At 38.1% G+C, this 72,089-nt stretch overlaps 2 protein-coding genes and 1 long non-coding RNA gene across 6 annotated transcripts; all 3 read right to left on the reverse strand.

The window, feature by feature from the left end:
* Nucleotides 1-8,490: 8,490 nt before the first annotated feature.
* On the reverse strand, nt 8,491-9,735 carry LOC129718280 (uncharacterized). Of its 2 annotated transcripts, none has more exons than XM_055668900.1 (2): nt 9,144-9,735; nt 8,491-8,785 (listed from the first exon to the last, which is right to left on the reverse strand). In XM_055668900.1, the coding sequence occupies exons 1-2, from the start codon at nt 9,729-9,731 to the stop codon at nt 8,672-8,674; spliced, it is 702 nt and encodes a 233-aa protein (XP_055524875.1). In that variant the 5' UTR covers nt 9,732-9,735; the 3' UTR covers nt 8,491-8,671. The 2 variants fall into 2 exon arrangements, with proteins under 2 accessions (XP_055524875.1, XP_055524874.1); XM_055668899.1 differs by having other exon boundaries at nt 9,125-9,735.
* Nucleotides 9,736-20,306: 10,571 nt separating this feature from the next.
* On the reverse strand, nt 20,307-53,925 carry LOC129718274 (uncharacterized). Its single transcript, XM_055668886.1, has 3 exons — nt 46,940-53,925; nt 46,549-46,874; nt 20,307-20,486 (listed from the first exon to the last, which is right to left on the reverse strand). The coding sequence occupies exon 1, from the start codon at nt 50,900-50,902 to the stop codon at nt 49,124-49,126; it is 1,779 nt and encodes a 592-aa protein (XP_055524861.1). The 5' UTR covers nt 50,903-53,925; the 3' UTR covers nt 20,307-20,486; nt 46,549-46,874; nt 46,940-49,123.
* An 8,249-nt stretch (nt 53,926-62,174) lies between these two features.
* LOC129718286 (uncharacterized) lies at nt 62,175-64,004 on the reverse strand. 3 transcript variants are annotated; one of them, XR_008726846.1, is made up of 6 exons: nt 63,667-64,004; nt 63,139-63,163; nt 62,813-62,850; nt 62,620-62,748; nt 62,318-62,548; nt 62,175-62,252 (listed from the first exon to the last, which is right to left on the reverse strand). It is a non-coding gene; the product is annotated as an uncharacterized LOC129718286 (long non-coding RNA). The 3 variants fall into 3 exon arrangements; XR_008726848.1 differs by having other exon boundaries at nt 63,139-63,208; XR_008726847.1 differs by having other exon boundaries at nt 62,620-62,850; nt 63,139-63,208.
* Nucleotides 64,005-72,089: the final 8,085 nt, after the last annotated feature.

Consider the following 72,089-nt stretch of genomic DNA (forward strand, 5'->3'; position numbering starts at 1 on the left):
TTCAAAAATAGACCACCGCTGAAGATGCCCTTAGTAACGATACCATCGTTCAATTAAATACAAAGCTAGAATTAGAAATGCTAACCGAATTAAAGAATTAAATTAAGCCAAAAAGCAGTAGTGTTTACGGAACGTGCAACCCGAAAGAGGACGCCCAGTCGTAACATCTAATTACGCCGCGGGGCTACTTGCTTGCAAAATGAGCCGGCCATTAAATTGGATTGCCGATCGCCTTCCGCCGCGCGAGCGCACGCACACGAAAAAGCAGTCAGCCAGACAGGGGAAGCAGAATAGCTTGATCACTAGCGAGGCGAGTCGCCGACAGATCGTCTCACAAGAAGGGGCGTCCGTCATCAGTGTCAAACAGCGAATATTGGTGCGGATAAAAAATTAACACGCATAGAGATTGCAAGGAATTTCGTGACGTCTGTCGCTGGTGCACATTCAATTCACAGTTTTATCGCTGCCCAAAGTGATTAGATCTTTACGATTAGCCAGAAACTAGTTCGTGAACAGACAGGCCGCCATTGCGAAATCGTGAACCTCGTGTCACGAAAGTGCGACCAAATCCGGTACCCATTGGAATAGCAGAGCAGCGGTGGAATCTAATTCCGGGTAGCGAAGTGAGCAATTTGGTGGCGAAGTCCGGTGCTTTTTGAAGTGAGGAAACGGTCAAACCTCCAACACACGTGGATGCCGCCAATGGTCAACTCCCATCCCTCAGTGCGCGTGTAAAGTATAAACGGTGACCGCAAATTCTCATCATTCGAGTCACATCACATCAAAAGAACCGGTATGAAATTGCACCAACCATGATCATTTTGGCCTCGGTATTAACAAACTCCTACAAACAGGGACGCAAGCAAACATCGACACACCTATCACGGTCGAATCAGGCAATCGAAGATCGAGCTCTCCATACGAACTGCATTTCACGATCGCGGGGTCGGCTAGAGAGAAATTGTTGCACCGAGGAACCCAATACGACGTTGGCGCTTCAAAGCGAACAGGAAGCTGTACTCTAACTGAACTAGAGCTATTCAGAATCAAAAAGCCTCCGTACGCGAAGTAAGTGGTGCGATTAGAGCGAACTTAAACCAAGGCTAATTTCCTGGGGCCACAGGGCTTTTCTTTTTGCATATCTCATTTGCAGTCTTAATCTCATCATCACGGTTTGGATCTGTACGGTTTCGGAGACTGGCGGCAGAGCTCCTGCTTGGTTTGCGGATTCGATAACTATTGGAGTCGTTCTACGATCACGTTGTGGGTGGAGAGCTCATCAGCAGTCAGCACACACTCGTCGTGAGCGGAAGGCTCGGCGGCAAGCAACAAGAGCGCCTCGCTATCGCACAGTGGCAGGTCTCCATACAAAAGCCTAAAAGTCTTTTTTATATGATTGGAAATTAAATATTATTACAATTTTGGAGTGGTGAACTCATTTCTGATGTCAGAAAATGTCAAAAATAGCAATTTATGCACCTAAAGTGCCTTTAGACCTTTCTCAGGATCACGTTTTTGTTTTTGCTTCAATCTTGTTTAAAATTTTGATAGGAGAACTGCTCTTATATTCATCTCAACACCTACATTCATCTCATTGCTCTTATTTTTTCAATTAACTGTAAAATTTAACTTTTTTTTATGTAAAAGTAGTTTTATTTTACCTCCTAATTAAGTCGAGTAGTCGGAACTTAAGAGCGATGAGAAGAGCGAAATAAAAGCGACGGGAAGAACATTTCCCACACTTGTTCTTCATCGAAAAACTTTAGAATCGCATATTTTTTGTTTGGTTCTTAGGGTACTCCTTTCTGAGTTATGGTGGTGCAAGAATCATCATAATTCAATTTATTTTATTTTGACAATTTTTTAGCTTTTAGGCCGTTTGACCCATCCAAGATCTTTCTGCGACAAGTTAGAGGACTTTTAAGGAAAATTATGAGATGGTATTGTAGTTAATTTCAACGTCATTGAAAATATAAAAGACGATATATATTTTTTTTATTTTTCTCTCATCAATTCAACTTATTCTCTCTTTATACATCTTGCAGTACTGAAAGCGGTTTACAAGTTTATATAAAAATGCTTGAAACTTCTGGAAAAAAAACTTCATGTATACTTCCCAGTCAATCATGTTGTTTAAATATACGAAATTGAATATTTCACAACTGACCACCATACGTCTGCATAGTTTTATTTTCAAAATATCTCCCTATGAGCAACGATGTGCAAAACGGGACCCGAAAATCTGAAAAGTACAATAAATTTCCCTTTGAATGTTGGCTATCCGATCGTTCCAAACTGTTCCACGAGATTGTACGTTAGGAATGAAATTAGAAATACATTATTTTTTAACTTCCCTGCAATATGTTTTACCTGGATTGAGAAATTGGTTATATTTTTGGAAAGTCTTGAAAATCATCCAAAAAGTACACAAATTTCCCTTCAAAATGAAACTTGTTGAATGATAATCGGATCAAAACTGTGGAAGTTTTAGGTGTTTGAAATTGAGCTAAAAATTGTGATTTCAAACATTAAAAATCATCGAAATTACCTGATATAGCAACATTCAAAGTGCGATTAAAAATTGATATCTCAACCGATTGTCATGAAACTTTGGGAAAAGGTCATTTACACTTTGAGAATCTTCGGAAAAATGTAAAACATCAAAAATGTCGACATGAAAAATCGAGGTTTTCCCAGTCTTCGACCACTGTGTATCGGCGCGTTCTGCGTTACCTGACTCGGATCCCTAGTGAGATCGAAGACACGGTACCGTGAGTAATAACGATAAGCAAAATGTGTGAGATAGCTAGGAAAGGATCACAGGAGTTAGGAGGCACGAGTGATGCCCTCAATGTAAAGCAATGTAAACCAAATTGAGTAATATGAAACGTTAACACCATACCTGTAGCCTTCTTATTCAGTTTTGGGTATTTCAATCTGCTAGTCGGATAGGTGTCGGGTATTTTGTCTCAAACCCACACTTAAAGTTATAACACTTTTTAACCGATACGTTTTTGAAATTATCGAAAAAATAAGCTAAAATATGATATAACTTTGTAAGGAAAAGTCCTGGAAATATATGGCCTGTGGCAAAAATGTGTGTTTTGTGTGCCCTAACAATTCCTCTGAATAATATTTTCATGTAAAATGCAACTAACAAAAGTTAAGTACAAAAAACTAACTTTTAAGTAAGTTCAATGTAATATACTTTATAACTTTGTACCGTAAGAAAATAGGATTTTCATTTGTTCAACAAAGTTTCATATTTTTGAATCTTCTACAGTTTTGCTGAATAAACTATTTTTCAATCTCTTAACACGAAAAAGTTTTTTTTTTTTTTTAGTATAGTAAACCTTTCATACTTTTTGACAATTTGCGATTATGCGGGTCATTCATACAAAGAATTGTTCTGAAGTTTAATTAAGTTCCATTGTTTGCCTTATTAATGCCACTGTGCGCTGGTGGTAACAAAAAATTTCCTCCTGCCCCGACCAGATCGACTTAAACTGTCCTACAGTACGGTCGCATTTTACCAACAGCTCGAGACTAAGTCTTAGACTACCGAGAGATATTGAAATTTTGCTTTTCGCTTTCAACAGGCAATCTTTTTAAAAGACTACCTGTTGAAACGCAAAGTAATAAATTTGTTTTTTAACGTTAACGATTGTTTAGTGAGTAAATTTGGTTTGAGATATTTCTACTTAAATTCTATAGTGAAGTGAAAGTGTAGTGAAATTTTCCAGTTATGCCTGGAAAAAATAAAAAAGCTCGCTTTGATGCGGCTTCAAGGAAACGTGGGGCATCTCCTCCAAGTGCCACTGAAATTTCGACTAACAGGTATGATATTCTTTCTTCCGTTGGGGATCAAGAAATCCAAACTTCTCATACTGAGCATAAAGCCGTTACTAAGAAGGTTAAAGTTCCACCTATTGTGGTATTTGTAGCAAATTTAAAAGCATTTCGATCAGAACTTTCATCATTTCTGTCGGATGTGAAAGTTAATTTTCAAATTGGCCGCCAAGGCGAAATTCGTATTTTGGCCGAATCTCTTGATGGCTATAAACATCTTTTACAGTATTTGACTGAAAAGATGTATAAATTTTATTCTTTTGATGCCAAAAACGAGAGACCGTTTAAGGCTGTTTTGAAAGGTCTTTCAAATGACCAAACTATTGATGAAATTAAAGATTGTTTGTCAGAATCACTTGGTTTTGCCCACAACCAAGTAATTTTGATGAAACGAAAGGCAAATGCCAAAATTAATCAAACTGGAATACACCAGGAAAATTACTTAGTACATTTTGATCGTACCAAAGTAAATGATTTGAAATGTTTAGAAAAAGCACGTGTTTTATTTAACGTGCGAATAAAGTGGTGTTTTATTTAACGTGCGAATAAGGCTGTTGATATGCCAGTGTCCTTTCAGGTAATATTTCAAATTCAAACAGTAACAAACCATTCGTGTTCCCGCCAAAAGTCAGCCAGTATTGATTTAGGTAGTCCAACTTCAGAAAAGATTGAATACCTACAACAAACCATGCTGCAGCTAATGTCCAATAATGTGTTTTGTTGAACTGTAACTCGATGTACGAGGCTGTTCAAGAAGGTATAATATTTACAACTAATATTGTTATGAAATTGAAATTCAGCAATGATTTTAAATAATGCTGTAAATTTCGCTCGCTCATTAAAAGCGAAAGAGGATGAATTTTTCAATTTTTTAACAGTCCACGATGTGCATATTGCAGTTGTGACTGAAACGCTTTTAAAGCCAAATATTAAACTAAAAAAGAACCCAAATTACATGGTTCATAGGTTTGATAAAATTGATGTTGCCGGTGGTGGAGTTGCAATAGTTATCCACCGTCGAATAAAACATCATGTTTTACCCTATCTTGAAACCAAAGTTATCGAGAGTTTGGGAATTGAAATTGAAACAAGTATTGGCATTTTATTTATAGCCGCAGTGTATTTGCCTTTTCAATGCACTGGCGAGCGAAAAAATTATTTCAAGGGAGATTTGCAAAAACTCACAAGAAATAAATCTAAATTTTCAACCATCGGTGATTTTAATGCGAAACATCGATCTTGGAATAATGCTCAAAGCAATTCCAATGGAAAAATATTGTTTAATGATTGCTCAGCTGGATTTTATTCAGTTTTATTTCCAAACGGTCCTACATGTTTATTCTTCTATTAGGAATCCATCTACAATTGATTTGGTACTAACAAATCAAAGTCATTCATGCAGTGATTTATTAACTCATGCTGACTTTGATTCTGATCATCTTCCCATAACATTTTCTATTTTCCATGAAACTATTTTTAATCCCACTAGATCTGTGTTAAATTATCACAAGACTAATTGGGATATATATCGTTCTACGATCGAAGAAAATTTGAATGATGATATTATTTTACAAAATAGTGCTGACATTGACAGAGCATTAGATAATTTTAGCAGCTTAATACTTAATGCCCAGAATTTATCAGTTCCTAAAGCTCGAGTGAAATTTAATGCACCAATTATTGACAGTGAACTTCAACTTCTTATATGTTTGAAGAACATACGGAGACGTCAATACCAAAGATCTCGTGATCCTGCATTGAAAATTATTTTTCAAGAATTACAAAAGGAAATTAAACATAGATTCACTCTCTTGCGAAATGAGAATTTCATGAGAGAAGTTGAACAACTAAAACCTTTTTCAAAACCTTTCTGGAAGCTTTCGAAGGTTCTTAAGAAACCTTCGAAGCCCATTCCAATCCTTAAAGATGGTGATTGCATTTTTCTAATGAATGAACAAAAATCTCAAAAACTTGCTCAGCAGTTTGAGAGTGTTCATAACTCCAATTTGAACGTAGTTAGTTCTATTGAAAATGAAGTAAACCAAAAGTATGATCAGATCACCACCCAAGAATTTCTTTCTGAAGAGGTATTGGAAACAAACTTGAATGAGGTGCGAACTATTCTCAAAAAATCAAAAACATGAAAGCACCAGGAGATGATAGGATTTTCTATATCCTCATCAAAAGACTTCCCGAAAACTCTTTAAATTTCTTGGTAAAAATTTTTAACAGATGCTTTGCACTAGCACATTTTCCTACGAAATGGAAAAATGCCAAAGTCACTCCAATTTCAAAACCCGAAAAGAATCCAGCTGAGGCATCAAGTTATCGACCAGTTTACTTTCCTCTATTAGCAAACTTTTTGAAAGAATAATTCTCAATAGAATGATAACACATATTAATGAGAACTCAATTTTTGCAAATGAGCAGTTTGGTTTTCGCATTGGGCATTCCACTACTCATCAGTTACTTAGAGTAACAAATATGATTCGAACTAAGAAATCTGAAGGCTATTCGACTGGAGCTGCGCTTCTAGATATAGAAAAGGCATTCGACAGTGTTTGGCATAAAGGTTTAATAGCTAAAATGTCAAATTTCAGTTTTCCGCTTTACCTTACAAAAATGATACAAAGTTATTTAACTGACCGCACTCTTCAGGTTAACTATCTAAATGGTAAATCTAATAGATTGCCTGTTAGAGCTGGTGTGCCTCAGGGGAGTATCTTGGGCCCAATCTTATATGACACTTTTACTTCGGATCTTCCTGATTTACCACCAGGTTTTGTGACGATACAAGCATTTCCGCAAAAGGAAAAAGCCTTCGTGTTATATGCAGTCGGCTACAAAAAAGTTTAGATATATTTTCTTCATACTTGAAGAAATGGAAGATTTTCCCTAATGCTTCTAAAACACAGTTAATTATTTTTCCTCATAAGCCAAGAGTTTCATTTCTCAAACTCACCCATAACCACGTTATTAAGATGAACGATGTAGTCTTAAATTGGTCTGATCAAGTTAAATACTTAGGGCTAATTTATGATAAGAATCTTATTTTCAAGGAGCACATTGAAAATATCCAGTCAAAGTGCAATAAGTATATCAAATGTTTTTATCCTCTTATCAACAGAAATTCTAGACTTTGTCTCAAGAATAAACTGTTAATTTACAAACAAATTTTTAGGCCAGCAATGTTATATGCAGTTCCCATCTGGACAAGTTGTTGTGCAACCAGGAAAAAGACACTTCAAAGGATTCAGAATAAACTTTTGAAAATGATTTTGAAGCGTCCTCCCTGGTTGAGCACGAACGTGCTACATAGGCTCAGCTATATATATATATATATATATATATATATATATATATATATATATATATATATATATATATATATATATATATATATATATATATATATATATATATATATATATATATATATATATATATATATATATATATATATATATATATATATATATATATATATATATATATATATATATTAGGGTGGGTAATCGGTATATGGAAAAAACGAAACTTGATAGTAGAAGGCCAGAACCAAGTTTTTATTTGTTCTTTCTGGGGCCCCTAACAATCCTAAATTTATCGGAAGTCGATTGGTTTTGTCTCCGCTTGGCGACAAAATTGAAATGCAATTCAAATTTATATGGAGATTTGTATGGAAGAACCAACTTTTTTGCATTTTCCATTCTAAAGAGCTCAAAATGGCTCAAACCAAAGGTTTCATGACTTCAAATGGTAGATTTTTTGATGCCCAACAACTTGGCCGAAGACACTTAATAGCTAGGCTGTGCCAAAAAAATGCTAGAGCCGTTCAAAGTTGTGTATGTCGGAATTTATGTTGCAAATTATTTTTTCTGCCAACACTGAAACACGTTGTAAATTCTACCTACGACTAGAATATTGACCTAAATTTGTTTGCTTGGTCCAGTTGAGTGTATAAACTCGTTACGACAGGTTACTTCTGATGGGAATCCTACCGAAGCCGGTACATTGGTAATGTTGGCAGAAAACAAGATTTTCTGCATTTAAATCGACATACTCAACTTTGAACAGCTATAGCTCTTCTTATGAAAATCCTAGCTCTTCAGTGTCTTCGGCAAAGTTGTAAGGCATCTAAAATACTATACTTTAACATAATGTAGTGCATTTTTAGAGTATTATTGAGCTCTCTAGAAAGGTAAATGCGAAAAAGTTGGTTTTCCCATACAAATTTCCATACAAATTTGAAATGCAATGCGCCAAGCGGAGACAACACCAATCGACTTCCGGTAAGTTTAGGGTTCTGTGGGGCCCCAAAAGGAACCAAAAGAGCTTGGTTCTGGAAAATCGATAATTTTTCCCCACCCTAATACATATATATATATATATATATATATATATATATATATATATATATATATATATATATATATATATATATATATATATATATATATATATATATATATATATATATATATATATATATATATATATATATATATATATATATATATATATATATATATATATATATATATATATATATATATATATATATATATATATAAGTTAATTTCTTGGAACTCTTCGGGGGATTTTTAAAAAAACTAAAACTGAACTTCACTTTAACACGGTTCACACTGGAATGATTTTATTGTCGTTAAATTAATTACAGAGAGCTAACGAATAACCTAAATCCCTGACTTAGCACATAACGTGCACCTAGCGTTTGGACACCTGCTTGTGGCTTCGCCGTTCGACGTTGGAGTTATTTCCTGTTGTCTGCTGACGCCGCGGATTCCTGGGCCTGTGCCGGTTAAACTTTGAGATTTGGTTTCGTCGTTAACTGCTCCTTGCGCAAGTATTGCTCGTCCCGAGCAATTACCTGTTTTCGCGAACTGCTGGTATTTGATGATTCCAAAAATTGTAACTGCCAATATAAAAACTGTTAAAGTGCTTATTGATACAAATCCGATTATGTTTTTAATGTCGATTGTCTCTAGATGCTTTCGATTTTCTATGTGTATGGCATGTAGTTCCGAAAGGTTAATGTGTCTATGAATTTGCATAGGTTTAATTTTCGTCGGTTCCAGTGGTGTGATTATGGGTTGATAAAATTGGAATTCGAGATTTTCATAGAGCTCGTTGTTTATGTAAATTGAACAATTATGGAATGTTATCAAATGGATGCCTCTCAGAGCTTTGTTAATGATACCACAGGTGCTATTGATATTTACGTCTTGGTGAACGGTTAGTATCAGCAGCGTACCTGGGGCTATTTCTCTTACTTCTGTGGTTGGAGGTTTTTCCACGAGATTACAATGTCCAAAACGTCCTCGCAATAATGCGGCTTCACACGGGTTTTCGCTAATGTCGATTACCTGTCTTCTTTCGCATAAAGTAACTTTGCGGTTTTGTTGGCATTTTGAAACAATCGCTAAGATTTGATTTGAGTTCATTAAGACTTCATTATGCATCAGTTTGGCTGTATGGTTCAGTATTGGCAAAGGTTCGATGCTCACTTTCCGGTATGTGGTTGGAAGAAGTCGTGATATGTTAACGCTGATGATGAGGGTTGATTCGCTATATAGGGTGCTGGTAGTGAGATAGTTGTTGGTGTCGTCGAGGCTGTGAATTTCTAAACCTTGGCTTGAAATCTCCTGTGCTATTAGATCAATTTCTTTTGGTGTAAGAATTAGTTTACTTATAATGTTTAGTTTAGTAAGCAAGATAGCGTATTCGATTGATTTTAGAGTTTCTATAAATGTGTTTAGTTGAAAGACAATTTGAATTTTCTGATTTTCGCTAATGATGTAATCATTATCTTTAAGAATACTATTTAGGGCATTCTGTTGGTTTTTAATTTGATCTGTCATAATGTTTATTCTGTTTTTGAATTTAGTATTAATTTTTATCTGCCTGTTATTTTGCTTTATGATAGTGTTTCCAGATTTTCTAAGCTCGTCTAGGTTGCTGTTAATCAGTGCTAGATCGTTTGCATCTAAGTTTCCGGTGATAAATTTAATTGTACTGCCTAACATATTAATTGCTCTTTTGTTTCTGTTTGGTTTAACATGTAGCATATTAAAAAGGAATCTGATTTCATTCAATTTCATTTTTATAATGTCCGAAAAGTCACTAGGTGAATTCTGTAACTGACCAATCATGTTTTCGATAAATAACACAGATGCTTCTAGTTTTACAGAGTCAATCACATGCAGCAACCTGTCGTAACCGTCTATTATCCTCCCTTCTCCCTCTTGCAGTATCAACGCTCCTGCGTTGTTGGTAATATCATTAATCTGTAGGACTTGGTTTTGGGATGGGGTGTTCATTGATAGGATGAGCAGGAGTGTAAGCATGGGTAGTTGCATTTTTTCCGTTTGCCAGGGTTTGACGAGAATTCTGTGGAAACGAAAGTGTGAGTGTGAGTGTCTCATATTCTTTTAAGATTATCTTTGTGTAGCTTTCGACCCGAGTCGTCAATGAAGGTTCTAGTATGTTCCTCGACGACTTGAACCGGAAGGTACTTTGGATTGGTCTTATTCCGTATTCCCTGGACTTTCTGGAAAACTTCTTCGTTCGGCTGCAAAATCGGTTGGACCTCGCGATGATTGTTATGTTGTTCAATTGTTTTATGTTGCGTTTTTTGTAGTTGTAAGACAACTTCATCGTACATTTTGTTCCGACTTTCGATCATTTGATCCACGTCGAGATGTCTGTCGTCACCATCTCTGATGGCAAAGAAGATTTCCCGTGGTTTCAATTTTGTAGCTGAATGAATAGTTTCATTATACAGGGTACAAGCAATACGAAATACTTCCTTGTTAGATAACTTTTCGTATTTTGATCTGATACACCTTAAAATCTCAGCGAGTGTAGAATGGAATCTTTCGACAGTGCCATTCGTTTCGCTGCAATTTGTAGGTGTAAAATATATTTGAACATTTAAATCGTTGAGATGACTTCAATTGACCTCATGGCTGGTTCGTTGTCGCTCACGATGAGTTGAGGTTTTCCGTGTGTGCTGAAGTATTTCAACAGAGCCTTCCGAACGTCCTGTATCTGCCTTGATTTAATTGGAATGATTGCGCCAAACTTAGAAAATTTATCTACAATTGATAAAAACATATCAGGTAGCGAAATGAAAATGTCTATGTGAATAATTTCTAGTGGTTTTTTCGAAATAGGAGTTTCGCCAAATTTAATTTTATATGGGTGACGTTCGTATTTTGCTTTGTTGCATACTTCGCATAATTTGATAAATCTTCGGATTTTGAATTTCATTCTGGGAAAGTAATAGGTTCTAGAAATTTTTTCTTTGTTTTCCCATATACCTCGGTGTGCTGAATCGTGCACATTCTGAATTTGGTCATTCTGTTCCTCATCCGTTTGAACGTCTTGTAGCATGGTTTGCGTTATTTTAACTTTGAAGGTTTTGCATCGGTTAAAATAATTTTTGTAGACAACTTGTATGGTGGGGATTAATCTCTCGGGGCAGAAAATACAGTTGACTCTTTTGTGATCCATATATTCTTTAAAGATATTTAACATTGCGGGTACTCCGAAACATATTTTTGTTATGGTTCTCCTGAAAACACGTGGAAACACTTCCTCGAACTCATTGCTATCTTGTTCGCCAATTTTTAGCACTAGCTGATTCGAAAACACGTTTAAAGGGCGGAGAGTCATCTGAACAAACTCAGAATCGTCTGTATCCGCTGAGTGAACAGTGGCAGCGTCCGTGTCGCTGTCACTTTCTTCATGTAGGTTTATTTCGTGTGGAAATCGTGATAATGCGTCGGCGACAGTATTTTGCTTTCCAGGTCTGTATCGAATTTCATAATCATATTCTTCGAGTGATAGCCTCCATCTAACGAGCTTACTGTTAGGGTGATTCAAATTCAGCCGTATGTGAGCGGTTTGTGATCGGTATACAACACAAACTTTCGACCGAAAAGGTAGGGTCTGAAATACTTGCAGGCCCATACGATAGCCAGCAACTCTTTCTCTATAGTCGAGTATTTTTCTTCAGTTTGGGAAAGAGTACGAGATGCGTATGCTATCGGTTTATCTTTGCCTACTGGACCTTGCGACAGAACCGCGCCAATAGCATGGTTTGATGCATCGGTCGTGAGGATGAAAGTTTTGTCAAAATCAGGATACTGTAGAATAGTACTGCTTGTTAGAATGTTTTTGCATTTTTCAAATGCATTAATAAATTCTCTCGAATAGTCTAATGTCTCTCCTTTTCGTAAGCTGTTAGTAAGCGGTTTCGCTATTCGAGCAAAATCGCGAATAAATTTCCGGTAGTAACCTAAAACTCCAAGAAAGCCTCTTAGTTCTTTCTCGTTTTTTGGTAAAGGCCAATTTTTAATAATTTCAATTTTGTCTGGGTTCGGCTTGACACCTTCTGAGGTGACTAAGTGACCCAAAAATGCGACTTCGTTGTGAAGAAACTCGCTTTTGTCTAATTGCACTTTCATATTGAATCTTTTAAGGCAATTAAAAATTTTTGCTTAGTTTTCCAAGTGTTCTTGAAGGCTTGTCGAAAACACAATAATATCGTCCATGTAGACCAGACATATTTTACCTATGAGTTCTCTTAAAATGTTGTCCATCACACGTTGAAATGTTGATGGCGCGTTGCGAAGCCCGAATGGCATTCTTAAAAATTCATAATGACCGTGTTCTACGCTGAAGGCGGTTTTCGAAACGTCATCGTTGTGAACTTCGATTTGATGAAACCCACTTGCAAGATCTAATGTAGAGAAATATGTGCATCCACCCAGTTTATCAAGAATGTCATTTATGTTGGCTTTCAAGTGTTGAAGTGACTCGTAACCTATGAGTCCATCAAAGTATGAATGAAAGTCAAAAATGTAGAAAGTTAATTTGGGAGAGTTTTTGATGTGAGGAAATGGATTGAATTCTGTAAATTGATTAATTTGGTGCGATCCGTTAATATTTCTGACAGTAGTAGGTTTCATGAATCTGCATTTTTCTATGTTAACCAAACGTGGGCTAATATAATTCTTGTTAGCACCTGTGTCAATCAGAAATTTTAAGGATCCTCTCGTCGTTTCTATTTTTATGTACGGTATGAAATTGGCTACGTTGTTGTTTGTGAGCTTGCGGTTATCTGAAAATTTAGGTCATCTGGTTTATCATCATCTTCCTGTTTTTCACTATGAACCTCGTTAGCAGTTTCGGGCAAAATTTGCGTTTCATTCTCGGTTGTCTCGTTGGACTGATAATAATTTTCAAAGTCTGGATAGTAAGATAATGGTTGATAATAATTTTCTGTATAATCTTCATATGGGTAGAAGTTATTATAGCACTGTTCGGTATTTGTTAGTTCTTCAAAATGGAATTTAGGAGGGTTATATGGTCGAGCAAAGTTTTGTTGTGCGAAATTCTGGGGGCCAAAGTTCGTTGGTGGGCGATAATTCTGTGGAAATCGCGGTGCAAAATTGTTTTGCATTTGAGAAGGGGGTATGTTCCGAGGACGTTTAATGTAATTTACTCTAACGGATGGATCTACATCCATTCCTTCAGGTTTTGGTTGGGGTTTCCGCGGGAGGAAAGGCCTAAACATGTGTGGTGGCGGTTGTTGCGGATGTCTATAAGAATTATTCACTGGAAACATTAGTCTTGGTTGAAACTTAAATGGTACTGGTTTATATAATGGCACCTGTTGAGGTGCTCTGCTAGGAATTGGTGGCGGATGATGTGTAGTTTTTGGTTGTATGTAATTGCTTTCATCTAAACAAAGTCTCAGCGCATCTTTTAAGCTTTTCGGGGTTTGGGCTCGAATTGTGGGTCCCAACGGATGGTGTAGCCCAGCAAGAAACACTTTGAGCCCCATTTGTTGATAAAACTGGATTTGACTTCCGGGTTTTCTTCCGTTATGTTGAGTGAATTTACAAGCAAGGAGACAACGTGGGAAACTTTTGAATAAAATTCTTCAAGTGTTCCCGTTTGTTTGATACCGACTAAATCCTTTGCGAGCGACACTTCATCTCTGCGGTCGCTGTAATGAGTTATCAGGTTGTTTTTTATTTCTTCCCAGTCCAACCCGGTGCCGTATAATTCTAAAACGTTATCGGCGTCGTTTATAATTTTGGACCTAATGGCCTGGATCCAAATAATATGGATCGGAGATCCCCTGGCCGAATCAATAAGTGGTATTAAATTGTCTATTGATCTAATAAATGAATGTAATTTAACGGGATCGCCGCTAAAACACGGCAGGTCTCTGATAATTTGTGGCGTCTGAAGCGCCTTCAGAATGGTTTCTGTCTCCCTTAATGGGTTTTCTGGTTGTCTTACGGCTGCTGCTCTAGCAACGCGAGCGGCTTCAGCAGCGCCTTGTGCTTCAATTCTTAGTTGGTGAATTAACTCATCTCTTTCGTTGATTTCATGTCTTAATAATTCTACCTCTTGTTGCAAATGCTCCATGTTTATAAAAATAATTTCACTTAAACTTGTTTCACTTTCAGAAAAAATTAATCACTTCTTATCTACCTTACCTTAATGATTCCGGTTGACCGTACGGTGATCCTCCGTTTAGTTTCCGTGAGTCGATTTTAATTCCGATATCCTCTCGAAATTACTATCACTGTTTTTATTTTCTTATTTTCACTGATCCGTTCCGACTGCGCCAGTTAATTTCTTGGAACTCTTCGGGGGATTTTAAAAAAAACTAAAACTGAACTTCACTTCAACACGGTTCACACTGGAATGATTTTATTGTCGTTAAATTAATTACAAAGAGCTAACGAATAACCTAAATCCCTGACTTAGCACATAACGTGTACCTAGCGTTTGGACACCTGCTTGAGGCTTCGCCGTTCGACGTTGGAGTTATTTCCTGTTGTCTGCTGACGCCGCGGATTCCTGGGCCTGTGCCGGTTAAACTTTGAGATTTGGTTTCGTCGTTAACTTATATATATATATATATATATATATATATATATATATATATATATATATATATATATATATATATATATATATATATATATATATATATATATATATATATATATATATATATATATATATATATATATATATATATATATATATATATATATATATATATATATATATATATATATAATAGTATTGAATTGTCACCATTTGTGACAGAACACACAATATTAATTCTGAATAGATATTAGTACATAAATAAACCATTACAAACTCTCCCCCCCCCTATTAAAAAAAAAAAAAAAAGTTTAAGCAGTATAAAATATTTGTATTCCTCCTGCCCCGAGCTTTTATTCAAGTTGTAAGCCGATTTTTAGTTTTATTTCATCTGTTTTTCCACTAACAAAGTTTGTTAAAACAGGTAACCCTAATGAACTAGCATTCAAAAGTGAAATATTTTTCGAAATTGAATATCAGCTGATTTTTTGGTTGAAAACAAATCGATTTTACAAAGATTAAATCAGAGTGATTGTCGTAATTCTAACAGCATGTCTTAATTGGGTTGTTTAACCATTCACGGACTTCTTGTTTTTATATACCTACCTGAAGAGTGTAGTTTTCTGAGCAAATGTAACTTTATATCATTGTCCTTCAAATTTTTAATGAAGAATAGAAAATCGCACTTAATCGCATGAATGGGAACATCCATAAATGACGTAGCATTTGATGAGGAGGGGAGGGGTTTGCAGTTTTGTGACGAAATGTGACGATGGGGAGAGTGGGGGGTCACGCCAAGCTACGTAGCAAATATGAAACTAAGAAAAAAAATGCATTTTTGCAAATTGTTGTTTTTTATCACTGTTTTGTCTGTTTAGGGTCGTTTCTAATACTTTCTTTTCTTTTCTTGTTCATTTATGATACAATGTATGTTTTTGATAGTAAAATTTGTAAAAAAAATTTAAGGGGGGAGGGGGTTATTATAAAGTTACTGTTCTCGCAAACGACAACAATTACTGACGATTTTCCGTAAACTTAAACAGCTCTTTATTTTGCGTAAACTTATTATTAGGCCGTTAAATTTTTCCTGAAGAAGTAATATATGTGTGAACAATTTTTAGTATCTTAACTATCGTTTTTCTAACAAACTCTGTGTTTATGAAAGAATATACGTTTACTAGACTTACGTTTAGTGTCTTTCTCACTTTCCCGCTTTATCTATTTAGCGGTCTGGTAGGGGGGAATTCGGGGAATCTGTTTTTATCTGATTTACGATTTATAACCTCCAAGGGTGGTCAGTCGTAACATCCAATTAGTATCCTATATCAAAATACTCCAATAAATCCGCACTAGTAATGAATATTAAATTTTTTAGATCTTACTATTTTTGTTTTATCTTATATTAGATGTTTTATACATAATACTTTACTTTTAAAATAATATCTTGACCGACCAACGTGCATCTACTGACAATAAGAAAATCTACGATGGCGCACCTTTGATGCTGAGATCTCACCTAGGAAATAAGGAACTCTCAGGGTTGTTATCTGGGTTCTCGTTATGTGCGTCTCCTAACCGGTTGACCAGTGATGCCGATCTCCGATGGGGACTCTGTTATGGACGGAGGCGCGTTCGCATATTGCGTAACACACCCCCCCAGTACGCAGGATCTTGGTTCCTGCTTACTTTCGGTTGCGCCGACGTCCAGAACTGCAAGTTTCACTGATGGTCGCTCGTAGATCTTGTCTGCAGTCCTCACCGTTGCGCTGCGTACTTGGCCGTTCTTACAGTTGACATCTACAACTCGTCCCTTAGGCCACGAGTTCCGAGGCATATCCGGATCAACGATCACCACCACGTCACCGATTTCGATAGGCTTAACAGGATAATGCCACTTGGTCCGGCGACTTATCGTCGGGAGATATTCGCGTAACCACCTTTTCCAAAAAATGTTGGCGTACACTTGCGAGGTTTTCCAGGTGTTGGATAACGTAGCGGGGCTCTCGGTGTACGGTACAAGAGGTTTTGAGCCGCTTGAAGAACCCAAAAGAAAATGATTGGGGGTCAGAGCTTCGCTCTCGCTGTCCTCAATAGGTATATACGTGAGGGGTCGCGAGTTAATGATGCTCTCAACCTCCAGAAGTTTGTTCCTAAGAACTTCGTCTGTCGGCAGCCTAGGCAGCTTCATGTTGTTCAGCGTCTTTTTGACGGATTGCACCAACCTTTCCCAACTTCCTCCCATGTGAGGGCTACTCGGCGGTAAAAAGGACCATTTGGTGTTTGGCCTCACAAACTTCTCCAACAGCTTATCCTGGTCCATGCCAAGCAGAGCATCCCGCAGTTCCCGTTCTGCTCCTACGAATTTCGTTCCTCGATCGCTGTAGATCTCAATAGGTGTTCCACGGCGGGCCTCGAAGTTGCGTAAGGCCATAATGCAAGAGTTGGTAGTGAGCGAGTGAACGATTTCTATGTGTACCGCACGAACTACCAGGCATGTAATTAGCATGCCCCACCTCTTCTCAGTTCGTCTTCCCACCACTACTTGCATAGGACCGAAGTAATCAATTCCGACATACGAGAAGGGCCGCGAAAATGCCGCGAGCCGTCCTAGTGGATAGTCTGCCATAAGGGGTGGTTGCGTAAGAGCACCGGCGTTCTTGCACCACTGACATTCTCGGCGAACTTTGTAACATACTCTGCGCAGTTGGGGAATTCGATAAATTTGGCGCAGTTCGTTAACCACGGTTTCATGATTGGCATGATGGTACCGCTCGTGGACAGACTTAACGAGGAGGTGGGTAACCACCGGTAACCACCGACTTGATGGTGAGAGATCCGGGATCTTCTGCCATTTCGTGCCTTCGTCCGCCACGTTTAGTTTGGTTGAAATCCAGAACCACTCCGATTTGTCAGTGTTTTCCAGTATCTCGCCAACTCTTGCCGCGACAAATTTGCTGTATCTTCTATGATCCGAACGCAACCAACACAACACGTCTCGCGAATCAGACCAGAAAAACCGTCTCCGTGGCGCTATGCGGTGAGTTTCTCCAATACTATGCGCTAGACGCATACCGATCTTTGCCGCTTCGAGTTCCAATCGGGGAATAGACACGTACTTCAACGGGGCCACTCGAGTCTTAGCCGCTACGAATGCACATTGTATTACACCTCCTTCTTCGTATCGAAAGTAGGCAACAGTTGCGTAACCGTTTTCGCTGGCATCGACAAAAACATGCAGCTGGATCTCGTTGGTTTCGACTCTAGAGCTTGTCGCTATTCGGTAGCATCGAGGAACAGCAACGGATTCCACCTCCCGTAATACATTAAGCCACGTTTTCCATTTTACGAATTGCTCATTGGTTATCAATTCGTCCCATCCTATGGGGGACCGCCAGATGTCTTGAAGAAGGACTTTGAGATACATCAATATATTCGCCAGCAACCCTATCGGATCGAAAACTGACATCAGAGTACGAAGAACTTCCCGTTTTGTAGGCACCTGTTGACCAGGTAGCAAATATTGTCCACACCGCTTTGGGATTTTGAACGTTAAAATGTCGCTGCCTGTATCCCACCACAACCCTAGTACCTTTCCGGTCCCCAAATCTTCGATCTGGTTTAGCTTCTTCTGGCTTGTTCTGTTCTCGCCCAACGACGCCAGTACTTTCTGAGAGTTCGACAACCATCCACAAATTTCGAACCCACCTTCAGCATAGATGGAGCGAACATCTTTTACAAGTTTCGTTGCTTCTTCCTCGGACTCCACACTGTACAGCATATCGTCCACATACGTTCCTTTGCAAATCGCCTCTACAGCTCCCGGAAACTCGTCCTTGAAACGTTCAGCGTTCAGGTTTTTTATGTATTGCGCACTGCTGGGCGAGCAGCTCACACCAAACGCCATCACCTGCATCACATATACCTTGGGGGTGCTTCCAGGAATTCCGTCATTACAAAAGAACTTTAGACAGTGCTGATCGGCGCTATTCATTAGAACTTGTAGGAACATTTCGCGAACGTCTCCCGAAACGGCTACTCGATACTCGCGGAAGTGATTGAGAACGTGAGGTAGTGGCGTTACTAGGTCTTGCCCCTTGAGCAGGAACGAGTTCAAGGAGAACCCCCCTACTTTCGCAGCTGCGTCCAATACAATACGAAGTTTCCCGGGTTTATTTGGATTAAATACTGGAAATATTGGCAGATACCACGATCGTCCTTGGTGCGTAGCTTCCTCCTGTGGCGACAGCTCACGAATGTACCCCTTTGATTTGTAGTCCAATATTTTATCGCGGAACGCTTTCGCAAATTCCGGATCCCGTCCTATGCGTTTGTCCAAACAGTAATGGCGCTTCAGGGCCATCGCTCTGCTTTCTGGCAAGTGTTCATTGGCGAATCGCCACAGTAGAGACGTCTCGTATCTGTTTCCTTTTAATTTCGTGCTTGACTGTAGAAGCTGCATAGCCCGCTCATCGTCCTTCGACATCAATGTCTTTCCAGGGAGCTGAATGCCCAGACTGTCCAACGAGAAATAATCCTTGACCGTAGCATGAAGCGTTTCACATTCGCAAATGTAGTAATTGTATACGGTATCCTCTCTACTTTTCGGATTTGTTGCTAACGAGCATGGTCCGTAAACTAACCACCCTAATCGCGTTTGTACTGCTGTCGGTTGATTCTCACGTCCTTCCCTAAAGTCCAGCGGGTAGTCTAGTCTAGAGTTATCTACACCCAGCAGGATTCGCGGCTTCACCCCAGTGTACGATTCTACAGGAATTCCAAATAGATACTGAAAGTGCTTCGAGAGATCCGAAATTGACATTGACTGGGACGGTAGGTCCAGGGTGCCCACAGTGTGCACCTTGGAAAGATTAAAACGCTTGGCCGATTTCTGAACACCTGAAATTTCAACCCCGCATTTCACTGAATTTTGTTCGCATCTGCCCTGACCGCCAGTCCATGTGATGCACAGCGGAGTTTTCTCACCCTCCAGTTGCAATTCTTCCCATACTATGCTCCATCAAGGTAGCAGTTGATCCCGCATCTAGAAAAGCGTAGGTGTTGATCGAACGGTCTCTTCCATATATGGTCACTGGAACGTACTTCAACAGCACACCTCCGAGTGCGCAATCATGTGCGTTACACGAAGCTGTCCGCGCTGTGTTATTTGGCTTTTTGTGTTAGCTGTCGTCGTGCAGCAACCGATGATGTAAAAAGCCGCATCCGTTTTGATAGCATGGAACTTTCTGTTCGCAGGTCTTAAAATGTTTCGTCAAGCACTTTCGACAGATTTTTTTTTCATTCACTAAGGCCCAGCGCGAATTTGGCGACATTTTCAAAAAGCTGCTACACTATTCCAGACTGCCGCACTCACCGGCACACCCCAGACAAGCTTTGCGATATGCCACCGGTGGTGGAGGTTGTGTTGCGTGCACATGAAGGTAGGCTTCTTCTCTTCGGCCTTTCTTTTCCGTATTCGGTTGTTTAGTCCACACTTGAGGTCTGCTAATTTGACTTATCGCTTCAACCATTTTTTCGAGCCACTCGTTGAAATCTAGTAGCGTAGCTAACCCTTTCTCTTTCCGGTAGAAAGCCCATTGCATTTTTAAAGTAGACGGTAGGCTGTCGACAAGCTCTTGCAGCAACGTAACGTTGTACAGCCGTTCGTCCATTTGGCACACTTGAATAGTAGCGCACAAATTCTGCACCGCAACACCAAAATCAACAATAGATTCCAACTTTTCTGCTTTAATGGGTGGCATCGTTTTGATTCTCCTCACCATCGTTTCCACGATTGATTCTGGATTCCCGAACAAGGTTTTTAACCTGTTCATGTTCACAGGTACATTATTCGGATGTAGAAAGAAGACTTTTTACAGCATTCAAAGCTTTGTCGTACAGACTTCTCTCCAATCGATCGAGAATCTCGTCATTGCGGAATGCACACATTCTGATTGTTCGTTCATATGCTGCAATGAAGCGCGGCCAATCCTCCGGATCCTCACCGAATCTAGGTAGATCTTTCACCGTCTGTCTGGCCGCCAAATGACCGCTGTTCAGAGGTATCAAGCCGCAATCTACCGATTGCCGAGCGGTGTTTGGTTGGGGAACCGAAGTTACCGGGAAAAATGATGAATTTAGCCCTGTGTACGCTGGCAGAGGGGAATCTTCTAATCCCAGTTTATCGGTTTCGTCCAACCACATTTCTATTTTGTCCGTTTTTCCAATTGTTGTATCAGAATCACTCGAATCATTTAGCATTTGCTCTACCAACGCCAATCGCTCTTCAAGCTGTTTTTTCTCCAACGCTTGTCTGGCTTCTAACGCTTTAATTTGCTGCTCACGAAGTTTCGCAGAACGTCTAGAGGCCCTTGACGACGCCTTGTCCGTCTTTTCGATAGCAATCCTATCAGCCGCGGAAGTCGACTGTCCGCCCGTGTTTCGCATGGTATCATTCACGTGTTGTTCTGGAGACGTGCATTTCAGATTTCCACCTTGCTGCTTTGTAATCGCGCCTAATCGCTGGTCTAGTTGTTTCGGCGAACCACTAAGCACATTAAAAGCATTTTGCGCTTGCATTTTTTGCCGTAGGTCTTGCAACATAGCCTTCTGCATCTGTCCGAACTGCTCTCCGCTGAGCTGCTGCAATTGAAAGATTTGCCGCTGCTGAAGCACTCGCTGCCGTTCTTCATCTTGCTCTTGGCGTTTTTGCTGCTCAAGTTCCCACTGCCTCTGCTGGTCTTCAAAAAGCTTCCGTTGCTCATTGATCCGATTCGCCTCTGTTTCAAGCGTATGTCGAACACATCCATTACAGCTCCAATCGAGATCTCGTACACTGTCATCCACATTCACACATTCGTAGTGATACCACATATCACACTCATCGCACTGAACCATGGGCCGACTATTTACTTTTTGACACGTTCCACACGGTGACTCTCCGGGAGAAGATGATTGTCTCGGAGCACGTCGTTTGCCGCCCGCACCCGCTACGCTACCACTCGCCATACCGATTAAACAAAAAATTTAATTTGTTCTCGCAAACGACAACAATTACTGACGATTTTCCGTAAACTTAAACAGCTCTTTATTTTGCGTAAACTTATTATTAGGCCGTTAAATTTTTCCTGAAGAAGTAATATATGTGTGAACAATTTTTAGTATCTTAACTATCGTTTTTCTAACAAACTCTGTGTTTATGAAAGAATATACGTTTACTAGACTTACGTTTAGTGTCTTTCTCACTTTCCCGCTTTATCTATTTAGCGGTCTGGTAGGGGGGAATTCGGGGAATCTGTTTTTATCTGATTTACGATTTATAACCTCCAAGGGTGGTCAGTCGTGACATCCAATTAGTATCCTATATCAAAATACTCCAATAAATCCGTACTAGTAATGAATATTAAATTTTTTAGATCTTACTATTTTTGTTTTATCTTATATTAGATGTTTTATACATAATACTTTACTTTTAAAATAATATCTTGACCGACCAACGTGCATCTACTGACAATAAGAAAATCTACGATGGCGCACCTTTGATGCTGAGATCTCACCTAGGAAATAAGGAACTCTCAGGGTTGTTATCTGGGTTCTCGTTATGTGCGTCTCCTAACCGGTTGACCAGTGATGCCGATCTCCGATGGGGACTCTGTTATGGACGGAGGCGCGTTCGCATATTGCGTAACAGCTACGTAATTATCTAGAGAGGGGGTCTGACTTTGTGACGAAATGCTACGATGTGGGAGGGGGATCCAAAAAACCTTAAAATAAGCTACGTCATTTATGCATGCTCCCAATGACAGTTGGTACATGGGCGAACTGTTATTGTAGCGATTTCGAGCAGATTTCGAACTGTTGTAAATCGTAATTTTAAAACCGAAGGATAACGATAGAAAATATTTAAAAACCATAATTTGCTTAGAAAATTCAGCTCTTAAAGATGATATAAAAAACTGATACTGCTAAACAACCCAATTGTGAATGTGTGAATGTCTTAATAACACAGTTATATATTTTGCAAAAGTCCGCAGAGCCGTAGCTACTCCGTTTTGCGTGGGGGGGCAGAGAATTTTTATTTAAGAAAACGTTGTTTTTTTGTAGAGTAAGCAGTTTAAAGCCGTTATGTGCTCGACAGAAAAAAGTACCTTTAGTGGTGTCCCGGAAGAATTTTCGTTTTCCCGAAAATCCGGTTTTCCGGGTTCATATTCCAAAAAAAAAACAAGAATATGCGTATAGTTAAAAGAAAGCAGGGATATAAACTTTAGAATTTTTTTCTTGCAGTGGCCAGCTAGCTTGTTGCTAAAAACCATGAAGGAAAAAATCTGCATATTTTAATGAGTTTGCTGAATTAAACTTTTTACGCAGGCTCAGCCATTTTTACTATAATTGAGTAAAAGTTTCGTACATTTACTTCGTACGCCAATGAGATGTATGAAAAAAAATTACATTCGAATATCGTTTAACGGTAGGGTTTAAAAGTTTTGTTATCTCGAAGAAAGTCCCCATGCTAAATTTCAGCTAAATCGGACTTTGGGAACACGTGTGATAAATGTTTCAACTTTTTGAATAATGAAAAAAAAGCACATCGATTTTTACCTTTGTTATACTATTACCTTTGTTATACTAAACAAAGGTTATAAAATCGGTCGAAAAACGCAAAATAGATCCAAGATCCGGAGGGCCGAATCGTATATACCATTCGACTCAGCTCGACGAACTGAGCAATGTCTGTTCGCGTGTATGTGTGTGTATGTGTGTATGTGTGTGTGTGTGTGTATGTATGGTGTCTGTATGTATGTGCCGCAAAAATCTAACGCACCTTTCTTACAGAACGCAATATCCGATTTTAATGATCTTATACGCAAATGAAGGCTACTGTGCTCCCCCAGAATGCTACCGAGTGGATTTTTGATTAGTGGCTTAGATTTTAAAATATTGATCAAAGAGTATTTTTTATATAAGAAATTTAACTTTCAAGGCAAAATGAATGGCACGGAGAGCCATGTGTTGTATACCAATTTACTCAGATCGACGAATTGAACAATTTGTGTATGTTTGTGTATGTGTGCCTGTACGTATGTATGTGTAAATATGTTGTTTATGGGTGTGGTATATCAAAATCGACCCGAACAATAAAAATAACAAAAAAAAACTCTCTTTACAGAACGCTCATTCCGATTTTGATGTTCGCATGCTTAAATGAAAGCCCCAGAGATCTTTTAAAATCATACTGAGTGCGATCTTCTATTGGTTGCTTGAACTGTAGAGTTTTGACCAAAGTATATTTTAGACATGGGTTATTATACTTTCTGGATAAATTTTCTCTCTCACTGCTCTTTCTTCTTCTCTATCTTTTTTTTCGTATCGCTATTTATTTCTCAAAGGAAATCAACAATCATGGACAACTTTTCATAATCTTTACACTCTTCGAAGTGCGTCTTAACTGGTGTAAATAAATTACCCTTAAGCTTTTTCTTGGAAATTTGAACCAGATTTCAGAAGAAACTGCAATGCTTACTTAGCCCCCTTTCTTCCGAAGCTCCCATCCTCACTTTTTATAAAATATATACTAAATTGTACGTTGAACCTAGATTTGCGAAGAGTAAGAAACATTTACAGCTTTCGGGAGCCAAGCATTGTAGCAAAATCTGATCCTACAGTTTGCACATGTAACACAATTAGCGATGCAGATATTTTGAAAAGCTTTACCAAAGATGTATAGACCTATTTACGTACGAATGTGTTAGTACCATCCGTCGAGAAAAACACAAATAAATCGCTGTTTTGTTTGCAATGCTACGTTTTGAACAGCTGGAAAATTTTTCAGTTGAATACTTATTTTATGTATTAAATTTGTGACCAGGAATCTAAAGTAGCTGGTGAACGTAATCGGCAAAATAAGGAAAAAGTGTTGAAGCAACTCTACATGGCTATACACGTTTACTAGTGTGCGCAGGTGAAAAGTCACTTATCTCTATGAATGATACAATATGCTCATGTAAGATATAAATATTGCTTTCTAATTTAAGACTAAGTGCAAACAGAGTATCCATGTTATTCCACTTCTCGTTATCGCAGCAGATTTAAAAAGTCTTCATTTTGGATTTTTTCATACAGCCTAGGCCTTTGAAAAGAATAATGTTCTCGCCTACACTCTGAACATCTAAAATTCTCAAAGATCGTGGAGAACCTTCGTTTTCAGATAATGCATTTGAGATAGAATTAAATTGACAACTTTCATCAAATTCATTCATTTTTCCTGTATAATTCTAAACTATATTTCGAGAGCAGGTTTGTAGAAGTTTGCTTCAACTCGTAAAAAAAACTTGATTCTGATTCATAAATCTAGGTCCTGCGATTTCTGAAAATAAAGCGAATAAGTAGAACCGCATTAAACTAACATACATGTTTGCTGTTCTAGTGTGAAATCAGCATCACTGTTATCTATTACTGTTTCCCCACGTTCTATTATCTCAAAAAAAAAAATCAATTACTTCTAGTCAGCATTTAAAAATTGGTTTGTGATCGAAAAAATAAGACTCATGTACTCCAGTGATAACATTCATATTATTTGCAAAAACCACATCAAGCTTCATTTCAATGATCGTCTTTGGTTTACTCGCTGAAAACTATCTTTCAAATTCATTTCATCCATTATTGAAATTGGACTTATGATGGTATACGATTTGTAAGTGACTGGCCAAATATGTATAAAGTAATAGTTAGTATATCAAAGGTTTCTGCACCACTAGGTGGATTAATTCAGATTTTTTATACCAAATGCCTTGAAAATTCATGAAACGTCGAATCTACGGTAATTAATCGGATTTTTTTTTTTTTTTTTTTGAAAAAATCAACTTTCTGGCGCCTAAAAATTTTTGAACTGGGGCCAATGGAACAGTAGCGTAGCTAGGGGGGTGCGGTTGATGCGGTCCGCACCAGGCCCACCACTCAAGGGGCCCCAAAATCTTGCGAACACCGAACCGGTCAACATGCCCATCTGAACTCAACCTCATGTGTGCATCTGAACTCAACCTTATCTGTGCTCGCCACAATGCTCTCGTGATCCACACTGACAAAGTATACGTGAATACCGATGTTCATTTTTACCATGATTCGTGATTCGACTGACGCCGAAGTTGAATGTTTTGCGACAGCAAAACACATTCGATGCAACGTGGAAACACGCAACGAAGGAGCGATTTTTTGCAATGCTGAGAACCAGACTTGGCAAAGCACGCACCGCACTAGAGGCGGAACAAAAATTGAGCTCTTGCTTGCTATGTATCACGCACTTGAGCTGGGTGCTTCGGTCGATGATTCGACACGCGAAGAATGAAGAATACCACCACAGAGCGGATATTTCTTCGTTGGTGTTTTTCTAAACTTACATAGAGCGCACGGTGCAGCCCCGAATCATTTAGCTTGATTTTTAGCTTCGTGGCATCTCCGTCTCCTTGTACTCTGCTTATCTCTGCTGTGTATATTACACGTAACAGCTAGTGCAGAGGGTGAGCGCTGACGACGTGTGCGGGTGACTGTGCCTATTGCGGTTGTCATTTCACCGTGAAGTGACTCCCGTAATAAGCCTCATGAATTTAATGAAATGAAATTTAATGTAATGAAGCAGCAAAATAATGCTCTGTTTAATTGTTTCAAAAGAACATACCGTGAAATTTTTTTACAATTTTTGCAACAAATTGCAATTACCTGGATTTGTTTGTTTCGTTTAAAGAAAGCATGCGTTTCGGTAAATATTACCTGTAATATGAGGTTTAAATTGCTTTATATGTTTGAGCCTTCAGCCAGAAAATACAGTGGAATATAATCAAGACACTATTTTGATACTTTCCGTCGTTTCAGGAAGCATAATCATCAATCTTTATTCAAAAAACGAGTTTGTATTAAAAAAAAATATCACAAAATTCCTAATCAAACTAGGTAAAGTACACACAGCATCTCAAGCAGATAAGACCCGAATAACCATTATGGTTAAAAGGTCTCTAATAAAAGTAAACAAACAAACAAACAATCTCAAGCAGAGCTTGATTGTAGCTCTAGCTCCATAACCCACACGCACTTGGGCTGGGTGCTTTGGTCTTCAGCTTGGTGCGCAACAAATTAAGAAAAGCATCACACAGCAAATATCTCTCCACGGATCGAACGGAAACGAAAAAGAACAAAACGCTCAACGTGCCTCCAGATGAAGAACACAAGATTATCGCACTGCATTCGAAGCTTTTTTAGTTCTTGCATCGAGCTGGTGCTTGCTACGAATGTCACATAGGACGATAATACGCTCGTGGTGCTTGGTGTCTATAATTTGGCGATGTCATCGAGCGGCTCGAAGCGGTGCTTTTACCAAGTCTGGAAAACGTTGTCTATCTGTGTTGCAGTGTGGTTAACTTGAAAACATGAAACAGTGCGAGGGAAATAATCTGCGTTCACGCGAGACTATATGCACCCGAAAACAGTGGGCTCTAAGTTAAAGTTGATCAAGTTTCTCTAAGTTAAAGTTGATCAAGAACTATTTGAGGTCAACGATGAGTAACTTGAGATTAACAAACCTTGCCATTTTATCAATCGGACGTGAAATCACTGATTGAATCAGTGATTTCTGATTTTGCCAACCAAACGGCTCGGAAAGTAAGTATCTAAATGCCTAATTATTAATTTTGCGGACAACGGAATAAATAAGTAGAAAAATCTGAGTTTTTTGTTTGTCTCAATTCCTTTTATGGAAGAAAAAATTTAACAGTCATTTTCATTGAGGGCCCACGTTTTTTGTTTCCGCACCAGGCCCACCAAACCGTAGCTACGCCACTGCAGTGGAACAAATCGTTTAGCGGTAGTGCTGATGATTTTTGTTTGAGAAGACGAAACTTTTGAGCCCTATCACTAAACGAAATTCGAAAAATCTCTTTCCATTGGCACCCCAATACATAGGTTACGGCTGGGTATTTGTATTCAAGCTCGACGTGAAGAGCGCTTTTGATTAGCGAAACTGTGTATCTTCCACTTAATTTCTCCAAATGTTCAAATGTCTTGAGGGTGCGACCATGTGCGATCGAAAAGCTAAGGACAGAAGAGAGTTTTTAAAAGTTCTACTCTGAAGCAACATTGAAGAAATTACAGCGTTAGAAATCCAGCTTCGAGACTCGCCTCATTTAAAACCAATGTCAACCAACGGTACTGAGATATTCTATTCACGGAAAAATACTGAGAAAATGGAGTGATTCAACCGTCAGCCTAAATTTTACGAAGGCATTGTTTGATCAGTGTTTAACATCAGACCGGGTAGAGTGTGGAATGCCCAGTGCGTAGTCCGGTCAGACTACAGTTTTTATAGTCCGATTTCGGACCGAAACGGAACAGAGTTGTCCGAGCCAGGTAACGGACTGGGTTATGCTTCCGAGATGTGAGAAATTTCGGCCAAAATATATTGAACTGAACATGAACATGAATCACAAGAAGCAATTAGGATTTGAAAAAACTAGTATTGTGTGTCGTTTTTTCCCACGATATGCTCAATCTAAGAAATCAAAAAGTGAGAAATAGAAACTTCTGGAAAAATTGGTCCATTTTCACAACCAAACTTGTTTTTCATTGTTCTAATGTAATCAAACATATAAAACTGTGATTGGTTCTTTCTTAAAAATGACACTTTAAAAAAACTGGCATTTTCACTCCTAGACGCTGGACTGGACATCCGAAAGGAAAGTATGCGGATCGTCAGTTTCAACTTTGACGCGAATCAGGCTGGCTCACCAAAAGACTGAATAATTTATCCTCTTTGGCATATGAGTTCGACCAAAAAATTGACTGATATCGTTAACATTGAAAATATACTGGAGACTATTCAACAATGCTTATTGCTTATGTTCATTAAGCAGACAGTATATGAAGGAGAGAGAACGTGTTAATTGCGTGTTAACGGGAAAAAGCCGTTGTTAAAAATAGAAAATTAGTTCGAAAAACTTATTGCTTATATTTCAGATTTTTCTTTTGGATTTTTTCACCTAATATTAATCACATACATGAGAAAATTGCGTGGTGGGGCAATGCAAACGCGTGGGGGGGGCTAAGCCCCCCTAGCCCCCCCGGTAGCTACGGGCCTGAAATTCCGTCGAGCTTGTTGCCGTTGTTGAGCAGGAATGCGAATGAAATACCTTGTCACCGGGTCGTTTCACACCTCCTGTTTCACTGGTATTATTTCGCAAAATGCACTCGAAAAAGCGGGTCTTCTTCACACAAAGTTCCATTTCATCTCGGTTCGTGCTTCATCTCGGTTCGCTAAGTGGCTTGAATCGTTCCTGCGCGATAGAATTTCACAAGTCAAGCTGGGATCCGGTGTATCGTCTGCGTTCACGAATAAGTCTGGTGTACCACAAGGTAGTAACCTTGGGCCGCTTCTCTTCATTATTTTCTTCAACGATATCGCTGATGCTCTTGGGATCGGTTGCAGATTAGTTTACGCCTATGATTTAAAAATATACTTGACGATTCGCAACATCGACGATTGTTATCGTTTACAATCACTGAAATACATTTGTGACGTGGTGCACGCAAAAGTTGAAGTCTTGTACAATCATTGTGTCTTCCCGATTCGCACAAATGTTACACAGAAATCACACAAAAAAATGTGTGAAACGCATAACGCAACAGTTGTACTGCGAATACATTGACATAGAATGAAATCAGAATATGTATCATATACCGACACTTTATTTCTCACGTCGAGTGTATTAGTGAGTCTGCTACTAGTGAGACTGCTACTCATGGAGCAGTGCAAGCAGCAAACAACAACTTGTGAACTCACTAGATTTAAATAGCTATAATATGTCGTGTCCTGTCTACCAATTTTTCAGATTTTCGCTTACAATAAACCGTCTTTCTTCTTCAATGTTAATTATACGACTGACTCTGTTGTCTGTTAACCTGCCTCTTCTCTCTTTAGTTACTTTTCCTGAATTACGCTCTCTCTTTCTCTATCTCTCTTACTCTTCTCTTATTCTTGTTCCCTACATCCACCCTTACGCCTACTCTGCATTCGAAAACATAATAAAGACATATAATTCGCAACTACGAAGTTAAAAAAAAAGTTTAAAGGCTGTTCGCTCCTACGCGAACTCTCATATGCGATTGGCAAAATGTGTGTGATGACAAAAATATTTCCTTCATTTTTTCCGCATGTAAACACCAAATAAATATCAGCACCTTCGTAGCCCCAATTTGAGTTTGATCGTTTCCCGAAATGTTTCTGACTGCCGAGTTCACACCCGAATCACTAATAGCGAATTTCTTTATTCGCAGAGCCCACCTGGGGCTATCTGGCATCTCTTTTTTGCATCGTAAACCGCAATATTGCATCTCTATTCTTGCGAAAGTTTCCACTTACTCCATTTGTAAACTCTGCAGTGGGACAGGTAAATGAACCCTTTGTAAACTCCGCAGCGGGACTGGTTTAGTACGTGGGCGCCACCCCAGCGACCATTATTAGAAACTGTCATTGATCCTAGTTGATGCTGTTAGCAGACATCTCGCGAATAGTAAAATTTTCTAAGGCTACACAAGACACTCGAATACAACAATGTCTCTTTGTCCGGCTCATCGACACCAGCTGAATTGTTCAGAATGTCGATCAACTCTTTCTCTTCCCCATCCTAATGCTGTATTTAATTGATTCACAGGCGATACAAGCGAACCTCAACGCTGACTCGAGCACATCCTATAGCTCAGCAATCTGCAGGGTCATCCACGCCAGTGCAGAAGACTCGTCCGCCACTCTGAGCAATGACAATGAATTTGGTACTCGAAGAAGTTACCTTCGTCTGCGTCCAACTCTTCCTCAGCCCAAACGGCCGAATCTCGGAACGAATCACTATGACTCTGGGCTCTGTTTTGTGAAGCGCGTCAAGCCGTCGTTCATTTTATACCTTTGCTGGTCAATCCGTGACAATCATTGAAATACTGGCCTGTCTTCCTTGACTGGGCCAGGAAAATAACTTCCAAAATCCTCGCTTACCTCGGCGGTACAAACATCCCTCGTCCCAGCTAATTTGTCCGAAGGTTTCACGGTGACCCAAAGGAAAAAAACATATTTGCACTATCCAACCATCGCGCTTACATGCAGTCAGGGTTTTTTACGCTGATTGCTTATTGGCTCAAAAACGGTACAAGATATCGATCTCATTCTAATCACGTTTTCCGTTTTAGGACACACGTAATCATATATCATTTAAAAAAATCACAATTTTTGGTGTAAATACTGAAGATTTATCACATTGTATTTGGTCCTTTAAAATGACCACTATGATATTCAGTCAAAGTTGAAACGTTTTGCGACGGTTATCTACATTATTTTTACAATTCAATTTTTGTCTTTTAACACGATTCCATACAAATTCGCGCATAAAAAAATACCTGTCTGTACTCTCTCCTGCAACCAGCTAGCTGGCAATCTGGCATCTCTATCTTATTTGCTTTGTTTCATCGCAGCTAACACAGCTAGCTGGCATCTCTATCTTATTTGCTTTGTTTCATCGCAGCTAACATCGCAGCGGATCCGCGATTTGCGGGCCCCATTGACAGATGCTATGTTATGCGTATGAAAAGTGGCGGTGATATGCTATCTCGTTTACACACATACTGAGATGTTAGTCCTCGAAACATGACGGGATGCCAGCTAGCTGCCTGCAACACAATCAATCGCTCTCCTCCTCCTTCCTTTCACTGCTCATCACTTGATTACAATACAAGGAATACAGTCGAAAAAAATAAAGTGAGTAACACCAATTCCACTGTGCGAGTGTACGGGCGTCTCTCAAGTCCCATTTACACGGTAAAAAGTGATACCCAATCTGTGCCACTTCTCACCGTTCCAATCTGAAATACAAATTCCTTGAATCAATCCAATGAAATTAATGAAAAATTTGTTTGTTTGAATGACTTTGCAAAATCAATCAAATCCATCCAGAACCAATACGGTATAATAAACTTATTTTTTCAGAAAGCTTGTCGTAACTCTCTACAATTCAAGCTACGGTAGCCGAACACAGAGAATTACCACTTGAATTATCAGATTCTGATTGACGAATGTTACATTTTTTTGACATCTGAGAACTATAAAACACGTCGAATATAAAAAGCTAAATTCAGTTGCGTAAAATCAAATGATTTTCTTTTAAAAAAATAAACTTTTTTCATTTAAATTGTGACACCGCCAAAACGCTTTGCATAGCAATGACAATTTCTTTTCCGTGTATTCCATTTCCAACGCTTCGTGAAAGAGAGTTGGTGTATGACGGGTAGATGAGATCGTGAACAAGACCTGGTTGATAGCAACAGTGCTGGCAGGACAGCATATGGTAGAATCAGACATGTTAAATATACAGTGATTGAGGCATCCGCGAATATTTCTTTTTTTGTAATATCTGGCATTTCTGGGTTGAACTGTTTGTGTATTGTAGTTAATTCAATCACTTTTACAAATACACACACGTACATTTTTCAACACTGAGGCATCTCTAGTGGAAATGGATTTTGCTAAACTCCTCACGGGGAGTCCGAATGAATACACCCTCTCAGGTAGGGGTGGGCGAAACGACTCTTTTGCAAGAGCGGCGCTGAACCGCTCATTCACGGTTCTGAACCGACTCATATGAACGGCTCATGGTTCACAATGATTCACGAGCGTTGGCAGTTTGTGTTGTCTCGGTAAATTTCGGGTTCGCGCGAACCAAACAGTTTTGGTGCGCTCAAAGAACCGTGGTTCTTTTTCGTGAGCCGTTCGTTCTTTCGCTCTTTTTTAAGAATCGGTTCATATGAACGGCTCGTGAGCCGTTCGCCCATCCCTACTCTCAGGGGACTACTTTTCCTCACAGGGAATTTGCTAACACCCTCTCAGGAAATTTACAGTTCCTCACAGGGAACAATATAAACTCCCCACAGGGAGTTTACAGGAATACCCACTCAAGGGACCTTATTTCCTCACAGGGAAACCATCGAAATCCTCACAGGGAATCAAACTAGTTCCTCACAGGGAGTTCGAAACCGTATACCCTCTCATGGGACTTTATTTCTCACAGAGACTATGCATGCACCAGCGATACTTGGTTCCAACTTACCGGACTGCGCAATTGTCGTGTCCTGTCCACCAATTTATAAGATTTTCGCTCACAATAAACCGTCTTTCTTCTTCAATGTTAATTATACGACTGACTCTGTTGTCTGTTAACCTGCTTCTCCTCTTTTAAGTTACTTTTCCTGAATTACCCTCTCTCTTTCTCTATCTCTCTTACTCTTCTCTTATCCTTGTTCCCTACATAATACTCGAGTTAAGCAGAACACCTCACCAATATCCGGCAGGCCATCTTATCTCATCAGGACCACCATCATCGTCGCCAAATCAGCATAATGCAGAATTCCCAGAATGAAAATAAACTATATCTCGCCAGTAATATTAAGTCTGCACCAGCACTATCTTTTGATTATACAAAGCATAAACAGAAAGCATAAACAAACACTCGCTGCGAAGCTATATATAAGAGTATTAAAAGAATTGTAATTTAGTCTTAAGTCTTAAGTTAATAAAGATAGACGAGCAGAAGCTCAAAAAAATATATATTTTTTGCCCTATTTTGTGGCAGAAGAATTAACTGGCGCCCGAATAGGGACCAGCGTGAGTATAAATTGAATCAACAAGTGTAGTTCGCCACGTAAGAGTTCGCGGATACTTCTTCGTTGTGAAGCAAAAATCTCTCCCGACCGTGTAAAGCAGCCTACGGATTGTGTCGGAGTCACCTGGACAGCTCATCACTCGCTCCAGGAAAAAACGGATTTAACAGCCGTGCCGGAAAGGAGGAAACACCACGGCCTGGTCTCAACCCACAGGATTCAGAAACGTCACCGTTAGAGGCAGACGATTGGATTCAAAGAAGTACCACTGTAACAGGATTGGTATGACGGTTAAAATGATTATGTAAGTACTTCAACATTATTAAAATAGTAAAGTGAATTATCAAAAATAAAAGTGATTATATTTAATAAGTTTATATTAGAAGTAAAAAAGTGAAAAAAGAAATATCCTTAAAAATCCCAAATAATCAATAATTAAAATGGCACAAAATCAAGTGCAAGATATAATCAATAGAATTGCCGCTCTAGAAACAGCAGCCGTTCCCCTTCCGGGACCGGACTACAGCGACCCACCGCTTCATCTTTTTGATAGAGAAGAAGCTCGTCAAGATCATCAATCTCTATGAGACTAACCATCAAAGCCCCATAGAGGCTCAAAATAAATACCATATGGTCTGTAAGACCATAAGAAGAAAAAATAGAGGCGAGGCAAACGATGCCTTAGTAGCCTAAAACGTGAACATAAATTGGAAACTTATTAAGAAAACTTTAACAACCTATTATGGAGAGAAGAGAGATTTGGAAACGCTCGACTACCAGTTGTCGCATACGACACGAAAGGTAAAACCCTCGAGCAGTTTAACGATGAAGTTAATAGATTGCTCTCCCTAATTGCGAATCATATAAAGACCGATGAAAGATTCAGTCATCCAGAAGTATCAAAGGCGTTGATCGAGTCATACAATAGGAAAGCTATTGACTCTTTCACTAGAGGCCTCGATGGTGAGCTGAGCAAATTCATCAGAAACTATCAACCAACGTCATTAGCTGCCGCGTACAGCTACTGCATTAAGGATCAAAACGCAGAGTTCAGCTCCACAATGATCAGACCTAGCATGTTAACTCCGCAGGTTCCAAGGAACTTGATACCATTCTTGCCCCCTAGACTTCCTCCCAAACTTCCAGCACTAACAAGACCACCTTACAATTTGAATTCATGTAGACCAAACCCACAATATAACCAACGACCAATTTCACAACCACAATATCATCCAAGACCAATGCCTCCACCACCATACTTTAATCAACCCTTCTAACCTCAACCATTCAGGCAATTTAATCAACAGCAAAAACCCCCAATAACACCTAACAACCCATTTAAAAACACACCAGAACCGATGGAAGTAGATGCTTCCATCCGAACAAATAACGTCAACTATGGTAACAGACCACAAAGGTCAGACCAGAGAGGACCCCCACTGAAAAGACAGAGAATGTTTAACATTTACACAAACAAGTACGAAGAACCTGAGCCTGAAGACATAATTAACCCTCTAGTGCCCAAGTTAATTTCTAAACGGGCTTCGGTAAAATCACTATGAATCATTATAAACACTTTTTAAGTACATATTGAAGCTTTTCAAAACTTCGACTGAAGCCCGCCAAATGGCGGTATTGGGCACTAGAGGGTTAATGAACGCTCAGATTATGCCCCATCAGAAGATGAAGAATATTACCCCGAATCATCACAAACTTTTGAAAGGTACATCAGAATGATGGAAGCCCAACGAGGTGAGGAACCTGAAGAGGAGGAGGCTGAGCTTTTTTGAAAGCATCATAAAACCTTCAGAATCCCCTTATAATTCCCCTGTATGGAACGTTCCAAAGAAGATGGACGCCTCCAACGAAAAGAAGTATAGGATGGTAATAGACTACCGAAAACTAAATTCAAAAACGATCGGTGACAGGTATCCCATTCCTGATACCTCAACGGTCTTGGCAAACTTGGGACATAATAAATATTTTACAGCATTTGATCTAGCATCTGGCTTCCATCAGATCCCAATGACAAAGAAAGACGTCGAAAAAACCGCTTTCTCTGTTAATAACGGCAAATATGAATTTGTACGATTGCCGTTCGGACTGAAAAACGCACCCTCAATTTTCCAAAGGGTCATGGACGACGTCCTACGAGAACATATTGGCAAAATCTGCCATGTCTATATAGATGACATCATCGTTTTCGGGAAAACTTGTGAAGAATACTTAGACAATTTTAGAAGTGTTTTCGAAACCCAACAAAAGGCCAACTTCAAAATCCAGCCTGACAAATCAGAATTCCAATCCAGTCCACAGATCAGAAACAAACGGACAAGTCGAAAGATGCCATTCAACAATTAGAGAAATAGCAAGGTGTATAAAAGCACTCAATCCAGATATTACAGTTAATAACCTCAATCAGGAAGCTACACACAAGTATAACAGTTCCATACATTCCTTTACCAAACAAACACCTAAGGCTATTTACATAGGAGAAAACACAGATAACTTAACATTTGAGGAATTCGCTAAACAAAAAGAAGAAAACAACCAAAAAATACTACAATTGTTTGAAAATAGGGAAAATAAAATAACACCAAAGAATTATAAAACATTTCTACCAGATACATACGCATATGAAAAAACAAGCTCTAATAACAAAAGAAAAAGTAGATATAATACAATAAAGATTAAGGAAAATCATGACACGTACGTCATCGATTCTTATAATAGGAAAATTCATAAAGTAAACCTTAGGCGAGACACTATAGAAGAAAAATCATAATACCACTCCTTTCTTTTCACAGACACGCCTTCTGCGTGTCAATCGCATACGCCAACATCCACATACACGACCTCACGAATAATCCACTAGCAATCATACCTTTAGGCAAAGCTAAATGCAAAACAGGATATGTAAGAATAGTACATCCAATAGATCTGGTGCAGATAGGTAATACGATAGCTAATGTCAATGAAGAAATTCAGGCAAACCCTTCAACCGATCCTTTATACGAATTAATGCAAATCAAAAATAATAAATTGTACGAAACCTTTCTTAAATTAAAACCCTTTGTAACAAGACATAAGAGATGGGATACAATAGGAACAGTATGGAAATGGGTAGCAGGCAGTCCAGATGCTGACGACCTACGCATCATCAACATGACACTCAACTCCCTCATCACACAAAACAACAAACAAGCCATGGTAAATCAAGCTATCAGCAAAAGAATACAAAAGGTCACAGATATCACCAATCAAGTGCTAACACTAGAGAAAGAAAGAGCGAAAAACCATTCTCTCGAAATCAATCATCTTATGATCCTATCCAATCTAGACTCACTTCAAGACCAGATAGAAACACTAGAAGAAGCGATCTTGATGGCAAAACATGGCATCCCAAGTAGCAAGTTACTATCCATGCGAGACTTCAACACAATCGCCACGTTCTTAGGCAGACACGATATTTTCGTGTCATCATTTGAAGAATTACTCTCACAATCTACAGCACAAGTAACATTAAACAATACTCACATAGTATACATTTTAAAAGTACCGTCTGCCGGGGTGATATTGTGCCAAAAAAGGACACGTTTTTGAAGTAGAATACTTCTCTCAGGAAGTTCGGCTACATAGGGATGTGAATTGAAAATCTAAAACCGAAAAAAGTGAAAAATATGTCCAATTTCAAATGCTAATAAATCGGTTAGTATTCGATGGATTTCCTTCGTTCTTGCAGCAATAGATTGGAAAATCTTCTAAGATTCTTCCCAAAATAAGATATTTGTAATTTTATTGTTCACACTATTGTACTATTGAAAATAGTCAAGCCTTGTCAAAACGAAAAATTCGACCTCTGATTGGTCGTTGTATGCTTGCTTCCCAAGTACGGTCGACAGGATCATATACCTTGCAATTGAAAACATGCTATTTGGCCTATATAAGAGCCTGTTTCAGCCGGAGCCGCTCAAAATAGTTCTAGACAGCGACAACAGCAGTCGTCCTTCCTTAGCAGCAGCACTAGCCCTGTGGTTGGTCACCACGTCTCAGGAGCAGCGCGGTTTTTCTCAGCATGTGTCGCCAGACAGCCATTATTCCCCCCGTGTTGGGGTAGCATGAAGATTGCCATCAGGAAATCCAATTTTGGAAATCAAAATGCCTTTTTCAAGGTAAATAAACAAGTCATTGAAAGTTAATAATTTTTGTCAACGCAAGCAAGCATTCTGTGTTGCATCCTAGCAATTTAAATCTGTCGCACCCGTCGAATTTACTGAATGTAAAATAGCTTCCACAGTGCATGTTGTCCGTGTATCTTAATTCCCCCAATGTTGGGGCAGCTTAAAGGTTGTAATAAGCAACCGATTTTGAACCGCAAAATGCTTTTTTTCAAGGCAAATAAAAAAAAATTGAAGGTTAATAATTTTCTGACATCAACACAAGCAGACATTCTGTGCGGGATGAAATAAAATTCTGTTGTACTTGTCTAATTTTTACTTTATTTAGTAAAGCCCCCACTGTAGGGGCAGCGCAAAGGCTGCGATCAGCATAACCGACATTGAATAATAAATTGCCCTGTTAGAACGCATTCACAAAAGCAGTTAGTTCGACTAGGCAGAGCTAATATGAAGTCGATTCAATCAATCAGCATAAACAGAATTTCGTCGTCCCCCACACTGGAACAAGTCGACATATATTCTTTATTAAATTTGTCCAATGAATTTACCGTACCAAAAGATCTCTTAATTATAATTGATTCTATTAGAGATTCTTTTGTAAAAAAAGTGTGATACAATAATTCTAACGAATCGCACAACGAAATAATAATTATCGGATTTTCACATCCATTTTATTTGATATTCATTTACGTCTAACACGTGTGGTAAAAAGTTAAATTTACAGGCAATATTGCGGAATACATTTCATAAAGTAGATATATAAAACAGTCATGTATCGAAACCAACATATAAATCTTATTGATAAATCCAATAAAAAACACACGTCGCCGTGACTTTGGACTCAGTTTAACTGTGAAGTTTTGTTCTGTCGTTTGGATTTGGTATCGAATCATCCAGATTCAAATGGCTACGCCACGAAAAGACGGCGTCTTATTGAGCGATTGGAAGTATATTTTCTAATCTCCAATAGGTAAGTTATTTTTCTATACTTCATTTGAGTTTAAACTCACCTATAGATATTCACAACTATAGATCACACCGAAGAAATGGGCACTTATCAAATCGTATCATCGGGCAAACAACGAACAGACCATTGGAACTCGGATCAAGTGGCCAACGTTGAACCGGTAATTTCCTTTTTAATCATCATTTGTCATGAAGTCGGTAGTGAAATCTCTCGAAAGTTGTGACCGCTACCGACCGACGTAGTTAATTTTTAGCTTTAATTTATAGGATTGCTTTATTCCAATAAGAGATATACGGGCAACAATTTTTTTGAAATAAATATTATTTTTATAATAAATTCTTGTATTTTTCATAAACAAACACTTCGATTTGTTTTCATGTACATATCATATGAAAGAAACAGTCCCTTTAGTGAAGTTATTTCTATGGGATAATAACAAGGAATGCATGAGATTTTCCTATGAAATTGTTATTGTGTGTCAAGATATAAATTATGGCATTTCCAATGAGTCTAATCGATTATATGTTCTTTAGTTTTCAAACGATTTGCATATCTATTTTAAAAGCTTGGTAATGTAGTGAGTCTCTCAGACGATCCTATAAAGAATGCATGACACATTTTCGATCACATCGTTTTGATTGGAAATTCTAATAGTGCAAATTTATAACACTCCCATATAATCTGAATATGTGAGATTATTTCAGTGCAGCTGCCAAGTTGCAACATGATGCAACACGCAACAGCGAGCAAACAATCTCGGATGTTACAAACCGCAATAAGATACGGGTTAAACCGTTGCGTGTGTGAGAGCCCATCGGTGTTTATTCGCTGGATACAAAAATCAAATGCGAATTGTGGAATAATTTGTCTGAAGAACATTAGGGAATGGAACAACTGAACTGATAGGGCGTGGCCTATTACGTAGCACCCTTCGGCTATAAAACAGTGTTTCTGGGAAACCTAGCTACATTCATTAGTCGGAAGGTGAGCTGGATGGACCGTACACAACGTTGACAGCAGCAGCAGCAGATATCAGCACTCAGCGGTAACAGAATATATCAGCGGGTTGCGCCTATGGCTGCCTTCATATTAAACAAATCACTTGCCCTGTGGTTGGTCATCACGTCTCAGGCCTCTGCCTGAGAACGAACGCCAACGCGAGCGATCGGGCGAGATTTTTGCCGTACATCAGCCGGCACTTCCTCTAATGGAAAAGTTGGATCATTTTGTTTAGAAGAATATTACATTATATCCGATATAGAATTGAACAATTGTTCTTTTGAGGACAAATAAAACACTTAATTTGAAGAGTTAATAGTTTTGGGTACCAGTAGCAGTATGGTAACAGCCTCAGCGGTAGGTGCAGCCGGTACTTCCATGAGGCGGATGTTATAAGGAAGTAAATGGAAGCGGCATGGCGAAACAGTTCGGGTGTGCTTAGACGCGCGTCATTTTTCGTTGTTGATATTATTCCCCACATGAAACGAAGCGCTTTCGTATGATAGCGGCGGTATTAGCGGTAGATGCATTTGCCAACACTTACTCCAGTAAAGCCGTGTCTAATTTTCAATGTGAAAACACCTTTCTATTGTGTTGGCCGTGCACATTAGGCCTCTGTCAGGCTAAACGCGAAAAGCGGCGTGAACCGTTTCGCCCGGCCGTAGGTTAATGTGCAGCCGTAAGTAGAGCTGTGTAAAAGTATTCTACTTCAACCTCGCGGTCGTGGCTTTGCATACAACCCTTCTGTGATTTTTGTTTCTTAGCTTGTAATGCACACATTTAGGCAATGAGTTTGAACCAAATCACGTCAATGCACACTTAAATGTTTAGTTAACGACTGCTGCAAATATGGTTAAGTTACAATAAACTATAATGTTGCTAAAATTGAATGAACTTTGGCCTAATCTCACCCCTTCTATGGGGTGAGATTGTGCCAAAAACAAAAATTTGAATTTAATACCTGTTAAATGAACAGTTGTGTATCTACAAATAATTCACATGAATAACCTGATTAAACAGTAAGTATAGAGACGACCATAAACAACGTGGACTATTAAGGGGCTGTAGGGGGTTGACCAGAAACTACGTTTCATATGAATTATAGAAAAATGCATGACTGGATCAAATCAATATCTGGAGTAACCAGTTATGAGAACGTGGCTCATGGACAGTCTCTAAACACACAGTGGCGTCTCCAAGTAGCTTAGAAAGGGAAAACGTTAGGACATAAAGCCTGAGATGACTTTTCGTTTCAATTATTATGTGTCATTGACCACTGTATATTCCATTGGAGATCTCAAAACCGCTGGAAACATACCCACAACCCTCCTTTCTTGCTTTAAAAGTCATCAGTTTACATAGAATAGGTGTACAAAATTTTGTTACATTTCATAAGTAATTGCAGTCATTGTAAATTTCCTTCTAACAGTTGTTAGCTTACTATTCTCAAGCATTTAGTCATTATTTCAAATAATACCATAACTAGACAACATACCCTATGTAAACAATCGAGTGTTTTGGTTTATACTGATATTTTTTTGCCGTGAATGTGAATTCCGCACCCTGTACCATTCATTATAGCTTGGCACAATCTCACCCCAAATGGGCTCGAAAAGTGTACAGTTTGGAAAAACATTATTTTCTGAGCCATCACAGGTTCAATGCATAATATTTCCTCAACACATTGGAGACGACATCCTTACGTACCATCTGAGCAGTAAGTTGATGTTATTTCTTCATTGGGTTGGTTTGCATGGGACATTTTTTTGTAACGTTATTTGAGCGTGTTTTTCAGCCTGTACAAACATTATTTAAGTAAAACAGTTATAGTTATAGTTATAGTTATAGTTATAGTTATAGTTATAGTTATAGTTATAGTTATAGTTATAGTTATAGTTATAGTTATAGTTATAGTTATAGTTATAGTTATAGTTATAGTTATAGTTATAGTTATAGTTATAGTTATAGTTATAGTTATAGTTATAGTTATAGTTATAGTTATAGTTATAGTTATAGTTATAGTTATAGTTATAGTTATAGTTATAGTTATAGTTATAGTTATAGTTATAGTTATAGTTATAGTTATAGTTATAGTTATAGTTATAGTTATAGTTATAGTTATAGTTATAGTTATAGTTATAGTTATAGTTATAGTTATAGTTATAGTTATAGTTATAGTTATAGTTATAGTTATAGTTATAGTTATAGTTATAGTTATAGTTATAGTTATAGTTATAGTTATAGTTATAGTTATAGTTATAGTTATAGTTATAGTTATAGTTATAGTTATAGTTATAGTTATAGTTATAGTTATAGTTATAGTTATAGTTATAGTTATAGTTATAGTTATAGTTATAGTTATAGTTATAGTTATAGTTATAGTTATAGTTATAGTTATAGTTATAGTTATAGTTATAGTTATAGTTATAGTTATAGTTATAGTTATAGTTATAGTTATAGTTATAGTTATAGTTATAGTTATAGTTATAGTTATAGTTATAGTTATAGTTATAGTTATAGTTATAGTTATAGTTATAGTTATAGTTATAGTTATAGTTATCGTTATAGTTATAGTTATAGTTATAGTTATAGTTATAGTTATAGTTATAGTTATAGTTATAGTTATAGTTATAGTTATAGTTATAGTTATAGTTATAGTTATAGTTATAGTTATAGTTATAGTTATATTTTAAAATTCCATCTGACAATGATTTGTCTTAATGAATAAAATTACAAACTAGATACGATTAAAAATAAAATATTTGAATGTTATAAGCGAATCCTCAGGCGACGCAGAAACCTGTTGATGGGTTCGTTGTAATCGAATAGTTCAGCAACCTCGTTGAACCTCATTGACAAACCTAATCGCATCATACTGGCCATACCGACTATACCTTGCCTCCAAGTTCTGGAGATGACGTCTGCGCAGCTTCCTTTCCGGAGCGTAGAGATTCAATTCCGCGAGAATAGCAGGTGAATCAATTTCTTTTTTCATGACTTTCGCAACGAAAATAACTTGTGCGTTAAATCTTCTTCTCTCCAACGTCTCAACCCCTAATAACATGCAGCGGTGCTCATAGGGAGGCAGCCTCGTAGCATCATGCCAAGGAAGATGCCTTAGTGCCATACGCACAATTTTTTTCTGGACAGCTTCCATGCGATCAATCCATACCTTGTTGAACGGACACCAAGCGACAACCGCTGATTCGAGCATCGAACGTACCAGGGCGCAGTACAAAGCCTTCATGCACAGTGGATCGCGGAATCCATCGGCAATTCTAAAAATGAATCCCAGCTGCTTGTTTGCTCTTGAAATGACATCTTCGTAATGTGCCCGGAATGTAAGCTGGCTATCCAAAATTACGCCAAGATCTTTAACTTGGCTTACGCGCTGGAGAGTTTGCCCAGACAAGCTGTATGGAAAGCTAATTGAATGAAACTTTCTGTAATTACATGTAATTACATTACATTTTTCCACACACAAGGTAAGAAGATTACGGTCGCTCCAATCACTGATAGCATCAATCAATTTTTGTAGTTCCAGACAGTCTCCAAGGCATGCTATAATCAAAAAGATTTTTATATCGTCTGCGAAGAGGAGCCGTGTACCTCTAGGTAAAATAGTAGCAACGTCGTTAATGAATAGTGAAAATAAAAGTGGACCCAGATTGCTTCCTTGCGGCACTCCAGAAGAAGGTGTAAATGGCTCAGAACGTGACGACCCAAGACTGACACATACAACTCTGCCGGTCAAGTACGAACGAAACCATCTCACGAGCATAGCAGAGAGCCCTAGTTTATCCAGCTTTCGTAGAAGAATGTTGTGATTTACACGATCGAACGCAGCCTTGAAGTCCGTGTACACAGCGTCCACTTGCAGTCCCGCATCCATTGAGCGAGAACACAACGAAAAGAACTGCGACAGATTGGTTGTGACGGATCTTTTAGGATAAAAACCATGTTGGTCACAAGAAATGTGGTTTTTACACGCTGCAAACAGCACTGTTTTGACGACTATTTCGAAAACTTTGGAAAAGGCACATAATGATGTAAATCCTCGATAATTAGCGATGTTGCACTTGTCCCCTTTTTTGTGAATCGGTGTGAGCAATGAATTTTCCCAACTAGCCGGAAACAGCCCTTGTTGCAGAGAAAGATTGAACAGCTTCACAAGAGGCCCCACCAGTTCATTCGAGCAATTTTTCAACATAGATGGCGGGATCCCGTCTGGTCCTGGACAAGTATAATGTTTTAGCTTCCGAATTGCGCTCAAAACGTGCGCTTCTGTCACTTGAATTACTCCACAATCGAAACTGTCTTGCGTAGTATCGCGTAATGCAGCGTCAATCTGATCCGACATATCAACTGAAGACGAAAAAGCGGTTTTAAAATGTTTTGCAAATAATTCACATTTTAAAGAGGCTGTGTTAGCAGACAAATCACCGAGAAACATGGAAGCTGGTAATCCATTTTTCTTTCGTTTGGAGCGAACAAAAGACCAGAATTTTTAGGATGTTGACGTAGACTTCTTTGAGTTCGATCAATGTAGCGAGAGTACAGGAATTGATTGTACATTTTATATGTGTCACTTGCGAGTTTGAACCGGTACTTGGCTAGAAACGTGCGATTTGTTCTATAATTACGTTGAGCAGCTCGTCTACGACGTTTCAGTTCACGGAGATGTCGATTCGCCCAAGCCGTTTTTCTCGGCGATCGTTGCAGTGGAACATGAAACTCAACATATTCGGATCATTCGGAGGATTAATGATAATTTCAGTCATCTCTGTGATAGGGATATATTTCTATCTTTCCAGAAAGATAATAATCAACACAAAAATTAATATACCAAGCACCGAGAACAAAGACTTTGCACTTACAACAATAGACACTTCGACCACCAGAAAGGATGATCTCATCATCACGGACCAGGAGATAGCAACCACAGATTTATCAGAAGAACGAAAGAAGGAAATCGAATCATTCATCAATATGTCATCACCTTTTCGAACCGTTCAACTTTGAGGACAAAGTAACTTAAGAGGAGAAGAGTTAAGCAGAACACGTCACCAATATCCGGCAGGCCATCTTATCTCATTAGGACCACCATCATCGTCGCCAAATCAGCATAAAGCAGAATTCCCAGAAAGAAAATAAACTATATCTCGCCAGTAATGTTTAGTCTGCACCAGCACTATCTTTTGATTATATAAAGCATAAACAGAAAGCAAAAACAAACACTCGCTGCGAAGCTATATATAAGAGTATTAAAAGAATTGTAGTTTAGTCTTAAGTCTTAAGTAAATAAAGATAGACGAGCAGAAGATCAAAAAAAATATATTTTTGCCCTATTTTGTGGCAGAAGAATTAACTCTCGATCGATTTATCTAGATGGATTTGGTCATTAAAGAGTACTATTCAATGAATTGCAAAAAAAAACGAAACAAAATTCTGTTCACAACATTTTGTAATCAACGCTAGCTTCACCGCAAAATTAGCAAATCCCTCCATTCCACAAAACTAGCAAAACCCTCCATTCCACAAAACCACAAAAGCGTTGCCGATTTTTTTATGGCAACACTTGTAAATTGTGAATAATTATTATTTGTCATCCTGTGCTCGCGCTTTTTTTTTTTTTTCGAGCGACGGAGAAATTTCTCTCTCGCTCGTATGATTTCCATGCACGTGCGACGAGACTAGACACATCACATACAATTTGCAGGCAGGGTTGTTACATTTAAATCTGTGTTTTCTCTTGAAAAAATCCGAGCATCTGTATCTGGAACAAAAATATCTGTGGAAAAAATCTGTATTGTTTAAACATAAAGAACTTTGTATTTTTTAAGTTTTTATGGTACATAAACAAAATTTTTAACTTAAAACGTGTGAGGAGTTGAAAATATGTTCAATTTGCTTAATATTTAATGAAATAAAATTTGGATTGTTTTTTAAAAATTAATGTCAATTTCGAAAAATCTGTAAATCTGTACTTTTCGACGAAAATCTGTATATCTGTTGTTACGCAATATGCGAACGCGCCTCCGTCCATAACAGAGTCCCCATCGGAGATAGGCATCACTGGCCAACCGGTTAGGAGACGCACATAACGAGAACCCAGATAACAACCCTGAGAGTTACTTTATTCCCCGGTGAGAGCTCTGCATCAAAGGTGCGCCATCGTAGATTTTCTTATTGTCAGCAGATGCACGTTGGTCGGTCAAGATATTATTTTAAAAGTAAAGTATTATATATAAAACATCAAATCTAAGATAAAACAAAATAGATACTAATTGGATGTCACGACTGACCACCCTTGGAGGTTATAAATCGTAAATCAGAATAAAAACAGATTCCCCGAATTCCCCTCTACCAGACCGCTAAATAGATAAAGCGGGAAAGTGAGAAAGACAGTAAACGAAAAATTTAACGGCCTAATAATACGTTTACGCGAAATAAAGAGCTGTTTAAGTTTACGGAAAATCTGGGATTAGAAGATTCCCCTCTTCCAGCGTACACAGGGCTAAATTCATCTTTTTACCCGGTAACTTCGGTTCCCCAACCAAGTACCGATACCTCTGAACAGCGGTCATTTGGTGGCCAGACAGACGGTGAAAGATCTACCTAAATTCGGTGGGGATCCGGAGGATTGGCCGCGCTTCATTGCAGCGTATGAACGAACAATCAGAATGTGTGCATTCCGCAATGACGAGATTCTCGATCGATTGGAGAGAAGTCTGTACGACAAAGCTTTGAATGCTGTAAAAAGTCTTCTTCTACATCCGAATAATGTACCTGTGATCATGAACAGGTTAAAAACCTTGTTCGGGAATCCAGAATCAATCGTGGAGACGATGGTGAGGAGAATCAAAACGATGCCACCTGTGGTATTCCAGAATACAAAATGAACAAACACATCCGTGTCATTAGCCATCTTCTATATCTTACATCTTACACCTTCTAGATCTTACATAGATATATGACTCTCCGACCATAGACAACATCACCACATCTCCTCTTAATTAAATGTAGAAAAATGAATCAATAATCAAAAAGGCAATCTTCAAACCGCTTGGGCTTTTTAATCTCACGTCGTGATCTGGCTCGATCCGGCTGTTCATCCTTATCGGTTACGGGTACATCGGATGGCTGATCCACAATATTCAAACTTGAATCATCCATGTCAGCACCATGGCCGAGGACGGAGTTAGGACTACTCGCTGGGTTCGGCTCGTCAGACTGTTGAGGGTCCTTTTGGGTATCGTCTACCTGACCTGTGAATCAAACAATATTGTTAGAGAATTGAAATAAAGAATTAATCCTGCTTAAATCATTATACCACCATTCTTAATAGCTACTCGTTTTAGATGACTGGAATTCCTGTCGTATGACTTTCCAGTTTCGTTATTCTGAACTGTTACACGAGAGCCGTGCTTCGCAGTAACTGTCATAACCGATGGGTTGAATGTAGGCGTAAGTTTATTCCCTGGAAGGACGTTCTTCATGTGAACCTCATCTCCAACACCGAGATTAGATGGTTTTGCTCTACGACGAAGATTCTCTGCATCCTTACCCTTCTCCTTTTCACGCAGATCGCGATTCCATGCTCGGTCGGTGGTGCTTCAGTGCTCAAATCTCCCAAAGTTGGCAATTTAGTGCGCAAGTTCCTTCCGAACAGCAGTTCAGCTGGGGTTTTCCCAGTGGTGCTATGTGGAGTCGAATAGTACATCGACAGATAGACGAGAAGGTCATGCTTCCAATCACGGTTGAGGCTCTGACTGATTCTGAGACGCTTCATCAAGGAACGGTTTTGTCGTTCGACAAGGCCGTTCTCTTGAGGCCAATATGGCGTTGTTCTATTCAGATGAATGCGTCTACTCCGGCAATAACTATCGAATTCCGTGCTAACAAATTGTCGACCGTTATCCAATGTTATAGTTCTGGGAAAACCCAGCCTGACAAATATCTTCTCAAGTCTATCCGCCGTCTCTTTAGCAGTGATCTTCTGAAGTATTTCTACTTCTTTATATCGGCTATAGTAATCGATGATTACCAGCAAATAATCTCCTGAAGGTAATGGACCCAGAAAGTCTAGGGCAAGGTCGATCCATGGAGCTTCCGGCATTCTCCGTCTTTCCATTGGTTCAGGTCTATCCGGATGACTGACTAGTCGACAGCCTTCGCAACCATCTACTTCATGAGCAATGTCTTCGTCCATTCGAGGCCACCAATACGAAAGTCGCAACCGTTGTTGCATTTTGGTTCGATCTGGGTGACCCTCATGGGCCAGTTGAAGCAATCTTTGTCGCATACACGAAGGTACAACCATTCTAGAGCCTCGAACCACTAAATCATCAACTTTCCCAAACTCATTTCGGAACGCATGATAAGATTTGATTGTACTGGAAGTGTAGTTCCACATTCCTCGATCCAGATACTCACGTAACTCACATAGCTCAGGGTCCTCACAAGATGCCTTCTCAAACTCCCCAATATCTACTGCTTCCAATTCGAGCACATTACGTATGTAGACCTCGCAATCTGGATCGAATGGTTCGTTTGATGTTTGGGCGAGGCGTGACAGGGGGTCGGCAATGTTCGACTTACCTTTACGGTATACTACATCGAAACTGAACGCTTGCAGCCTAAGTACCCAACGTTCTACCCTTAAACATGGTGAAGAATCTGGCGAAAATATGGCCTCGAGGGGTTTATGATCGGTTTCCAATTCAAACCTAATGCCCACGAGGTAAATCTGAAACCGTTCAACTGCCCATACTAAGGCCAAAGCCTCCTTCTCCGTCTGAGCATATCGACGTTCTGTTTCAGTCAGACTCTTACTGGCATACGAAACAACTCTCGGCGATCCTTCGAAAAACTGCAACAGGACTGCTCCGAGTCCTACCGGAGAAGCGTCCGCAACAACTCTGGTTTTTAGCTTAGGATCAAAATGTGCAAGTTGGTCTACATGACATATGGATTTAAGCAACTCGTCAAAAGCTTTCTGTTCTTCCAAACTTCATTGAAAAACAGCTTTGTTTTTCGTAAGCTCTCTGAGAGGAAATGAAATGGTGGCAAGGTTCGGAATAAACGCCCCAACGTAGTTAACGAGACCGAGAAAACTTCTGACTTCCTCACAGGTGGTTGGGGCTCGGAAGCTCTGCAGAGCTGCTATCTTGCTCGGTGAAGAAGTCATCCCGTTTTTGCTAAACCTGTGGCCGAGGAAGTCGATCTCAGTCAATTTAAATGCACATTTTGCGTGATTGAGCATAACCCCGTAAACACGAAGTTTGTCCAATACTTTCCTAAGTGCTTCATCATGCTCCTGTTCAGTTCTGCCCACAACGATTATATCGTCAATGAAATTAATGGAATGGCCACAATCCGACAAAATTTGCTCAATAATCTTCTGAAAAATCTCTGGTGCGCAAGATATTCCAAAGGCTTGTCTCTTATAACGGAAGAGACCTTTAAATAAAGCAATAAAAAAATACCCAGTTAAAGCACCTCGAGATCTAAGATTTTATCTTTTTCTGCTAATTTTTATCTTACCTTTATGAGTGATGAAAGTAGTTAGCGGTTTACTTTCTTCGTCAAGCTCCAATTGATGAAATGCGTCCTTGATGTCAAGTCTGGTGAAATAGACTGCACCATTTAGCATCCATCGAACATCCTCAATTGTTGGTAGTGGGTGCGTCTCCCGTAAGACCGCTTTGTTCACCTGCCTCATATCGATACACAATCGAATTTCCCCGCTGTCCTTTATTACCACGACCATCGGTGAAACCCACCGGCTGGGCTCGTCCACCTTTTCAATTATGTCCTTTGTGAGCAGTTCCTTGAGCTTATCTTCCACACGTTCCAAAGTAGCGAATGGAAGCCGCCGAAAGCGTTGAACAACTGGCTGGACAGATTTATCGATTGGAATATGGATCTTTACACCACGGATCTTGGGGAATGGACACATAGTGCCAATACTCCGTATCTGCTCATGTTGGCTAGGAAGTCCGGTAATCAAAACTCCTAGGAGCTTTGCCGTTTGCTTGCCTAGCAGAGGCTGTGGTCCATCTTTCACGACGTAAAAACGTGCGTTCGTTTTTAATTCTTTGTCCCTATCATTAATAATGATTTCCGCGTCAAACATTTCCATCACTATCAGGCAATCTTTCTGTGCATATGCCTTGAGCTTTTTGTCCGCCTGATCATTCCTAGTCAACGTCTGTACTCCATTCCTCAGCATCATTCCCCAGGTCGTGTCGTCGATGATATTCGAATAAACACCAGAATCTATCTGCATTTCGACGATGACACCTCCGACTTTAGCCCACACCAGCTCATCTGAATCACTCGCCGACGACACCATTTCTACCAATTCCGTATATTCTTCTTCTTGTTCGTCACCAATCGCATGCACCTGTCGAGTAGGATAAGGCGGTTGTTGTGGTGGTTTTCCGGACGATGTGCGATTGGACTGGAAAGCTTGGAAGTGGTTCCGTTTAACAGTTTGCTTAAATGGTGCCTTCTGGAGAAAGCTAGCAGAATTTCCTGATTGTCCTACGCGACTGTAACAAACTTCACGAAAATGCCCCAGCTTGTGGCAATTGGAACACGTTTTATTCCAAGCTGGACAATGACCTGGAACGTGATTCTTTCCGCAGAATTTGCAAAGTCCCTTAACGCGTTGCACAAATTCCGGATTCTTACATACTACTGGTAAAATTGATTGACCGCTTATCTGCTCGCTAGCTGAGCGGGATGTTTCAAATGCATTCACCTGCTTGACAACTTCTTCCAGGTCTAAATTCGTTACCTGCAAAAGTTTTTCACGGAGCGAAACAGGTACAAACTGAAGCATCTTGTCCACTACAGCTATTGCAGAACTGTCGGTGGAAGTTTTTCCGAAATTGCACTTAGATGCGTGCGTTTGGGTCTTCATCAAGAACTTTGTCAAACTTTCGCCAGACTCTGGTTTTAAAGCCCAGAACACATAACGCTCATGTGCCTCATGCCGCTGAGGGGCAAAATATGTATCCAATTTCTCCAAGGCAACTTTGTAAGGGTCTGTGTCCGTGTCCTTGCCAGCATCAACATCTGCACCCGGAATATTGAAAAATATCTCTTGCAATTCAAAACCACCGTGAGCCAAGAGCAAATCTTTCTTTTGCGTTGCATCATTGATCTTCGATGCCCGGAGGCAAATCTCAAAACCACGCTTCCAAGTTATCCACTTTTGTCTGCGATCCGTTAATGGTATATCTGCGCACGAAAACGGCGGCAAGTTTGCAAACACTCGATTTTCCATCTTTGAAGAAAGCAATCTGTTTAGTTTCGTTACCAAACGAAATAAATCAACATTATTTACCTCGAAAACACGAAATCAGATAAAATCTCGGAGCTAGCTACGACTGTTCGTATTTCTATTTCATCTAAGCACCTCACAATGTAAACAATCTCCGCTGTCAAGGCGCGGTAGCAACGTATCAAATCCGCACTCGCGCTGCGGTAGCAATAACCATAAATAACCGAAATAACCACTCTTTAGCCGTGGTAGCAATTCCGCTTTCTGGTGCGGTGCCGATCCGCTCTCAGGCGCGGTAGCACAAACTTTCCACTCTCTTGACGTGGCAGCAAGCCCGCTCTCTAGTCGTGGTATCTCACCACTTCCTTGCCGTGGCAGCTAATCTCTCTTTTTTTTCGCACCGTCTTCTACGGTGGTCAAATACTTCTCTCTCTGTCACGCTTCCCGATGTACCCGTCTATCCGCCGTCTCTTTAGCAGTGATCTTCTGAAGTATTTCTACTTCTTTATATCGGCTATAGTAATCGATGATTACCAGCAAATAATCTCCTGAAGGTAATGGACCCAGAAAGTCTATGGCAAGGTCGATCCATGGAGCTTCCGGTATTCTCCGTCTTTCCATTGGTTCAGGTCTATCCGGATGACTGACTAGTCGACAGCCTTCGCAACCATCTACTTCATGAGCAATGTCTTCGTTCATTCGAGGCCACCAATACGAAAGTCGCAACCGTTGTTGCATTTTGGTTCGACCTGGGTGACCCTCATGGGCCAGTTGAAGCAATCTTTGTCGCATACACGAAGGTACAACCATTCTAGAGCCTCGAACCACTAAATCACCAACTTTCCCAAACTCATTTCGGAACGCATGATAAGGTTTGATTGTACTGGAAGTGTAGTTCCACATTCCTCGATCCAGATACTCACGTAACTCACATAGCTCAGGGTCCTCACAAGATGCCTTCTCAAACTCCCCAATATCTACTGCTTCCAATTCGAGCACATTACGTATGTGGACCTCGCAATCTGGATCGAATGGTTCGTTTGATGTTTGGGCGAGGCGTGACAGGGGGTCGGCAATGTTCGACTTACCTTTACGGTATACTACATCGAAACTGAACGCTTGCAGCCTAAGTACCCAACGTTCTACCCTTAAACATGGTGAAGAATCTGGCGAAAATATGGCCTCGAGGGGTTTATGATCGGTTTCCAATTCAAACCTAATGCCCACGAGGTAAATCTGAAACCGTTCAACTGCCCATACTAAGGCCAAAGCCTACTTCTCCGTCTGAGCATATCGACGTTCTGTTTCAGTCAGACTCTTACTGGCATACGAAACAACTCTCGGCGATCCTTCGAAAAACTGCAACAGGACTGCTCCGAGTCCTACCGGAGAAGCGTCCGCAACAACTCTGGTTTTTAGCTTAGGATCAAAATGTGCAAGTTGGTCTACATGACATATGGATTTAAGCAACTCGTCGAAAGCTTTCTGTTCTTCCAAACTTCATTGAAAAACAGCTTTGTTTTTCGTAAGCTCTCTGAGAGGAAATGAAATGGTGGCAAGGTTCGGAATAAACGCCCCAACGTAGTTAACGAGACCGAGAAAACTTCTGACTTCCTCACAGGTGGTTGGGGCTCGGAAGCTCTGCAGAGCTGCTATCTTGCTCGGTGAAGGAGTCATCCCGTTTTTGCTAAACCTGTGGCCGAGGAAGTCGATCTCAGTCAATTTAAATGCACATTTTGCGTGATTGAGCATAACCCCGTAAACACGAAGTTTGTCCAATACTTTCCTAAGTGCTTCATCATGCTCCTGTTCAGTTCTGCCCACAACGATTATGTCAATGAAATTAATGGAATGGCCACAATCCGACAAAATTTGCTCAATAATCTTCTGAAAAATCTCTGGTGCGCAAGATATTCCAAAGACTTGTCTCTTATAACGGAAGAGACTTTTAAATAAAGCAATAAAAAAATACCCAGTTAAAGCACCTCGAGATCTAAGATTTTATCTTTTTCTGTTAATTTTTATCTTACCTTTATGAGTGATGAAAGTAGTTAGCGGTTTACTTTCTTCGTCAAGCTCCAATTGATGAAATGCGTCCTTGATGTCAAGTCTGGTGAAATAGACTGCACCATTTAGCATCCATCGAACATCCTCAATTGTTGGTAGTGGGTGCGTCTCCCGTAAGACCGCTTTGTTCACCTGCCTCATATCGATACACAATCGAATTTCCCCGCTGTCCTTTATTACCACGACCATCGGTGAAACCCACCGGCTGGGCTCGTCCACCTTTTCAATTATGTCCTTTGTGAGCAGTTCCTTGAGCTTATCTTCCACACGTTCCAAAGTAGCGAATGGAAGCCGCCGAAAGCGTTGAACAACTGGCTGGACAGATTTATCGATTGGAATATGGATCTTTACACCACGGATCTTGGGGAATGGACACATAGTGCCAATACTCCGTATCTGCTCATGTTGGCTAGGAAGTCCGGTAATCAAAACTCCTAGGAGCTTTGCCGTTTGCTTGCCTAGCAGAGGCTGTGGTCCATCTTTCACGACGTAAAAACGTGCGTTCGTTTTTAATTCTTTGTCCCTATCATTAATAATGATTTCCGCGTCAAACATTTCCATCACTACCAGGCAATCTTTCTGTGCATATGCCTTGAGCTTTTTGTCCGCCTGATCATTCCTAGTCAACGTCTGTACTCCATTCCTCAGCATCATTCCCCAGGTCTTGTCGTCGATGATATTCGAATAAACACCAGAATCTATCTGCATTTCGACGATGACACCTCCGACTTTAGCCCACACCAGCTCATCTGAATCACTCGCCGACGACACCATTTCTACCAATTCCGTATATTCTTCTTCTTGTTCGTCACCAATCGCATGCACCTGTCGAGTAGGATAAGGCGGTTGTTGTGGTGGTTTTCCGGACGATGTGCGATTGGACTGGAAAGCTTGGAAGTGGTTCCGTTTAACAGTTTGCTTAAATGGTGCCTTCTGGAGAAAGCTAGCAGAATTTCCTGATTGTCCTACGCGACTGAAACAAACTTCACGAAAATGCCCCAGCTTGTGGCAATTGGAACACGTTTTATTCCAAGCTGGACAATGACCTGGAACGTGATTCTTTCCGCAGAATTTGCAAAGTCCCTTAACGCGTTGCACAAATTCCGGATTCTTACATACTACTGGTAAAATTGATTGACCGCTTATCTGCTCGCTAGCTGAGCGGGATGTTTCAAATGCATTCACCTGCTTGACAACTTCTTCCAGGTCTAAATTCGTTACCTGCAAAAGTTTTTCACGGAGCGAAACAGGTACAAACTGAAGCATCTTGTCCACTACAGCTATTGCAGAACTGTCGGTGGAAGTTTTTCCGAAATTGCACTTAGATGCGTGCGTTTGGGTCTTCATCAAGAACTTTGTCAAACTTTCGCCAGACTCTGGTTTTAAAGCCCAGAACACATAACGCTCATGTGCCTCATGCCGCTGAGGGGCAAAATATGTATCCAATTTCTCCAAGGCAACTTTGTAAGGGTCTGTGTCCGTGTCCTTGCCAGCATCAACATCTGCACCCGGAATATTGAAAAATATCTCTTGCAATTCAAAACCACCGTGAGCCAAGAGCAAATCTTTCTTTTGCGTTGCATCATTGATCTTCGATGCCCGGAGGCGAATCTCAAAACCACGCTTCCAAGTTATCCACTTTTGTCTGCGATCCGTTAATGGTATATCTGCGCACGAAAACGGCGGCAAGTTTGCAAACACTCGATTTTCCATCTTTGAAGAAAGCAATCTGTTTAGTTTCGTTACCAAACGAAATAAATCAACATTATTTACCTCGAAAACACGAAATCAAATAAAATCTCAGAGCTAGCTACGACTGTTCGTATTTCTATTTCATCTAAGCACCTCACAATGTAAACAATCTCCGCTGTCAAGGCGCGGTAGCAACGTATCAAATCCGCACTCGCGCTGCGGTAGCAACAACCATAAATAACCGAAATAACCACTCATTAGCCGTGGTAGCAATTCCGCTTTCTGGTGCGGTGCCGATCCGCTCTCAGGCGCGGTAGCACAAACTTTCCACTCTCTTGACGTGGCATCAAGCCCGCTCTCTAGTCGCGGTATCTCACCACTTCCTTGCCGTGGCAGCTAATCTCTCTTTTTTTTTCGCACCGTCTTCTACGGTGGTCAAATACTTCTCTCTCTGTCACGCTTGCTCAATTAATCATCACATCAAATGCTAACCAAAATATAAGAAATAATCCTTTAAATTCATATCTTCCTTTTAAAGTTTACTTACCTTCACTTGCCAAGAAACTGATCTACGATAAAATATCACTAACAGTATTCAAATATACCAATCTCGTAGCCAATTTGTGGTATTCCAGAATACAAAATGAACAAACACATTAGCCATCTTCTATATCTTCTCCTACCATAGATCTTACATAGATATATGTATCACTCTCCGACCATAGACAACATCACCACACCACCCATTAAAGCAGAAAAGTTGGAATCTATTGTTGATTTCGGTGTTGCGGTGCAGAACTTGTGCCTTACTATTCAAGTGTGCCAAATGGGCGAACGGCTGTACAACGTTACGTTGCTGCAAGAGCTTGTCGACAGCCTACCGTCTACTTTGAAAATGCAATGGGCTTTCTACCGGAACGATCCGGGATCTACAAAATAAACTGCAAAAATTGCACAGCAGTTTACTTAGGACAAACTCGCCGAAAATTCAGAACCCGTTTAAGAGAGCATAAACATCAGTTAAAAACAATAAGATCAACGTTTCAAGTGTTGCCGCACACACGTCCAGTCTACACCATGATATCGACTGGGAGAGTGCGAAGCTAAATAAAACCGTCCAGAAGGTTTCTCTGCTGAATGCATACCCAGTAAGAATTGTCGGGCCGATGTCGGACCAATTCGCGTCCGATTCTCCGATAGATCGGTCCAACAACGGGTCGACATTTCGCTCAACATCGGTCCGATTTCGTGCTCAAATGCAACAAAAATGTCGGACCAGGGTTCATTCGCTCCTAGGGGTTCATTCGTCTTCGTGCGTCGCGGGCGAGAGGGAAGTTTAGTTGTGTTTGTTTTGAAGCAAGTCCGGTGCGGCTGGCATGCGGACTTGGTCAAAACAAACACAACCAAACTTCTCCTGCCGCAACGAGATCACGATGGCGGGGTGTGCGATTCAAACCTCATTGTATGCGACGCAGCAGCGGCGGTGTGCAGGTTGTTCTGTTTTGATTATTTTGATAGCGCGGTATTGGATTAGAGCGCTTCATTTATTTAAGGATGGTGCATGATTAATTATTTTTATCCACTATATAAAAATGGATTTACGTAACGCAGATTTCATTGATATTATTCCCGCCGTTACTGAGGTGCACAATAAGCACCATCATTTTAAATCGTTTTAAATCAAGAAAGTAAGCGGTGACATGTACATTTTTTTGCAAGAAAATATTCGTAGAGTTCGAAGCAATATATTTGTGAAACATTTGGGGTTTTCTTAATAATAAAAATTGTGATATCATTCACATAACGTAAAACGTGGTGGCGGGGCTGTGCGATGCAAACCTCATTGTGTGCGATGCAACAACGGCGATGTGCAGGTTGCTTTATTTTGATTATTTCGATAGCGCAGTATTGGATTAGAGCGCTTCATTTATAGGATGGTGCATGATTAATTATTTTTATCCACTATATAAAAATGGATTTACGTAACGAAGATTTTATTGATATTATTCCCGCCGTCACTGAAGTGCACAATAAGCACCATCATTTTAAATCGTTTTAAATCAAGAAAGTAAGCGGTGACATGTACATTTTATTACAAGAAAATATTCGTAGAGTTCGAAGCAATATATTTGTGAAACAGTTAGGGCTTTTAAATACTTAAAATTGTGATATCATTCAAATAACGTAAAACGTGGAGACGGGGCTGTGCAATTTATGCCTAGTTGGGTGCGACGCAGCAGCGGCGGTATACACTTGTACAGGTAGCTTTGTTTTGTATATTTTGATAGCGCACTTTTGAATTAGAGGGCTTCATTCATACGATGATTCATGATTAATTTTTTTATCTACTAGATTAAAATGGAATTACGTAACGCAGATCTTACTGATATCATTCCCGCCATTTTTGAGGTGCAATGGTAATGGTAATTATTTTAAATCGTTCTAAATCATAAAAGTAAGCTGTGACATGTACGTTCTATTGCAAGAAAATATTCGTAGAGTTCGAAACAATGTATTTGCAAAACATTTAGGGTTTCTTAATAATAAAAATTGTGATATCATTCTCATAACGTAAAACGTGGTGGCGGGGCTGTGCGATTCAAACCTCATTGTGTGCAACAACGGCGATGTACAGGTTGCTGTATTTTGATTATTTTGATAGCGCAGTATTGGATTAGAGCGCTTCATTTATAGGATGGTTCATGATAAATTATTTTTATCCACTATATAGAAATAGATTTACGTAACGCAGATTTTATTGATGTTATTTTCGCCGTTTCTGAGGTGCACAATAAGCACCGTCGTTTTAAATCGTTCTAAATCAAGAAAGTAAGCGGTGACATGTACGTTTTATTGCAAGTAAATATTCATAGAGTTCTAAGCAATATATTTTTGAAACATTTAGGGTTTCTTAATAATAAAAATTCTGATATCACTCACATAATGTAAAACGTGGCGTAGTGTGCGAAACAGCAGGGGCGGTTTATACACATTGCTTTGTTTTGATTATTTTGATAGCGCAGTATTGAATTAGAGGGCTTCATTCATACGATGATTCATGATTAATTATTTTTATCTACTATGTTGAAATAGAATTCCGTAACGCAGATCTCATTGAAATCATTCCCGCCATTTCTGAGGTGCAATGGTAATGGTAATTATTTTAAATCGTTCTAAACCATAAAAGTAAGCTGTGACATGTACGTTTTATTGCAAAAAATGTTCGTAGAGTTCGAAGCAATATATTTGTAAAACATTTAGGGTTTCCTAATAATAAAAATACTAATATCATTCACATAACGTAAAACGTGGTGGCGGGGCTGTGCGATTCAAACCTCATTGTGTGCGATGCAGCAACAACGATGTGCAGGTTGCTTTGTTTTGATTATTTTGATAGCGCAGTATTGGATTAGAGCGCTTCATTTATAGGATGGTTCATGATTAATTATTTTTATCCACTGTATAAAAATGGATGTACGTAACGCAGATTTTATTGATATTATTCCCGCCGTTACTAAGGTGCACAATAAGAACCAACATTTTAAATAAAGAAAGTAAGCGGTTACATGTACGTTTTATTGCAAGAAAATATTCGTAGTGTTTAAAGCAATATATTCGTGAAACAATTAGGGTTTCTTAATAATAAAAATGGGGATATTATTCACATAACGTAAAACGTGGAGGCGGGGCTGTGCGATTCAAACCTCATTGTGTGCGACGCAGCAACGGCGATGTGCAGGTTGCTTTGGTTTGATTATTTTGATAGCGCAGTATTGAACTAGAGCGCTTCATTTATAGGATGGTCCATGATTAATTATTTTTATCTACTATATAAAAATAGAATTACGTAATGCAGGTCTTATTCATACTGTTCCCGCCGTTTCTATGGTACACAATAAGTACCAAGATTTTACATCGTTCTAAAACAAAAAAGTAAGCGATGACATGTAAGTTTCATCGCAAGAAATATTCGTAGAGGTCGAAGCAATAAATTTGTGAAACAGTTAGGGTTTTCTAATAATAAAAATTGTGATATCATTCACATAACGTAAAACATACATAAAACCTGACTTTTTTCCATTCAACCTTTAGCTTTCAGCTATAATTCGGAATTCAAAGCAATGGGATGTGTTTTTGTATATCGATATTCAGACGAGACATTTGAGGAGAAATAATAGGTATCTGATTACTAAAGATATAATTCACAATGACATGTGATTTTTTCTACATTAAAATGTTCTGAAAGATTCTTGAAGAGAAATAGTAGGTATCTGACTATTAAAACTTGAGATATTATTTACAAAACTACGTGAAACATGATTGTGCTTGTTTAGAAAAGACATTTGAGAAGAAACAACAGGTAGCTGATTACTAAAACTTAGATATTATTCACTACATATAACATTCATAATCATGATATTTAATGCGTAATTCGGCTCAAACATGAAATTCAAAGCGATGATAAGTGCTTTTTTGAATTAAGAGGTTCGGTAATGCTTGGGAATGGAATTTGAGGATATCTGACAAATGATGAAAATATGGAAATATATTGCAAATAATTTATTCTGATGAATAGAAAATGAGAAATTGTTCATAAAACTACGTAGACATGTAAAATTAGTAGCCCCAAAATTGATAAATATTAATCACATCAAATTGTTTGATTCAAATGTGATGTTTTTAAATATCCATATTTTACACACTAGTCAGTTTTTTTTCGCATTTTTCACGATTTTTTTCACGCGGATTTTTGAATAAATGCAGTTTTTACACGCTTTTTACGCTTAACGGTGCATTATATACGACATTATGCGCATTGTGCATAAGGTAAAAAAAATCTAACGTCGCAAGTCATTGTTTGCCTCACATCTCAGACACATGATGCTATGTCCATCAAATACGTAACTACAAACATTGTAGCAATCGTGATTGATCTTGCAGATTATTAGACCTAAATTTAAGAATGATAAAAAACAACCCTAACTGGTCATCCCATATCAACTCCAGCTGCCATATTTAATTATGTGACGGTATTTTACGGCTTCTGGCGAACATCCCATGGTGGTCAAATACAATCCAATCTTAGTATTTTCAGAAACAAGATTATGCCCAGAGGCCAGAAATCATTTCCAATAGCAATTTCGAACTCCAAAATGACGACTCCGGTATCAGGAATATAGCCTAAAGTGGTATTTGGCCAATAATTTCAATACTGTCAAAAGCAGTTTCTGTAGAGCAGCCCTAATCGCAAAATAAAATTGAATATGAGTATTTCTCAAGTGAGTTGTGTTAATGCGACAGAGAAATATTGATTGATTTTGATATAATTGATTTTATTAAATGAATCGGGTTTAAACTACCGCGAGTGTATAAGAAGTAATTGATTGTTCGGAAGGTTTGATCAATTGACATTGTTTGCCATTTTTTTATTTTAGAATAATTAAAAAGAGTGTATCAATATCACAAAGTTGCAGGTTTTTGAGCTCATGAACAAGGAGAAACAACATTATTTTCATTATTTATTCATTCTTCAGCTAATCAGGGTGTGCAATTTTCTTAAAACGGCACAGACATTTTATAGTTTTATGTTCATATTTTAAATAAATTTGAAATTTTAAAGCTAAGAAAATCTTCACACATTTAATCTTAACTGTTTTGTCTGCAAAGCCTACAACGATTCACTGGGTCGCGTGTTTCGGGTGTATCACAGCATAGTTCCAATTTATGTATCATAAAAAAAATTCCGCTTTGTTTCAATTGCGTAGGTCATTCGCATATCCAGTAGGGTGGGGCGAAAAATAATTGTTAGCTCCCATGCACTTTTCGTGTTCCTAATGGGTCCCATAACAACTGTGTAACTTTTCAGATCGATCGGTGAAACGCCCGATTTGCGTCCGATTTTTAAAGTTTCCCTACGATTTTTTATGGGAAAATCCACTTTTTACTTATTCTCTAGAGATGTAAAGTTGGCTCTCAAAAAAATATCAATGCATGATATTTGTAGGAAATTTTCCTGGAAAAAACTCTTCTGAAGACCGTAAGGCGCTATGATGCTTGTAGAAACAGCTATTCACCCCAAACTGATTGAATGTCTGACGGACGGCTCACCTTTGAAATATTCCAGCAACACTGCTACAGCATGCTGCTATTGCAAACTCGCTTAAGTATGAGAAATAATTTTGCGTGGAAATTATTTTAAAGTGTGATTGTTGCTCATAGTATCTTCGGGGAAGCCTCCAAGATAAATTTAAGCGATATTATTTCTCAGCACATGGTTGAATTTGCAACAGCAGCATGCTGCAGCAGTATTGCTAGTAAAATTCAATGGAGAGCCGTCCGTCAGATATTCAATCAGTCGGGGGTGAATATCTTTTTTCACAAGCAAGGTAGCGCTTTGCGGTCTTCAGAAGAGTTTTTCCCAGGAAAATTCCCCCCCCAGGAAAATTTCCTATAAATATCATGTATTGATATATTTTTAGGAGCCAAGTGGACATCTCTATAGAAAAAGTTTTGAAAAAGTGGTTTTTACCATATAAAATCGTATGGAAGCTTTGAAAATCCGGCGCAAATCGGGCGTTTCACCGATCGATCTGAAAAGTTACACAGTTATTGTAGGACCCATAAGGAACACGAAAAGTGCATGGGAGCGAAAAAATAACACCATCGCTTTTTTCCCATATTACCATGTCCCAGTCTAATATTCAGGTGCGACAGCCGAAGTGGTGAGGTGTCTCTAATTCAGGGGCGACTCATGGCTTTTGAACCTACCTGTTCAACTACAAATTTTGAAAATCGCAGTTTGAGGAAGTAATCACAATCATGTTCGCATAATTACGCAAGTCATTCTATTTGTTACTATTTGAAAGTGAAACTAAAAACCAATAAAATATTAATATAAATTTGCGATTTAGATATATTTTTTGCAAGGCGTTCCCATGTGCAATGCACAGGTTGCACCTATGGACGAGTCGCCCCTGCTCTAATTATTAATACAGTGCTATTTCGAACGAATTCACACCAAGCCGCTGTGCAATGTCCGGGACAGTGCCGTGTTGTCGCCGTGCGAATGAAAAATATCGTTGCCGACGATATTTTTTGCTTTCCGGAGAGTGCATGGCAGCAACTTGCGAAGATGTGACTATGTGGCAGTGAAATATTTTCGTTTTTTTTTTGCATTCGCGTCACAGCTTGGACACTGCCCGAAAGCAGTGAGAATAGCTGAACTCTGTTATTCTAATTCGTACATAAACTTTATATATATGACTGGAGCAAGAGAAACCAAACCTACCGTCAAACACTGACGGTACACGAGCAAAGTGAATAAACTTGACTACTACGCTTGACTTGTTAGCAAGGGTATTGTAATCATTTAAAAAAAAAGTTTACAATAATTTGAGTTTTTATTCTTTTTGTTTATTTTGATCATTCTATCATTTGGAAAAGCGTACATTAGATTACATTGAATTTTATTTTGTTTGTTCTTTAAATAAATCATTTTCTGGTAACAACAGGATATGTGTATGAATGCTGCGTTCCGATTGTGTAGGCTTGCTTGCCCGATCGATGTCGCAATCGCTTAATTTTTCGAATCAGTCTAAGAAGTAGAATAAAGGGAAAAAATAAGCAATTGTTCTCATAACGGAAACATTGAATTTTTACCCAGGTTCTCCCGCTGAAGCAAGTTTACCGATCCCTTTGAATATTTCTGAGCTTTACAGTTGATCGTTGGACCATGTAGTAATAGTTGTACCTAGAGTTTCCACAGAACTGCTTGGAGGCAACAACTCGGCAGCAGTCCCAGCAGCAGTAGCAATAGTCCCAGCAGCAGTAGCAATAGTCCCAGCAGCAACAGTGGTCCCAACAGCAGCAGTAGTCCAGCAGCAGCAGTCTCTGGATTAGGATTTACTCTGGTCAAAAAAAAAACAAAAAAAAAACACACACATACAAAAAGTAAAACAAACCTCTTTCATGCTCTCGTGCTGGTATGTTTCACTCAAGTTCGGCATTGGAAGCTTCAAGCGCACCCGGTATAGACCTCAGCTTCCTGTGACTACGGCCGCGTACAGATCTCGCTCGTAATTAACATGAAGCTATTCATAATGACAAAAAAATAAATTTTATTCATCACTTGCAATTATTTTCTTATTTACTTACACTGCAAAGTCGGGTGTTTCCGGTAGTAAAATAGTTTGCTGGATAAGAGTAAAAGTCAATTAACAGCTTTCCAAGAATTCAAATGATTCCTTGAAAACTGTAGCGTATCGCCAGAGTGTTTATCTCCAAACGAAGTGCATTGTGAAGAAGTGAATATACCACTATATCGTCGGTTAGTGACACAACTCAAAATTTTGAACATTTGATGTCGTAAACTATCATCTCACAAAGCATTTTGTTCCACTAACCAGTAAAAAAGCTTATGGGACCACGTACTTTTAAACGTGTTTTTTCCCGAAACAAGTAGATTGGCTGATCGTACTCACCTTTCTTATTGTTTTTCATTGGACCCTAGGAATGAATGCAAGATATTTCTAAAACTGCAATACTTTTCAACTAAAATCAAGTTATATTTTTGTTAAGAGAAATTCACACAAAGGTATTATAGAATTGAACGTAAAGAAAGAGTAAGTGATGGGGGAACCTGAGAATAAACCCATGTTTATTCATTTTTGATATCGACCGACAAAGCTTGACAAAGCAGACTCTAAAACCTTGCGGCCACGCAGCTCCTGTCTCAGAAGGTTATGCACTTGTTCTCGCGATAGATAAAAATTATTTCTGTTGGTGTAGACAAACATTATATTTTAGAAAAGTAAATGCATATTTATTTACGCATATCATTTGATCAAAAACATTCGAAAAAAAAACTAGTCACAGCAGTCATTGTACCAAAAACATGATTCCAACGTCTCTCGCGGTGAGCATGTTACAGAAAGAACTACTTATCAGAAACACAAAAACAAAACATAAAATAAAAAAAAAAACAAACAAACAAACCCTGTAGGTTGTACCTTTACGCTGTACACAGAGGCGGACGAAGAGTGATTTGAGCTGCAGGCGAAAACTGTTTTTAACGCCTCCCTTCATCAGATTCAGATTTCCTAAACCTCCCTTCATTTTTCAATTTATATCAATAGTTGTATTTGACATCAGACCTGGATTCCAAAGGGTGCGGTCCGAAGAGAGAACATAGCTATCTGAACTTTCGCGATCCAAAAAATTTCGAAAAGCGATCAAATTCAACTTGATTTAAATCACAAGCAGCAGATTTGCAGGTTTATACATTTGCATTTCTATGAATGTGAATAATTTCGATCCATGTATCAAACATTCCTAAAAAATGTGTTTGTTTTTCTATGCTTTTATTCTGAACCAAAATAATTTCTGCTGTAATATAAACAATCACTCTGTTAGTTTAAACGTCACATTCAGCTCTTTGCGAAAATGTGAAAAAATATGTAGGGTTTTGGAATACTTCAGCAGCGGTTTTCTTCGGCTCCTTTTCAACAGCATTCGAATGCAAAACCTGCTGGAGAGCGACCGCTGCTGACGTAATGCAATTTTCTACCGGTACTCAAGTTATATTGTCATTCAGTTAAATGCATCCTTTGAGGATTATTTGCAAGTGGTTTATCTTTAGATGGTGTCAAAGTTGATGTTTTAAAAATAACGATTGAAATCGACGGGGCATCTTAACCTAACCTCACCTAGTCCTAGAACAATCGAGTTTTTGAAATTGAAACGGTAGTATTCTCTCTAAAGAATTCAGAAGTGTTAAATGATTTTTGTTTTATTTGGCATCCGCTTTTATTAAAGTTTGTAAATGTAGGGAAATTTTTGAACAATGAAATTTTGTTTTGTCATAAATTTCAAAAAAATATATATATATATGTCCAATTTAATTTTTCTTCCTTTATCTATTCATTAAACAATTTAATAAACTGTTTTAAAATTGGAGCTCATATTTACAAAATCCGTTTGAAACTGTCTTGGTTTTTCGTTCAGAAATACACTGAAATTGCTTTTTACGCAAATTTTTGCGTGATTTTTTCTACAACAAATTCTTAATAAGTCGGCCATTCCAAAAATTGTTTTGATGATGAGAACGTCGGCGAAATTTCCCAAATTAAATTTTTGGAAAATAACTTATTTTATTTGACCTTTTTCGTCCTAAATTTTGTTTCGTTTCGTTCATTTCACAGGTGAAATTGACTCTGCTATTTAGTTGCTTTTTCAAGTACTTAGAACAGTTTCAAAATTAACATTAACATTGATTCTGGAGTTTTCATGTTTGTTCCATGCGCCACGTATCCCTCGCGCAAAAAGTGGTTTTGAACTAGAAAAAATAAGATCTCCAAACACAATATGTTAGACAACAAAACTAATTCTCAATTCCAAGCAAAAAAAAAAACATTTTCATACAAAAATGAGTGATGGTCAAGTAAAAAGTTTCAAAGATGTCCAAAACAAATTAACATTTATTCATTCAACCAAAATAAATATGTAACCAAAGTAATTTTAATTTTTCTAATTTTAAACTCTTTTTAATTTTTATGAACGTTTGCAATTGTGAAAGAAACCGTCAGAATAAATTCGGTAGCTGATATCCAATAAATTTCATGGGAAAGAAAAACAAAACATAGATTTTTCCCCATTTTTTAGCTTTGCTACAGTTTAGAAAGCTAATAAATAAAACTTTTATCAATATATCTTTTGTCCTTTAATTTATATAATTTATGCAGTCAGATTTTTTTATGCGAAAGATACGAACCTCGTAAAAAAACCGCGTAAGAAAAACCGCGTTAATTCGAAAATCCGCGTAAAAAAACCGCGTTAATTAAAAAATCCGGCTAAAAAACCGCGTTAATTCAAAAACCTGCGTAAAAAACTGGTAAAAAAATCGCGTATAAAAACACCGCGTAAAAAAACCTGACTGTATAAGTCCTCATAACTTATATTAGCATTAACACAGTAAATTTCTTTTTTAAATAAGTCTTTCTAACTTTGTCAATTATATTGTGGCTGGAAATATAAAATATGTAATATTTGTTTAAAAAAAAACCAAGTCTTTATAAGCAAGCAAAACAGAAATCCAATAATGATGAATCACGACAGTCTAAAATTTTGGGAATGTTCTTGGAACACCGACAAGCTTATGCCAACATGATAATAACAGTAATAAATTTTGAACTTTACTAAAACTTAGTATGTCCTGTTGACAATTGTCGCTTTGCCCAAGTGCTATTTGTAAAACTTATATAAAAAATCTCCAACCACTCTTTACTTTCTAGATCAGTTCAGCAGTTAAAAATTATGAAAAAAATTTATATATTTGAATTATGAACAAATTCAGTTGACACAAAGAAACTTTATAACATAGTTTCCAGTTCAGTCGATTAAGTCTAAGTTTCGTGAAGCCCTCATGATCAGGAGATCATCCATTTTAAATATCACGACTCCCCGTCAACTACGTGAGAGTAAAAACAGCATTACTATTGACATGGTGTTTATTCTAAAACGGAACAAGTTTAGCAAATATACAACGGTTTTTGCATGTTTCCATTTCTTAAGTATTCCAAAAAACTAGAATTTTAATTTGATTTATAATCGATGTTTCAAAATAAAAAATCAAATGTACAAATTCATATTTTTATTGACTTGATGAGCAAGCCTGGAAAACCACCCAACCAACTAAACTTTCCGAACATTCAAATTATTATTGTGGTTTGAATTTAGATTTTTTTAATCTTTTCGCTCCCACATTAAGCGCTCTTATATGATTGACGAGGAGGCGACCGCCTGCTTCGCTTTCGTCTTAATCCGCCCCTGGATGTACATGAATGGAGGATTTTGCATGCTTTATTTTTTTCACAAAAATGGTGATTGTATTTCTTAAAAGTTTCGTTATTTTAGTAAAAATTTTCGGTAGGAAAAAAATGTGGCTTTAAATTGAAATTCCTTCGTTCCGAGCACGCTATTAATGTTAAAAACAAGCCTGTCTAAAATTCAGGCCTATCACAGCCACATTGGAAAAATAGTATCGAGATAATCGTTCGTGGCGTGTGGCGCGCAGCAGCCAAATCGGTGCTACTGCTCAGAGGTTTATGATATTTTGAGAAAAGATACTCTAGTCGAAAAAATCCGAATATATTTATTGCTTTATCTGAAGGTACATATCCTTTCATAAAATGCAATAAAAAGTTTTTCGATTTTTTTCAATAACACAAGTGTATAAATGCAGATGTATTTAGTACCGTAAAAAGCCATATGTATAGTGAGCGCATACTTTACTTCCACTGATATTGGCCTGTATCTATTTTAAAAAATGCAAAAAGCGGTAATTCAAATAATCATTTCAGGTTGCCCAAGTGCAAGTTACTTCGATGCACCCAGCAATTTCGAATAGGTATTATGTAACATTGGTGTATCACCGGTTTACTAACGACAAAAAGTACAAAGCAAAAAGTTTTGAAGCACTGTTTTCAGACACTCTTTTGAAAGATTTCAAATTAATTTTGAAACGATGCAAAACGAGCTTACTATTGGGGTTAATTCAACGAATTGGCACTGCGGTACCAAGTGCCTGAAAATGGTGTCGATTAGAACTTGGACATGCCAAACGTATCGAAAACAATTATGATTACGATTTTTTTCAAGTTTAAAATTGTTATCTGCAAACTATTAGACTTTTTTTTTTAAGGTAAACATTCCATCACATGGTGAATTCCCGATTTTCACACTTCAGCAGCGGTTTTTTTCAGCATTCTAATTCAAAACCTGCCGAAGAGCGACCTCTGTCGATGTGATGCAATTCCTTACCGATACTCTAGTTTTTTCTCTATTTCGTGTTCATCATTTTTACTGGATTTTATTAACATATTTTGATATGCGTAAAAAACTAATCTTTGATACATTCATTTAACTTTTAAAAAAAGGATAATCATACGTCGAAATGACTCCTGAATTCTAAATAATTGAATAGGTTTTTTTTCTTTAAATTATCATTGAATGGTCATTACAGTGTCACCTCACCGATAAATAACAGAAACCAGGGGTGGCATTGCGCAGCTCGATTCGAACGATTTTCGCTATTTTCGAGTAGGTCGCATACTGCCAGTTATGCTTTAAGCTTAAAATAAGCTGTCATTGTCATTTGTCCTGCGGCCCATCTAACCCGCAAAGTCGGAAAAATACGAAAAACGAAACATCACGCCCCCAGCGATCATTTAGTTTTATTCGAGTTGCTCGAAACGAAATGCGCAATGTCACCCCAGAATTCAAGTTTTAATATTTCTTTATTGTTTTAGAAATAATGAGAAAAGACCAACGCACTGTTAGCAAAAAAAAAATGGACAACATTGCAGAAAGCGAGCAGTCAAAATGACGCAGACTATCTTTCAAGGACGCAACTTTAAAAAAAATACAAAATAAATTGTTTTTTTTAACAGTACAACTTTTTTCTCTTGATTCCTCCATGACCGGACAGTCCGCAATGTTTAGGGAATCTTTTTTATTTTTTATTAAAAAAAATCAGATTATTAAAAAAAGAGTTTTTCCACATAATTAATTTTGAATTGTTCTTTTAATGTTTAAATTCCAGAGTATATTTTTTTTGAAAGACAAAATTATTATCAACAAGTATGCCGAAGACGTCACACCAATCAAACAAACCATTTTGTCTCTAAAATACAGTAATCACCCGATTATATCTGTACCCGATTTTATCTGCCACCGATTTTATCTACCCCCGATTTTATCAGGGTGAACTGACTTTCTATCACGCTTCAATATTTAAGATATTTTTCATAATTCTGTGTATCATTCTGGATGCAGTTTACATTAAAAATTCAACCGATGCACAATGTTACATTTTGTTATCGTGCGAATAATTGAATAGTGATACAAATGTTTATTTTAACCGTATAATATGTTCGGAGAAGTTTCAAAATATTTGAAAACGCATCTTTTGATGTAGAAAGCTGGAAGATCAATCCTCCTAAAAGTGAGATAGAATATTTACTTTTTCATTAGATAAAGATAGACGCTTGGTGTCTTAGGCAAAGTATTAGGTGATCTCAAAACAAGAAACTTTACGGAAGACATCATTTTTCTATCTCTTACAAATTGCAAGCAACATAAAGTTTTCTATGAGAAGGCATTGAAAATCGTTATTTACATTTTAAGATATTTCTGGTTGCAATATGTGAGAGATATCAGCATGCTGTCTTCGGCAAAGCTTAGTGTTGTGAGAACATCTAATATTTTGCTCATGGTACTGCGCTACAAAAAAGCAAGCAATTGATTTTACCAATTCAAACAGAAACATGAACAATAAAAAAATTTAATTGTAATATATTTGCACCTCTACATCGATTTTTTTAGGTTTTTTATTTTTTAAGGTTTGTTCAGAAAAGTTTCAGGCAACTGAATTATCTATCTAAAAAAATGTTTAAAAAAAATAGTGATGATCGATTTTTTATTGTCACTTTTTGTTTTTGAAATTTTTTTTCCAGTACAGGATCTCAAATTGAATTTTTTAAATATTTTTTTTTAAAGCTTAAACAATTTTCTCAAATTCATCCCTTGATAACTTTTCTCTATCTTTAGTCATTATTCAGATATATCGATTTATGAAAAAACAACTGTAGCTTTTTTCATATGTTTGTACAGATAAATTTTCCAAAAAATATTATAATCGCTGATTTCACGTATTTAGTTATTGATTTATTGATTGAAATAAATTTTAAAAATTTCCCGATTTTATCACTTTCCCTATTTTATCACGCCAAAAATCAACAGGGTGAGATATAATCGGGTGATTACTGTATTCATAACCATCAATACTTTTTCAATATAGCATTTTTCAATAGCTTCTCAAAAAAGAGTCGTGTTTCAAAAAATTAAACAAATGCGTCTTTTGCCCATAGAAACATCTATGCAAAGTTTGAAACTGGGACATTTTTTGTGGAAGTCTTTTAGATTAAGAACTCTTTAGATTAACTAACTATTGTTTAAAAATGACGAGTCAAACAGCGAACAACATAACCTGAGCTCACCTGGGCCAAGAACATTTTTTTTCTAAAAGAGTATTCTACGCTTTTACGACAGAGTTTCCTAAACACTTCCGTTTTTGTTTTTAAAAAACAACTAACATTTAATTTGTTTTTTGAAAAATTTGGCAAAAGTCCCACATACGCGTTTTTGGTATGTAATAGCCCTAAAAAACAAAAACTGGAATCAATATTCCAGTCGACTGTAAAAATGCTGTTTCAAGAAAACCGCTCTTAAAAATTCTAATATCCTAAAGTCGTTTGCCATGAAAGGCTAGCTTCCAAAAAACGCGTTAAGTTCAAAATCCACGTAAAAATACCGAGTGAATTCTGAAATCCACGTAAAAAAAATTTACTTGTAAAAAGTTTTTAATCATGTTTGAAAATTAAAAAGCAGTGTTATTTCATTCTGCGAATGAACTCGAATATCAGAGAAAATTACCAAAAACCATTTAAATTTTTCTGGGAAATTCAAGTGAAAAACGCGTTTGTTGCTTGCCCACTTTTGGAATGTTTAGAAGAAAAGATTTCCCATTTTGTTCTACGCGCCGCGTATCCGCCGTGTAAAAAGCGACTGAAACGTAAAAATGAATTTCTTGAAACAAGTTGTTAGACAACAATTTCAATTCTCAATTTCAAGCAACTTTCGCATACAAAAATAACCGATGATCGAGTAAATAATTTCAAAGATTTCAAGAAACAAATTTAAAATTCCCTTGATCATCCAAAAATAAATATATATTTTAAGATTTTGCTAATTAAAAAAAATGGAACCAATCGGATTAGCACACTGAAAGTAATTTTGATTGTTTCCCATTTTAAGCTAATCAAATATTTTTGGAAAATTGAAAATGGCGAAAAACATCATAGTAAACTCGGGAACTGAATTTAATGGAAAAGAAAAATAAAACTTACAATGTTTCCCATAGACTTTGCTAGAGTTTAAAAAGCTAACTGATTAAAGTTTACTAAACATATCTGTTCCTCTTTCAATTATTTGTATTAGCATTAACACGGGCTTTTTATTCAAAGTAAATTATGTTTTTATTCGGGTCTTTTTATTTCATTTTATTTTTTTTTTTCAATAATCATCATATTGTGGATGGAAAGACAAAATATGTAATATTTATTTTAAAAACTAAGCAATCAAAACAGAAATCTTGCTTTTAGAACGCTGACAATTAGAAAAAAACATCAAGCTTATACTGGCATGATATTACCTATAGCCAATTTTGAACATCATTGAAACTTGGCGTGGTCTGGACAAATTGCCTTTTTTCTCAACTGCTATTGTGTAAAACTTATATTGAAAACCTTGAAACACTCGATACTCGCTAGATCAGTTCAGCAGTAAAAAATAATCAAGTTCTAAACCGTCTCTCTTAACCACGATTATGAGATGCGGCAAAGTCAATGGTACGGAAACACGCATCATGCTTGGAAACTTCTGTGTACAAACATGCACTGCTATTGGGGTAAAAGTTTTTAATATTACAGGAAACAAATGTGATTGACACAAAAACTGAGCCAAAAAATTCCCAGCCCAGTCGATCAAGTCTAAATTTCGTGAAGTTTTAAAATCGAGTATCCTTTTGAGAATCAAGACTATTCGTCAACTACGTGAAAATAAATAATAGCATATTCGATTAACTAACGAAATGTTTTTTATTCTACAACGAAGTTTTTCAAAATTACAACGATTTATGCATGTTTGCAATTCTTATAAAGTGCACTGGTTTTAGAAAATGCACTCTTTGATATTTCAAAGCGAGTTCATTTTTGTTTTAATTTTTTTTATGTGTTTGCAAAAACGAATTTGCCATTGATTTGTAATCAATGTTTCAAAATGAAATTTAACAAAAGTCCACTTAACAGTGGCTAAGAAACAATGTGTCACTCTAATTTTGACAAAAAAAAAGATATTTAAAGAAGTGCAGTAAAATTTCACAACAAATTATTTTGCATTGAATCAATTTGATCAACCTGTTTCATATAAGACTTTATGATTCATTTTTATTAAACGCTTGCAAAAAAACTGACAATTTTCGCCCTACACATTGAACAATTATAACTCGGTGCAATGTGAAATGCAGTGTAATACATATGCGAAAACTCAGTCACTAGTAATTAGAAATTAGTTTAGATTTATCTTAGAAAAAAATATAGTTAATAATTACTTAATAATACAAACAAACTCAAGCTCCCAACCCAACAACCCCCAACCAGAAAATTGTCAAACCATACTAACCCCAGTAAATCGGGTGTAGCGATGACTCCCTCTAACAAGTTTGTTTTAACCCTGTGAAAATAATATGTATTGTAAACACTGCTCCGTCAAGCTAACGCAAATGAGCTAGAAAATAAACAACTTTAAATCTCTAACA

This window comes from Wyeomyia smithii, chromosome 1, assembly GCF_029784165.1.
Source record: "Wyeomyia smithii strain HCP4-BCI-WySm-NY-G18 chromosome 1, ASM2978416v1, whole genome shotgun sequence".
NCBI lineage: Eukaryota > Metazoa > Arthropoda > Insecta > Diptera > Culicidae > Wyeomyia > Wyeomyia smithii.

Bases quoted from the DNA above. Each gene is read 5' to 3' on its own strand.
- LOC129718274 (XM_055668886.1), bottom strand. From the start codon at position 50,902: ATGGAAAATCGAGTGTTTGCAAACTTGCCGCCGTTTTCGTGCGCAGAT.
- LOC129718280 (XM_055668899.1), bottom strand. From the start codon at position 9,731: ATGACAGATCAAATTAAAAACCAACAGAATGCCCTAAATAGTATTCTT. The intron at 8,786-9,124 runs GTACGCTGCTGA...TTATATTGGCAG, and splicing joins AGTAAGAGAAATAGCCCCAG to TTACAATTTTTGGAATCATC.